The sequence below is a fragment of the Papio anubis genome, chromosome 2 (genome assembly GCF_008728515.1).
Source record: "Papio anubis isolate 15944 chromosome 2, Panubis1.0, whole genome shotgun sequence".
NCBI lineage: Eukaryota > Metazoa > Chordata > Mammalia > Primates > Cercopithecidae > Papio > Papio anubis.
The window spans coordinates 40,442,283-40,503,230 of record NC_044977.1 but is presented as its reverse complement, the minus strand read 5'-3'; the positions used below and the strand labels follow the sequence as shown (position 1 = coordinate 40,503,230).

Below are 60,948 nucleotides of genomic sequence, written 5' to 3'. Positions count from 1 at the left end.
AGCTTTAGCTCGGGTTCTTAGAATTCCTCAAACTTGAGGCATTCATGATATAATCCAGGTGCCCTGACACTGTTGTTTTTCTGTTCATTCTGAAAATGGACCTCATGGAACTGATGTGCAGGGACATCAGACTGAGGCGAAGAGCTCCTAATTGCTCCCGTAATCAGAGTTTCTGAGTCCTCATTTTGATAGTGTACAAGAGGAATTTGGGCATTTTTGCCATCAACCACAGGGTGTTTTCTCTCTCTCTCTCTCTCTCTCTCTCTCTCATTCTAATTGCCAGTGTTTAAAAATTGGAGCTTCATCTTGAAAAATCAGCTAGCCTACTTTATTCATTTACACTTCCTCGTCTGTTGGCATTTGAGTTGTGATAATGCCTAATTTACAAGATTGTTCTTGTGGAATTCGATATGGAAAAATCTAACAAAAGCAGGCACTCAGTATATGTTTTCCCCTTTCTGAACACCACTAGTCATGAAGCTGCTATCTGCCAATGACCAAGGAGAGCGGCCAAGATGAAGAGCAAGGGAGTCATAGAGGAGGTGGCTGGAAAGTAATCCCTTGGTCTGTTTTAGAAGTATAAAGGCATTAGGAAACAAAACTCTTAAAGAATGTATAAGAAAACTAAATGTACTTTAAGAAATTAAAAAGAGCAGTAGGAAACATCTCAGTTTGCTCTAAGTGAAATGTTTCAGGCTCTGAATGATTCAACCAAGAACCTGAGCCCATTCCTGGGAAGCACCTGCAGAAAACTGATTCTGGTCCCGGTCCCTGTCTTCAGGTGGCTGTGTGTAAACATCTTACCCCAGTGTAAACATCTGCAGCTGGTAAACGTCTGGGGGTGTTCTCACTGCTCTCCAGGAGACTCAGCACTGCCCTGTTCCTTCCTAACCTGAGTCAGGACTGAGCAGAGAATCTTCCACCACACACAGCAGGCACTATCTGCCACAGTTCCTTTCCCTGATAGCTTCAAATTCTCTGCCTTTTGAAATAAGCCTGTTTTTAACTGGAACAAATAATTGGTCAATCTGTACCTCAGGTGAAGAGGAGTGAAGCCTCTGCAAACACTTAGGAACAAACTGTAAAAACCAAAAGCATTTGTGTAACCTGTTCAATAAGCTTGCTGGACTTTGTCCCTATGTATGAGTTAGGCAATTCTTTCAGCTAGTTTGAGTGACACGCTGACCAGTGAAGCGCAGTGAAGCAGTGGGAACCAGAATATCCAAAGAGTGGTTTGAAGGAGAAAGAAGCATTGTGGCTTTATATTCTCTGGGCCTGGGTTTCCTGAAGTCATCATACATAGAAGACAGAAAAAATGGCTGAGTTAAAGGTAAGAAACCAGCTGGCAAGTTTACTGTGCCTTCTTCAGCCAAAATTTATGGAAGCTTCTGAGAACTCCAGGGTATCAGAGTTGGAAAAGACTGGGAGAGGCCCTGGTTCAAACCCCTGTGTTCAGAGGCTTCACTGTGGTGTCCGGGCATGGCTGGGGCTGAAGAACAAGGGAAGGGTAACAAAGGAAAGAAATGAAGCTCTTATTGGTCATCCCTTGCCTTTGTTCGTTTCAATTATTGTCTTGGAAATCTGTAGACATCCTAAGAGCTCCCCTCCACTACGGACACACACGTTTCTCACCATGTCTCTTTCCCACCCCCTGCTCTGACACCTTCCCATTGCTACAGCTTCATGGACCACTTCCGGTGACCAATTAGATATGCTTAATCTATTTAGTTAATTGAGGCTCTGAATCAGCCATCAGCCCTTGGCCAGTAGAAGCCCTAGCACCTCCTCTAGGAAATCATTCTTCTTTTAAGTAATGCGCAATTGAAAAGTATGTGTGGGTTATATGCTGTTAGGCACTAGGCATTTTAACTATGAATTAACTCATAATCCTCAAAATAAATCTGGGGTGTAGAGAGAGGTTCTTGTTTCAATTAGAAAAGTAATGCTTGGAGAGACTATGATTTGCCCAAGGTCACTGCCAATAGATGACTGGATTAGAACCAGGGTATGTTTGAATGCAAAGTCTAGGCTCAAAAAGGGGCCTCAGTGGCTCCTACTAGACTGGTTATCTTAAGGCAAGGAAAACAGAATATGTACCTAATATCTGAAGCCATGCCTAGTGCCCAGCCCAGGCTTGCATCAGTGCTCAACACATGCATGTGTAACTGAACAGAACTGCTCAGAACCTTGGCTCAGGCCTAGTGGGCCAGACCACCCCACAACAGACATCTTCCCAGAATGCAGGGTTTGAAAAGTGCCCTAATGCCCTCTAACTGATGCTGAGTTTGAAGAATCCATCAGTTAAAGGGAGGTGTTTCTGAGTTTGAAGAATCAAACACCTTCCTATTTGGTAGGAATCCTGAAAACACTCAACACCAGAGTGAAAGACTTTGGTTTTTTATCTTTATGCCTGACTAAAAGTTAACTCTCATTCTTTCATTCAGCAAATATTTTGTGCTAGTGCATGATACTGCAGATTAATATAGTAGAGGAACTGAGTCTGGGCTAGGAAGAGTCAAAAGAAACTTCCTAAAGGAGCCTGTACCTAAACTGAATCTTAAGAGAGAAGTAGGAACTGGCCAAGTGAAGAAGGATGGGGTCTGGAGGAAAGAGTGAGTGCAAAGGCACAGCACATACAGAATGCCTGCATGCTCTAGAATCCAAAACTCTGTCAGCCAAATTTGAGTTGATGGAAGGACAGCCAAATTGAGATACCTAGGTGGTGGTTGGATTTCAGGGGAGTGGGCAGGGCAAGGGGAATAGAACTGAGAGTCATGATGTCAATGGTAGGAGTTGAAGTCTTGGAAGAAAGAGTAGATAGAAACTTTGTTTTCTGATGAACATTCTATGAGGAAGTTCAGCAGGGGTTGGAAACATCTTTACCATTTATAAATAAATTATATATAAAATCTTATCCTGCTGTCATGTTTAAGCAACTTATTATGCACAGCACCAGGACATCAATGTAAATTGCATGCCAGTCTTTGCTCTCAGTTTCAAAGGCATTCTTCCCTGCCTGCTGTCTAATCTTTACAAGGAAAGGTTAACTCCAGAGGTCAGGAATCCGAGCACAGAAAACCGGATTGCATCATATTCATTCTACTCAATAAACATTACATAATGTTTAAACTGTTTCTCATCTTTTATTTCTTCATTTTAATGAATATGTCAACACAAAGCCATAAATGAAATCACATTTACACAAAAGTACAGCTAGGGGAAGAAAATTCAAAAGATACAATAATAAAATTAAATTTAAAATGAAATACCCTGTGTATCTGAGTAAGTTGCTTAGCTTCTCCCAACCTTGGTTTCCTCATTTCTGAAACAAAGAGCTTGCTTAACATTCAGGCTGTGAACCCCACCACCAAATCCTTGATTCGCTGGCTCTGGGTTTGTATGTAACAAGCTTCTGGAGTGATTCTAATGATTAGCCAGAGACGGAGCCTGCTATTCTACACAACTGATTTCCTGTTGCTGCTGTAAAAAATTACCACAAATTTATTGGCTTAAAACAGCACAAATTTATTATCTTGAAGTTGTGGAGGTCACAAGTCTGAAATCAGTTTCACTGGGGTAAAGTCGAGGTGTCAGTGTGGCTGGTTTCTTCTGGAAACTCTATGAGAGATTGTGTTTCCCTGCCTTTTCCATGGATTCTGTTTCCTCTTCTAGAGGCTACCGACATTCCTTGGTTTGTAGCCTTTTCCTCTGTCTTCAAAAAAATGTATCTCTCTGCTTTTGTAATCACATCACCTTTTCTCCTCTTATAAGTCAAATCTCCCTTTGCCTCCCTCTTATAATGACACTTGTGATGACATTTAGGATACACCCAAATAATTAGGATATCTCTCCATCCCAAATTCCTTAATCTTATATGCGAAAGTCTGTTTGGCTAGAAAAGGTAACATTCACAGGTTTTGGGGTTAAGCCATACGTATCTGTCAGAGCGAGCCATTATTCAGCCTACTGCAATAATCTGCAAGTTCTCTTTACAATCTATGTTCTATGTTCCCATCAAGGTTAACTAGAAATATTAGACTCTTTTTCCACAGAAAAAAAAAAATGTAGCAGTAGTTTCATCTCTCCCCTGACTTCTCTCTCTTTCCTTCATGCCCAGTAAGAGGAAGTGAGGTGCACCATCTGTTCATCTCATCAGGTGTTACCTAGAATCAGAGTCAGGAGAAAGCACCTCATAAAACTACTCTGACAAGTAAACCATATCCTGGGGACCAGGTGAGAATTAAAAAGCTGTATACTGGTAAGCTGCCAAAGAACTGATGGTACTAAAGTCACATGGAGCTCAGAAATTTATTCTTGCATTTAGAAAGTATGCATATAATTCTCTTGAAAAGAAATGAAATCATATTTTTCTGTCGGATCAAATTATTCAGAAATCTGAACTGTAGAAAACATATAAACACACTTGCTTAATGTTAGGTTTTTAGTCTTATTTTTGTACCCAATATACTTTTACATAGGCACTGAACCAGCTGGAAATGAATGCTTGGATTTTCACAGCTGATAAAAGCAGAGTTCAGATTCTGTCCTTGAGCTCAATGTCTGGAGAAAGCAGCTGCGAATACTGCTTCCTTAATTCAGATGCCTTTGGCAGTGAGGGACATGGCATTTTAAAGCTGTAATAAACTCATCTGTAATTTTTCTCTCAGGGGATCAGAAAAACCAATGGATTTGATAGTGACTCAGCAGTTTTCACCTTCCTCTTTAGCCAATGCACTGCAGCTAAGATTGAGAAACGGATTCAGAACTCACACCTCTTGGTGCTTGGTGGCTCCCTTCCAAACCACCAGCTGTTCTTTCTACTTTCTTTTCTATTTTTTAAAGCACAGTCTGAATCAAGGGCTTCAGAAACATATATACTAGCTCTTGTTGCAAACACATAACCCTGAACTCTCTTCTGAGGCAAGCAGTTACAAAGAATGGGGAAGGTTAATGAATAAATCCACCGGTGCCTGCCAGAAAGCTCAGCTGTACTCCAGCCTTCTTTCCTCTCTTGCAGAGAGAAACAATGCGGCAGTTGAACAAAGCGAAGGCACTGTAATGCCCAGTGGCTTCAGTCATAGGCTGGTCTAAAATTCCACTTCACAGAATTGAAGATAATTTGGGGTTATTACCAATTCTCAGCAGCTCAAATTCAATCCCGTTGATGGTGAGCATGAGGTTCATTTTGAGAGAAGAAAATTGGATGCAGCGGAGAATCAGAATGCTGGATGGCCTCTGCCATTTCCCCAAAGATATCATCCTAACTGCATGCTGCTGCTTTTAACAAATCAGTATATAGCTTAGTATTTTTTGTGATGACAAATTTTCAAATATGCAAAATATTGAGTCTGAAGGCAAAAAGAATCATTTCACTTCCATTGCTTCCCAGGTCATAACATTCACATCTGATATTTCTTCCAAATATAGACTATTGTTGGCCTGATCATCACTCACACATCCAGGCTTGTTACATCTCCTTGCCGCTGAGCACTCTGGAGGGCCTACCCTTCACCTGCTTCCACCCTTCTTATATCTCTTAAGGAGATGTGTTCAGATGGTGGCATTTCACTCGCTGAGCAAGACTGCACTTTCATTATCCTGGGCTAAAATCAATTGGTATTTAAGTTAGAGCAAAGAGGCTTCTAACCCTATTTACAGCAGCACACATACACTTATATTAGAATTGGCTTTAAGTGAAAAACTCAATCAATCAATAGATTTCCACTGATTACTTTCTCTGACCCAAGACTGCCATAGTCCCACCTTCATGCAGCTTCTAGGCTAGCAAAAGAGCCAGACAGTGCACAAGAACTCTCAAGTGTGTTGAGTGTTTTAAGAGTAAGTTTCAGGAGCTCCCCTTGACTTAACCTTGCTGAGAAACCTTTTAACTTTTGTTTCCTCTGGGAGTGAAGTGAAGAGATGGCAATCAGAGTAGGTTTCATTGTATCATTGTGAAAAGATTCTGGGCTAGCATGTCTCCTGAAGGCCACCCATATCTTTAAACTTTATTTTCATGCATTCACACAAATATAGATGTGTTCCATAGGTGAGGCAGATAGCAGAGGCTTCTGCCTGCAGCAAGGCTAGTTTGCAGAGGGTTTTGCTGTCAGGGGTTGGACCCACACATCTCTTCCTAGATGGTTTTTCTTTTTTTTCCAGAGTTTGAAAGGGAAATGGAGTCTCAAGTTCAGGGAGGTTACAGTGTAGACCCATAAATCAGCTAAGTACAGCTAAAGGTGGAGAGGTCTATGCAATATCCAGCACTCTTCTGATTAATTGGAAGTCTTTAAAATTCACAGAAAGCATATTGTCTTCCCTAAATGATTCATATGTCAAGACACAGTAAAGATATTATACATAGAACGTCATACACAAACGTATGTCTATATAGAAATTCTTACATTTGTGAACTGCCAACTTTGTGAAATGCTCTTTAAATCCTACTAATGGTGGCATTTATGTCTTTGTCACATACAGTACATTTCTGGATTTGGGAATGAGTGTGCTTCAGAGGATCCTCGCTGCCCAGGTTCCCTGCCAGAAGGACAGGTACAAGCAAATAACGTGCTTAGAAGAGCTCTGAATCCTATTCCTGGATCACTAGCTTTCAGGCCAAAGTGCCTCCACCCACTGTGGCTCTTCCAGTCTAGCCTGTGAACTGTCTAGGGGTTTCCCAAGTCATAGGGGCAATGAAGATACAGAGCAATGACAATACAAAGATTAAAATTGGATTGGTGGCACAGCAGCCAATCCAAACTAGTAAAATTAACTGTAGGGTTTCCAGTAGGATTCCCAAAATCCAGGGTTAAGGGGAATTCCTCATATTCCCCTTGAGCACCATGGATGTGACAATTATGAGAAAATAACAAGATGCTTTAACATGTATGCACAAAGATGTTCATACTATTGCTGGTTAGAAAAGCAACAACACAGTAAACAAAATATTTTCAAAACTTTTTGAAGGCTGTATCATGGCATAAAAAATCCTCATGGTGTAATGTTTTCTTAAAAAAAAAAAAGAAAAAAAGCGTGATTATTACAGGATTATACGTATCATAGCGTCACAATTTTGGAGGTTAAGAATGCGAGGAAAAATACCAACATGGTAACACTCTGTTATTTCTGGTTGTGAGATAATGGGTGATATCATATAGTTTATACATTTTCTACAATAAGTATATATTACTTTTATAATCGGGGGGCAAGTCACATCAGAAGTCGTTACAAGAAACATATTGGGTTGGACATGGTCATGTGCAGCAGCCCAGAGTATCCCCATCCCCCTACTGAGTTGGTTGGTGGGAAGGTGGGATGCTTTTCAGATGGGAGTAATATTGTTTATTGCATCCTTTATTTCAGAATAATCCTCAGGTCTGCCCCTACAATCTCTACGCTGAGCAGCTCTCAGGATCGGCTTTCACTTGTCCACGGAGCACCAATAAGAGAAGGTACAAGGATTAGATGAATTCTGACCTGTAGACTGTGGGAACTATGACAGGGACTTTGTGCTGCCTCCTTCCCCTGGGCCACAGCCTCCCAGAGCTGCCCAAGATCCTGCTTCTTATAGGCTATGGTCTGGGTCATAGTCGGAAGAGAATGGACTTCCTCCCAGCTAGCACCAAGTGACTAGTGGAAGAAGGTGAAGGAAAACTGCACAGAGCCGGGAAAATACACAGGTCCAGTTCCATTTACAAATTATCTCTTATACTCAGAAGAAAATATTCCTAATAGTTTGGCCTTCTTCTAAAGACTGTCCTGTTGAGTTTTGGCTTGGGGTTTACCTGTTTTGTTTTTGTTTTGTTTTATAATGACAAAGTCACAATTAGGGAAGATTCAGAGCAATATCTCTCTCAGCTGACTAGAGGTATGGTCTTTGCAAGAAAATGTTGGGTAATCCAAGCTTGGATAGTTAAAAGTCATGTATTAAGGCCCACTGTGGTTTGAATTAATAAGGTTTTTATTCTGGAATTTGCCTTTGCTAGAAACCAGCATATTCATTAACATAGTATGCCATGTTCCATGTTTGCTCTAATGCTACATCCAGGTCAATGAACATGATCCCTTGATTAACTCAGGTTGGATGCAGTATGTGTTATAGTTTTGGGAGGCAGTAAGTGTTGTGATTTAAACAAATGGTGTCTAGTTATAGAAATTTTAGGCTAAGGCATTTGTGAAGAGGAATGCTGCTGATACCAGAGACTTGGAGAGAAGGGCTTGTGGTCTTGTACTGCTTATTAGGGCAGCCTGGGTTTATCTCCACAGATCCTTCTGAGAAGCAAATGAGATAGTAAGTACAAAACTATAATGGACCAAACAAATGATAAAGATTGCACGGTTTAATCATGGCCACCCTGGAGGCAGGCCCCCTAAGTATAAATCCTGGCTCCTTTTCCAGCTGTGTGGCCTTAGGTAAATCATCTGCCCCCTTGGATCCTCTAGTTCTTCATTCATAAAACAAAGATAATTATAGTACCTATTTCATAGCTGTGGTGAGGATTAAAAGAAAGGATGTGTGTAAAGCACATTATCTTAGCTTAGCACATTGCTCGGTACATGGTTAGTGTTCAGTTAATGCTAGTTATTGTCATAATAACTATCATTAAGAATTGCCATCATAGCAGAGTTTCTGCCTCATTTCCAGGGTATCTCTAGGAGGCTGTCAAGAGAACTGGGCATGATATATGGCAGGTGCTATGTTACAATGTCAGTATCAACAGCGCTTTTCTCTCAGTAGATATGTGAGTGGAAAGAGGAAGAGATAGAGAAAGTTTTCTATACATGTCAAAAATCAGGGGACAATTCCATCACTATTTAATTCTCTCCCTCTCTCTCTCTCTCTCTCTCTCTGTAAGCCCAAATAGACAGGGTAAGGTAAGCACACAGATAATTCTGTCCATTCTAATTTATGACAACCTGGCCTCTATGACAATGTTCTTGACTTTGTGGCCCTTTCCCTAACAGGCCACCTGGTCTCCAGATTCTGCTGCCTGTCCCCATTATTCAGCAATATCTTCAGCCAGCAGGAGCTGAGCTTTGTTCCAGGAGGCTGAAAAGGAGCTGTTGGCATTTCATTAAGAAGCTGGCACTGTTCCCTGAATCAGAATTAAATCTCTGTTCAGGGCAATGTAGTGCTGCCTGGGGAGTTTTATAAACTCAGCTAAAAAATAAGGGACACTAGGTATGGCTCACCCATCTCTTTAGAAGAACTCTTCAAAGATAGCCACAAGAATTGTGTAGAAATGCTTTCCACTCAAAATCTCCAGTGGGAAGATGGGACCAGTCCCATCCAAAAGTAGGCCAGCCTGAAATTCTTAGTTACTACTCATCTGAACCACAGCATGCAGGGCCACCACAAAACTATTAAAGAGTCTGTCTACCTACCTACCTACCTACCTATCAAGGATTAATTTTTATCAGACTAGCTAGTTGATTGATCCCTTGGGTCTCGAAAAGGCAAGAGTGAGGAGAGAGAATTTGGAAAATGTGGACCATGATAAAAATTCAGAAGATTAAGAGAAGAAAGGCAATTTAACAAATGTCTAATAAGTCAGCACCTCCTGTATGCCAGGCATTTTTGGTACACAAACTCTTTGAGTTCTCACAACAATCTTAGGAGACAAGGATGAAGAACATAAGGTTCAGGAAGTTTGGTAACTCTCCCAGAATCACACAGGTGGTTCCAAGACATACACACATGCTCTGAACTTCATATACTGGGAGCTGGAGAGGCTTAGTAAGACCAAGGTCTGAGGTCACGTCATGAAGAGATGGAGTAATCAAATGGAAACTAAACAGATGTAGCCCATTTTCCCCCAGATGGCTCAATGTTGGGCCAGGCCAACTCAACCCACTGAGATAGACTGTCCTTGGGCTTAAAAGGGCCAGAGCCTGTTGATTCAGGTCTGGTCTTCCATTGTCCTTCTGTATTTTGTCAGTGTAGTAGCCTCTGAAAGGACTTGGGTCCCTCTTAGTGAGTTTCAATGTCCTTTCCAGCTTCTGGAAGGTTCTCATCCTGGTGTCCTTTAGGATTCCTTTACAGAGTCTTCTTCCCTTCCTGAAGCCTGAGATCTGGTCCTGGTAGAGAGGACACATTTTAAAAAGAAAAGAAAGAAAAACAAATAAAGGCATAAATGTACTACAATAAAACGTGGACATACAGTCTTAAAATTTTGGAGTACAGAGGCGTTAATTTATTTTTATTTTATTATAAGTTCTGGGGTAAAGGTGCAGGATACGCAGGTTTGTTACATAGGTAAGTGTGTGCCCTGGTGGTTTGCTGCACCTATCAACCCATCACCTAAGTATTAAGCCCAACATACATTAGCCATTTTTTTAAGCTCTCCCTCCCCCAACTCCCACCCCTCAACAGGCCCCAGTGTGTGTTATTCCCCTCACTGTGTCCATGTGTTCTCATTGTTCAGCTCCCAATTATGAGTGAGAGCATGTGGCATTTGGTTTTCTGTTCCTGCTTTAGTTCGCTGAGAATATTGGCTTCCAGTTCCATCCATGTCCCTGCAAAGGACATGATCTCATTCCTTTTTATGGCTGCATAGTATCCCACGGTGTATATGTACCACATTTTCTTTATCCAGTCTATCATTGATGGGCATTTGGGTTGATTCTATGTCTTTGCCATTGTGAATAGTGCTGCAATAAACATATGTGTGCATGTATCTTCATAACAGAATGCTTTATATTCCTTTGGGTATATACCCAATAATGGGATTGATTGCTGGGTCAAATGGTATTTCTCATTGTTGGTCTTTGAGGAATCACCACACTGCCTTCCACAATGGTTGAACTAATTTACATTCCCACCAACAGTGTAAAAGCATTCTTATCTCTCCACAGGCTCTCCAGCATCTGTTTCTCTTATAAATTAGTATCAAAAAGACAGACCCAATAGAAAATGATAAAGGACTTTTACAAGTAATTCATAGAAAATCTATAGAGAGCCAATCAACAAATGAATAGACTTGTTTTTTGGAAATATTTTGTATTTTATAACTCCTAATAAAGGAAATACAAAATAAAATAAGATACTATTTTTCACCTAAAACACTAAAATTTTTAGCAATACTCCAGATTTGTGAAGATGTGGGTGACCAGGCACTCACACATGGTTAGTATGATAATAACGTGTTAAAATGATCTGACAGTTTTGCTTAGAAATGCATTGGATGTATCTGAAAGAATATGTAAGAAATATATAAGAAAATCATTAAGCTCTGATGCCTCTGAGGAATAGCCCTGAAGAAATTGAAGGAGGAAGGAGCCATTTACCTTTCAGGACTTTTTTAATTACTTGCATTATTTTTACCATTGGCATGAATTACTTTTATGATTTTAAAGGAGAAAATTGGTTTATTATTTCAAAAATAACAACGATACCACCCATATTCTCTCAAGCTACATAGAACTCATTGTTCTTGCCTTCCAGAGCAGGGACTAACATCCTATGAGACACATAAGCTGATGTTTCTCTATGGATTTTCCTACACAGATACCCACCAAGGTACTTCCCCGCTTCCTTGCAGTTTTTAGAAAAGACAATTCTTCATTTTTTGGCCGCATGGAAATAAGCATGAGTCAAAGTCAATTTGAAACATGATGGGTGGAGTGAAAAGGTGAGAAGAGGCCAGGGCTGTGGGCAGCAGATGGCCATTAAAAAGTAATGCCGTGACATTGCTTCACTGCTTCACACATTAGAGTCCACAGGTCGTTGTTGACTTGCGTGTCTTCCTGATGGTACTGCCTGAGTCATTCTGTGTATCACTTAAAACATTACTCTAAGGCTTGCATATCTCATATGTTTTCCCTCTAGCTGGCTGTATAGGATTCTACCTTCAGTTTCTCACAAGCCCTTTGAATCCATTGACGAAGGCCATGTCACTCACAACTGGGATGAAGTTGATCCTGATCCTAACCAGGTAACCTGGTCCTGTGAATTGAAGCATATCATGTATCCAAAGCCTTGACTAGAAATACCTAAATAGAATACCATGGCCATTGAAAAAAATAGGTAGCTTTTTAAAGCATTATTTTAATAAATGCTAAAGTGTGTCTGTTTTCTGCTCAAACTGGGATGGTGTATTAGTCCATTCTTACGCTGCTATGGAGAAGTAACCAAGACTGGGTAATTTATAAAGGAAATATTTTTAATTGACTCACAGTTCTGCATGGCTGGGGAGGCCTCAAGAAACTTACAATCATGGCAGAAGGAGAAGCAGACACATTCTTCTTCATATGGCAGCAGGAGAGAGACATGTTAAGCGAAAGGGGGAAAGTCCCTTATAAAACCATCATGTCTTGTGAGAACTCACTAGCATGAGAACAGCATGAGGGTAACCATCCCCATGATTCAACTACCTCCCACTGTGAAGGTCCCTCCCACAAAACATGAGGATTATGGGAACTATAATTCAAGATGAGATTTGGGTAGCGACACAGCCAAACCATATGAGGTGGGAATTTTGGAGCTGATTGATTGATTATGTATATACATATTGTTAAAAGAAAAACTTTAGACAAATCTAATTTAACAGAATTTAATTGGGTAAAGGCCAATTCACAAATTGTTCTACCTGAGCCAGGATAGGTTCTGAGAGACTCCAGCACAGATACTAGTAGAAGACGATTTATGGACAGAAAAAGGAAAGTGATGTACGGAAAACAGAAATGAGGTACAGAAATAGCCAGATTGATTGCAGCTCAGCATATGACTTTCTTGAACACAGCTTTAACGGTGTGTCACAATGATTGGCATAAGAGTAGGTTACACATCCAATTAGGTTATGGTTCACTATGTATGGAGAAACCTTTAGGCAGAACTTAAAATATGTAAGGAGGCAGATTTAGGATAAATTTGATTAACAGCCTGCATGTGTGTGTGTGTGTGTGCGCGCGCGCACGTGCGCGCATGTGTGCACGTGCACACATAAGCTTGTAACTTTCTAGCCTAATGGCATATAGATGGGCACAGGAGTAACTCGGACTTAGTAGAACTGCTCAGGTGAATTGGATGAGTGGAAATTATGTAGGTTGGTCAAAATATCTACATGCTCATAGGTTTTTTTTGTTAATCTAAACTTACCACGAAATACAGAAAACATATTCAATACTGATATCTTTGAAGAGAGGCCTTTGAAATCTGGCATAGGGGTGAGAGTCTTGCTGTCTGGGCTGAATTATGTAAGTCTATTGTGGTCACAGATCACTATCACAGTCTCTTCAGACCTAGGACTTCCATTCTTTTTCTAGGTGTTTTCTCTTTTTGGTCTAGTAATAGTGGGCTTTTTCTCTGCTTCCAGAGTATATAAGATAGAATGAGACAGAACCAGTACTATAGCAATGAGATAGACCTAGTGCTATAATGGACTGAGCTCTCTTTTTTTTTAACCTTCTGAGAACCCCAGTGTATTGCCTTTGTCCCTGAGTTTAGGTACATGTCGCTGATAATAGGTATGTAAGGCAGGAAGATAAACAGACCTGAGTTTGCATCCCTGCCCCGCTACTTACTAGCTGTGTCTTAAGCTATGATGTTTCAACTCTAAAATGGGATGATAACATCTACCTTGCAGTGCTATTGTGAAGATTATGAGAGAATAGGTGTGAACCTGCTTTGTACAATGCCTGGCATGTGACAGGCAAGAACCATGATTCTGATACAGCTGTTTATATTTACCTGAATTTACATTATTCAGGTAAATTTATTTCTACATTTTATATTATGTTTTACTCCGAAGTCTTCTTCTGCCATCTTTCCCTCCCTCCTACTCTCTCTCTCTCTCTCTCTCCCCCTCCCTCCCTCTCTCCCTACCCCCACTTTCCACAGCCCAAGGAAATCTCCTGCTTCTCCTTTGTTTACTAAGACATTTTGTTTATACCTGCAAATATCCCTCCCCTAAGTGCTTAGACTTTTTATAAGACAAAAGTCAAAATAATTTATAGACACTTTTGGTTTCCTGCCCAGTTCTCTCTCTTGTCTTAATTATGGAAATCTCAGCAAAGTAAGCATCTGCTTGTATGCTACCACCCCTCTCTACCAGGGACAGGAAGGGAGGGACGCATTTAGGGTGAAAAAATGTGAATTGGTGTTTAAAATATTGTCTACCTCATAGCCACTTTGAAACTAAGACATTTAGTCTAAATAATGACCCTTAAACTTGCATGAAGTTTAATGCATAAAGCAGACATCCTCCCTGGTCCCTAGCTGGCCTATATGTTGCCTTCAAGCGCATTGCAAAATGCAGCCCCTATTCTAACCCCCAATCCCTCAGACTCCGTCCCCGACACAAAGGGACACAAGCTAGGCATTCAGCTCCTCCCTTTCCCCTTCAGTCGGACAAGGCCCTTGTGCAGGGCACAACCTGGGGACCCTGACTTCACCTCATTCTTGAGTCTCATGTGGGTTCAAGTAATATGAGTATAGTAATTATGTATATAAAGTTAACTGAATGAGGGATTATAAGAAAAGTCCATGGGCAGATTTGGAGAATTTAGATTATTGTTTATTTCTAATAATAAATAATTATTTATTATTATTTTGCTTCAAGATAGCAATCAAATCACTAGTAGTTGACAGGGTAGGCTGGGGAGTTCCAGGGCTCCTCCCTGCTCATATCAATCACAATTGTCTAAGCCTCTCAACCTTAATAAATCTTCATAGATTTGTTTGTAGTTGTGTGGACGACAGTGGAGCCACATTTTTATATAGTTTAATTTGGGTGAGGGATTAGGTTTTAAACCTAACCTTTAAGGAAAATGTGTGATGTGACTCTACTTTGAGTGTGATGTGTAATATGCTCAGTAATATTCCTTTATTATATATTATTATTTCCTTGACTATCATTGCCACATTTTATTTAACATGAATACACCCTTTCATAGGAATTATTTTGGAGTTTGGGTGACATATCCAGGGAAGATAACCTTGTTCTAAGATAATTTTTCTAGCTTTTTTTTTTTTTTTTTTTTTTTTTTTTGAGACAAGAGTCTCACTCTGTTGCTCAGGCTGGAGTACAATGGTGTGATCACAGCTCACTACAGCCTTGACTTCCCAGGCTCAGATGATCCTCCTACCTCAGCCTCCTGAGTAGCTGGGAGTACAGGTATGCACCACAATGGCCGGCTAGTTTTCTGTATTTTTGGTAGAGACAGGGTTTCACCATGTTGCTCAGGCTGGTCTCGAACTCCTGGACTCAAGCGATCTGCCTGCCTGAGCCTCCCAAAGTGCTGGAATTACAGGTATGAACAACTGCACCCAGCTTAGCTTTGTCTGATTATATCAGTAACATATACTTATAAAAACTCAAAAATATTGTAGAAATTAATAAAATATTACTGGAAGTCTCCCATCATAAGTGAGAGTCACGTATATAAGTTGTACATGTTAATTCATTATTTCATAAATAGTTGACAGACATTTTGACAAGAAGTCTGAAGCAACTGGATTAAGAAGCTTGAATTAACACAAAGGCATCAAAATAGCTGTATCAGGGCGGGCATGGTGGCTCATGCCTGTAATCCCAGCACTTTGGGAGGCCAAGGCAGGTGGATCACCTGAGATTGGGAGTTCGAGACCAGTCTCACCTGAGGTCAGGAGTTCGAGACCAGCCTGACCAACTTGGAGAAACTCCATCTCTACTAAAAATACAAAATTAGCCAGGCGTGGTGGCGCATGCCTGAAATCCCAACTACTCAGGAGGCTGAGGCAGGAGAATCGCTTGAACCCAGGAGGCGGAGGTTGTGGTGAGCCCAGATTGCGCCATTGGACTCCAGCCTGGGCAACAAGAGCAAAACTCCGTCTCAAAATAATAATAACAATAATAATAATAGCTATATTGGAAGTTTCTGCTTGTTTTCTAGTAGACTGTCAGCCCATATTTGTTCCCCTTCTCCTCACTTCCCATGTTTCCCATCCTAACCTATGGTTAGAATGGCTTTGCTTTTGTCCTTGAGCTTGTTGCCTTTCTCCTGTTTTGAATTCCCTAAACACTTTCTGTATGGTAGCCACCAAATGAATTTCTTCTCCAATATCTTCCCTGTTCCTTTGAGATCTTGTCTTCACACACACTGGGAGAGATGTGCCTCAGAGTTCAATAGTGTCTCGGTGTCTCTGTGAACACTGGCTCCATCCAGGTAGCAGTTTATGATCTTTCTGACTTGTGACCTCTGTCACCTGCCAACTACTTCTCTTTCCCTGATAAACCCTGGCTGTTCTTGCAAAATCTACCCTTTTGTCTTTTCATTTTTCTTCTTTATACGTTAATATCTCTTTCCAATTTTATACTTCATTATTTAACCACAGCATTTTGCATTCATCACTTTCTCCCTCATAACCTCCTCCAAATATGTACTCCAGACTCTCAGCAAGAAAGGCTGAGAAAATTATATTTAGGTACCCCTCTGACAGTCCTTCCCAGCTGAAGCCTGTGTGATAGGCATGTCTTCAGCTGTCATAGACCAAATCCAATATTGCATCAGCCTCACCAAATATCCACATTAGTCATCTCTGGGAATTTGAAGACCTGAGAATTGCCTGATGTGTCCTCGTGTTTAACGTTTAGTCCCAAAGACTGCATCATGCAATATGCTGTCATCACTGTCATCCTTGATACCCTCTCAGGAAGACTGGGGGCTGCGCCCCCTAAAGCCTTCATTTTCTTTAGTGTATATTTAATCAGTTATCCCAGAATTAATGTAGCCTCTTTTTGAGTGTATTTAAATTCAGCCTGAGGACATAAATTCAATTCATTATTATCTCACATAGGAAGTATACCTAATTTTATGTGTCTGCCTCTAATTTCTGAAGTCTCAGAATTTAATGAACTAATCTATATCCATTTTAACCATGATTTTACAGATTTCAGCTGGAATTCCTGAATTAGCATTTCTCTTTAAGGGTCCTTTAAAATTTACTTTTCTTTATTTCATCTCTAACCTCTTGATTGTTGAAAAATCAGATTATTGACTCAGTTGAGACTCAGCTGAGAAAATTACCTCTTGGTTCTTAACCAGTATAATTTGGACTAAGTAGAAATACCTCAAAGCTAACTAAAGAACATATCATAAAATGCCTTCTGTCTCCAGTACATGCAAATTATAAAAAAATATTTCAAAACAATACACCCTTACAGGGCATTTGCTGTCTAATTTGTCAAACTTTCCAGGTTTTACCATCCTGAAATCCCCTTACCTCCATGAATGTCTTGGATTTTCCTGCCTCTCTTGCCCAAGTCTCTCCTATTCACAGCCAGACTCCTTGAGAAATAATCTAAACCCACTGTATCACTTCCATTCACTCTTTAACCCTATGAAATTCAGCCTGCCCAGATGACTGTATTGAAAATATTTATACCCTCTTTGCACAATAGTGCATCACTCTCTAATTAATACATATTTTTATTTAAAACTTACATAAAAGTGTCAATGCCCAGTAATTCCACTAACACAGAATTAACAACTTTTAATGTTTTGGGTTCTTTCAAGCCTTTTCTTTTTGTACCTATATGTAAATAAATAAGTCCTAGGGTCCCTTGTAGCCAGTAACCAAAAGTAATTTAGAATAATATCTGGCCAGGCACAGTGGCTCATGCCTGTAATCCCAGCACTTTGGGAGGCCAAGATGAAAGGTTCACTTGAGTCCAGGAGTTTGAGACCAGCCCTGGCAACATAGCAAGACCCCGGCTCTACAAAAAAGTGAAAAAAAGTAGATGAGCATGGTGGCAAGCACTGGTAGTCCCAGGCACTCAGGAGGCTGAGGTGGGAGGACTGCTGGAGCCTGGGAGGTCAGGGCTGTGGTGAGCCCTGTTCATGCCAATGCACTCCAGCCTGGGCAACAGTGTGAAACAGTATGAGAAAGAAAGAAGAAAGAAGGGAAGGGGAGGGGAGGGGAAGGGAGGGGAGGGGAAGGAAATCTTTACTTGCTTTTCCTGAAAACATTAAAGAGTATCCAATATATGACCCACAGCAACACTTTTTAAAATCCCCTTTTTCCAGTTTTTCCCAGACCCCAACCCTCTCACATCTGTCTTCTCTCACCTCACCTCTCACCTTCCCCAAGCTCTTCATGCCTTGTCAACATTGATTGTTGACCTCTGTCTTCCTCCCTGTACATTCTGCCTCAAGAAAATGATTCCTGCACTGTAGATCCCCTATCCCCTTTGGCTGGGAGACACACACACACATAACACTGACCTCCATGTCTATACTAGAGTTCAAGGGACTCCAATGAGAATAGGCAAATCTGAATTTCCTGTAGAGATCAGGGAAGGGAAGAGGAAGAGGCTGTGAATACACTTATAATAGTGCTTTTTTTTAAAAAAATCAGTTACATATATATTTACTATAATTAAGCTCATGGTGTAAAGCAGTTTTAAATTGTTTTTATTTAAATATCATATTTTGCACCTTCTTCCATGTCTTTTTAAACTTCTTGAGTGTAGATAATTTTTGATATTATATTTACATCCAATAAATGTTTATAAAACAATTCCTATATTGTGAGATATTTGAATTTTTTCCATTTTTGCAATTATGTAGTAAATCCACGTTAAATATAATCCTTTTCTCCTCAACATCCCAGCCTGGAACAACTGACCTCCTTCTTTTCTTCCTGAATCTCCCTTTTTCCCTGGGTTCCATGACATTGCATGATTCCTAAACCTGCAAAATAAGTGGCCTTCAAGGTCTTGAACTAGACTCTTGGTATAGTTTGACTGTGCTCCCACCCAAATCTCATCTTGAATTCTCACTTGTTATGGTAGGGACCTGGTGGGAGGTAGTCTATCTGCACAAGCTCTTTCTTTGCCTGCTGCCATCCATGTGAGACATGACTTTCTCCTCCTTGCCTTCTGCCATGATTTTGAGGCTTCCCCAGCCACTTAATTGGAACTGTAAGTCCAATTGAACCTCTTTCCTTTATAAATTACTCCGTCTCGGGAATGTCTTTATCAGCAGCGTGAAAATGGACTAATACAACTCTCACCTCCCCCTTATCATCTCTCCTCCGAGAGAAGCGGAAGTACTTACTGTCTCGCTTCTCCTCCCCTTCCTTACTGTCTTTCTTATCCTCCGCTTTTCTTCTCCTTCTCATCAGCCCAACCTTCCCCTTCCCCTCTGTATTTGTCTGCTAGAGCTATCATAACAAAAAGATACTGGGTGGCTTAAGCAAAAGAGATTTATTTTCTAACAGTTCTGGATTCCAAGATTGAGGTATCAGCAGGGTTGCTTTCTTCCGAGGCCTCTCTCGTTGGCTTGTATCTTCTCCTTGGCTCCTCCCATCATCTTCCTTCTGTGTCTATAGCCAAATTTCCTCTTCTTACAAGGACAGCAATCATATCAGATTAGGGTCCACTCTAGTGACCTCATTTTGATTTAATTATTCCTGTAAAGACTTCATCTCCAAATAAAGTCACATTCTGAAATACAGGGGATTAGGACTTCAACATATGAATTTGGAGGAGGAATACAATCTAGCCCATAATTCTCTCCTTCTGCTTCTTTTTCCCTCCAAATATCAACTAAGGATTCCCATTCTTTTGGATTCTCTTTGCCTTAGAGATGAAGGGATAGTTGTTGTTGATAAGAAATAACCAAGTGGGACATACTAACAGGAGGAACTCCTTTAGCAATAGAGGATTTTGCTAGCTCACTACACTGAATCAGGTGCCAAGTCCACAGAATGGTGATGCCTGAGTATACATAAGAGTTAACAGGGCACTTGCTGAAAATGTAGATTCCTCAGTTTTGCTCCTCAGAAATCCTAGTTCAGTAGGTCTGAGGTGGTACTCAGGAGTCTCCCCAGATGATTTCCATGCAGGTTGGTGCTGGACCACACTTTATGAAATTCTGCTGTAGAGTGTGCTTTCAGGATCTCTCTGGTTCCTTTTTTCCTTTTCCTACCTCCACCTGGTTCAGACCTCACTTCTTCTTATCTAGACTATTATAATGACCTTCTACCCGATTCATATGTGTTCCCCTGCCTATCCCACACCGTGCTGCCAGAATCAGCATGCTAAATTATCATCCCAAAAATCTTTAAATCTAACTATCACCCACCCCCTCCACTGCCCAGCCAATCCAGTGCAGACTTCCAAGATAAGAGATCAAGAGCTCTGATTCACTGTCACAGCCTTTCAGACTCTCCACTCCCTTCCATGTCCCCTACCTATCAGTCACACTAAACCATCATCATTCCAGGACAACTCCCTAAGTTCTCCTGCCTTCATGCTGGATGCTCTTTTATCTACTTGAGATTTCCTGTTCTTCCTTCACAAATATTCACCCATCTAAATCCCACTCATGATTTATGATTCATTTTAAATAATACGTTCTTCATTACGCCCTTTCAATATTTCTCAGAGTATTTAAGATTCTATGGCTCTATCATCTTCATCTGATCTGCAGTATCCAGTACATGCCTTCTTCCAAATAGAATCGCAAGTATTCGTTGAATTTACTCCCTAACAGTTCAGATCCTATCATTCTGTAAATAAACTAGATTGCATTTCTCTAAATGCATTCAGTGGTGTGTTCCAGCATTGCAGTGCACATTCCCCTGCTCAGCCCTTTTGGACAGCTTGCTAGCTCTTTTTACAGTTCATCTCCATCAACTTACATTTCACTTCTTGCAAAGATATTGGAGCTGTCTGCAAACCAGATGATTTCATTGCTTATATCTCTTATTTTCCATATATAAGAATGTTAAATAGGCCCTGTGCCAGGACTCATTCCTGAGGGAACATTTCTATTTACATTTCTCTTCCAAAGTTGTTTGCTGATCCACTTCCTTGTTTTTCTATCATGAGGTTTTCACATTTCCAGGATCTTCTGTAATGGATTCCCTGAGGGAAGAGACAATGTCATGTTCACCTCCAGCATCTAGCATCAAATCCAGCACACAGATAAGTTCAATAAATATTGTTTGAAAGAATTAATATAAGGGGATTAGACAAGAACGTTGACCCTGAAGGACCTAAGCAGGGTTGGTGTCCCAGGAATCAGACTGGCCAGGGTGATTCAGCACTGGAGGAACAGTAAACAAAGGTCAGTTTGGAAGACCAGGTACAAGACCATTAAAAGGAGGGAAAGCTTGGGTTTAGGAGCCAAGGAGATCAGGAATAATTTGGGAAACAGGTCAAGACAGGCTAAGATCAAAAGGCTCAGGGTGTAGGTTAGTAAGAGGGGCTGAGAAAGTGTTGGCATCAGTTCTTAGTAGAGAAAATTTAACTGTTCTAAACCATCAGTTTTTTCACTTCTAAAATAGAGATAATAATCATAGGGAGCCTCAGAGAGTTGTTGTGAGAATTAAATGTCATCCAACAAATATTTATTGAGTGACTATTATGTTCTGTACTCTGTGCTAGGTGCTGGGTAACGGATTTAAAGCTCTTAGGTTTACATTCAAGGGCAAGGTCAAATGAGAATCCAAGTTTTTATCCTTGATGGTTCATCTTCATTTGTAGCCTCACAAAAGACTTTTGTTTTGTTTGGTTTGGTTTGGTTTGGTTTTTTGAGACAGAGCCTTGCTCTGTCATCCAGGCTGGAATGCAGTGGTGTGATCTCAGCTCACTGCAACCTCCTCCTCTTGGGTTCAAGCGATTCTCCTGCCTCAGCCTCCCAAGTAGCTGGGATTACAGGTGCCCACCACCATGCCTGGCTAATTTTTGTATTTTTAATAGAGACACGGTTTTACCATGTTGGCCAGGCTGGTTTTGAACTCCTTACCTCAGGTGATCTGCCCGCCTTGGCCTCCCAAAGTGCTGGGATTACAGGCGTGAACCACCTCACTTGGCCTGAAAGACTTTTAGAAATCTAAATTACAGTGACGTGGATCCTCCTTACCTATACTCTTGCCTATCACCTCAAAGAACTCCAGTGGATCAACCAAAACCTGATTTCTCTCCACATAATTCATGCTACCTTTTTTTCCTCAAATTTCCAAAGTTTCTGAAGAATTCAAGTGAGACACTGTTTTATTTTAATACTTCCTATCTTTTTAGTCTGACTGAAACTCACCACCACAAATTACCCTGGATCTCTCTGCTAACAGCTATTTATACATTGTATTAGTCCATTCTGTTGTAAAGAAATTTCTGAGACTGGGTAACTTACAAAGAAAGGAGGCTCATAGTTCTATAGGGTGTACAGGAAGCATAGTGGCTTCTGCTTCTGGGAGGGGCCTCAGGATGCTTCCAATCATGGTGGAAGGCAAAGGGGAAGCAAAGCATCTCAGATGGCAGGAGCAGGAGCAGGAGCAAGACAGAGAGGAGGGAGGTGCTACACACTTTTAAATGACCAGATCTCATGAGAACTCACTGTCATGAGAACAGCACCAAAAGGATGGTGCTAAGCCCTTTGTGAGAAATCCACCCCCATTATGCAACCACCTCCCCCACTCTCTCTTGGTCCTGCTTTCATCATGCGAGATGCTTCATTCCCTCTTTGCCTTCTGCCATGATTGAAAGCTTCCTGGGCCTCTGCAGAAGCAGAAGCTGCTATGTTTCCTGTACAGCCTGCAGAACTATGAGCGAAGCAAACCTCTTTTCTTTACAAATTACTCAGTTTCAGGTCTTTCTTTATAGCAGTGCAAGAACGAACTAACAAAGAAAATTGATACCAAGGAGTGGGACATTGCTATCAAGATACCTGAAAATGTGGACATGACTTTGGAACTGGGTAACTGGCAGAGGTTGGAAGAGTGTGGAGGGCTCAGAAGACAGGAAGATGAAGGATAGTTTGGAACTTCCTAGAGACTTGTTAAATTGTTGAAACAAAAATGCCAATAGTGATATGAACAATAAAGTCCAGGCCAAGGAAATCTCAGATGAAAATGAGGAACTTATTAGGAACTAGAGCAAAGGTCCCTTTTGTTTTGCCTTAGCAAAGAACTTGACTGCATTGTGCTCCTGCCCTAGGGATCTGTGGAACTCTGAACTTGAGAATGATGATTTAAGGTGTCTGGTAGAAGAAATTTCTAAGCAGAAAAGCATTCAAGATGTGACCGGGCTGCTTCTAACAGCCTATGCCCACATGACCTGAAGTTGGAACTTACATTTAAAAATAAATTTAGATTTGAACTTATATTTAAATTTTAACTTGTATTTAAAGGGAAGTAGAGTGGTTTGGAAATTTTGCAGCCTGGCCATGTGGTAGAAAAGAAAAGTCCATTTTCAGGAGAAGAATTCAAACAGGCTGCAGAAATTTACATAAATAAAATGAGCTAAATGCTGATAGCCAAGACAATGTGGGAAAGGCCTCAAAGGCATTTCACAGACCTTTGGGGCAGTTCCTCCCATTACAGGCCCAGAGGCCTAGGAGGGAAGAATGATTTTGTGGGCCAGGCCCAGGGCTTTGCTACCCTGCATAACCTCAGGCCACTGTTTCCTGCATCCCAGCTGCTCCAGCTCTCCTGTAGCTCAAAGAGACCCAAGTACCGCTTCAAAGGGTACAAGCCATAACCCTTGGTAGCTTCCATGTGGTGTTAAGACTGCAGGTGCACAGGATACAAGAGTTAAGGCTTGAGAGCCCCCAACTAGATTTTAGAGGATGTACAGAAAAACTTAAATGTTCAGGAAGAAGCCTCCTGCAGGGGCGGAGTGCTCACAGAGAACCTCTACTAGGGCAGTGTGGAGGGGAAATGTGGGGCTGGAACTTCCACACAGAGTCCCCACTGGGGCACTGCCTAGTGGAGCTATGAGAAGAGGGCTACCATCCTCTAGACTCCAGAAAGGTAGATCCATCCACAGATTGCATCATGCACCTGGAAAAGCCACAGACACTCAATGGCAGCCCATGAGAGCAGCTGCAGGTGCTGAACCCTGCAAAGCCACTTGAGTGGGGCTGCCCAAGGCCTTGGGAGCCCACCCCTCACGCCAGTGTACCCTGGTTGTGGACATGAGATCAAAGGAGATTTTTTTGGAGTTTTAAAATTTAATGACTTCCCTGCTGTGTTTCAGACATGCATGGAGCCTGTAGACTCTTTGTTTTGGCCAATTTCTCCCTTTGGGAATGGGAGTATTTACCTAATGTCTATACTCCCATTGTATCTTGGAAGTAACTAACTTATTTTATATTTTACAGGCTCATAGGTGGAAGGGACTTAACTTGTCTCGGATGAGACTTTGGACATTTGAGTTAATGCTAGAATGAGTTAAGACTTTTGGGCACTGCTGGGAAGGCATGGTTATATTTTGACATGTAAGAAGAACAGAAGATTTGGGAGGAGCTAAGGGCAGAATAATATGGTTTGGATCTGTGTCCCCACCCAAATTTCATATCAAATTGTAATCCCTAATGTTGGAGGTGGGGCCTGGCAGGAGGTGATCGGATCTTGGGGGCAGTTTCTCAAGAATGGTTTAGCACCATCCGTGTTGGTACTGTCCTCATGCTAGTGAGTGAGTTCTCATGAGGTTTGCTCATTTAAAAGTGTGCGGCACCTCCCACCTCTCTCTCTCTCTCTCTCTCTCTCCCCCCCCCTTTCTCCTGTTCCCACAATGTAAGCCATGCCTGCTCCTGCTTCACTTTCTGTCATGATTGTACATTTCCTGAGGCCTCCTCAGAAGCTGAGCAGATGCTAGCATCATGCTTCCTGTACAGTCTGAAGAACCGTGAGCCAATTAAACCTCTTTTCTTCATAAATTACCCAGTATCAGGTATTTCTTTATAGCAATGTGAGAACAGACTAATATGTACATTATGATGACTATTTCACCTAGAAGTTACTTCAAAATTCTTGGATAGGTGGTACTGACTTCTAATGATATGTCTGTCTATCCTCAGCCAGTGTTGTTGAGAGTACTCAGGTCATCCAATCTAGTTAAGTCCATGGGAAATTTGGAGGGAATCTCAGTAAATTAAAGAATCTCAGTTTTGAAAGGGATACTTGGATCATCTAGTTCAACTCCCAGTATTCTAACTGGAAATACTTAGGTCAATTATCTAATATTTCCTTTTCATTTCTGAGTATGAATTTTGAATCTTGATCATCAAGTGCTGACACCAATTCTGTCTTCCTCCTTTGGCAATCTTAAATAATTTTTAATTCTAACTTCGGACACCCTTAAAGATGCTTTCAAATTATTTTTGACCACCACATTTCTAGCAAGTAAAAGTTTATCTTCCAATAGAACTCATAGAATACAGTTGTAAAATATGTGAAGCAATAATATAACTAAAAGGATAAATAGACATATCCACAATTTTAGTTGGAGACTTCAACACCCCTCTCTCAACTGTTGATAGAACGATTGAACAGAAAGTCAGAAAAGATATAGAAGTGATCTACAGAAGTAGCAGGATTGGAAAAAAGTTTTTTTAAAAAAGAAAAGATATGGAAGTGATGATTTCACACACATATGAAGAACTGACATTTTAGAAATCACCTTTGGACTTTTAGAAATATTTGATTTTCTAGCTATTGCCTGAATGTTATTTTGACCTCCAAAAGATCTCACAGGTCGTGCACAGTGACTCATGCCTGTAATCCCAGCACTTTGGAAGGGCAAAGCAGGTGGATCACCTGAGGTCAGAAGTTCAAGACCAGCCTGGCCAACATGGTGAAACCTCATCTCTACTAAAAGTACAAAAACTAGCCAGGCGTGGTGGCATACACCTATAGTCCCAGCTACTTAGGAGCCTGAGGCAGAAGAATCACTTGAACCCAGGAGATAAAGGTTGCAGTGAGCCGATATTGTGCCACTGCACTCCAGTCTGGGTGACAGAGCAAGACTCCATCCCAGAAAAAAAAAGATCTCAAAAATTTGCCTTAGTCTTGTTCTTAGCAATGTTCTTGGTGCCTTAGATTTATTCATCTATTCAGTCATTCAACAAATACTAACGCCTACTATAATCAAGCCATTGCTTGGGTGTTACAATTAATTTTATTGTTTTTGAAATGTTTAATAAGTAAATTCTATATAGAAGAAACTATTTAACAAGAGTATATAGTATAAATAAAATGAACTATTTTGAAAAGTTGTAGGACTATATTAGTCTGATCAAGCTACCATAACAAAATACCACAGACTGGGTAGTTTAAACAACAGAAATGTATCTTCTTACCGTTCTGAAAACTGAGAATCCAAGTCCAAGGTTTTAGCAGGCTGATGTCTTGTGAGGGCTCCTCTTTGGTTTAAAGACAGTCCTTCTTACTGTATCCTCACATAACCTATCCTCTGAGTGCACGCAGAGAGAGAGAGATCTCTTCTTCTTATAAGGCCATCAATCCTATCAGATTAGGGCCGCACATTAATGATATCTTTTAACCTTAAAACCCATCTCTAAACATAGTCACACTGGAGGTTAGGGCTTCAACACACAAATTTGGAAGAGGACACAATTTAGCCCATAACAAGGACTAAATCGGTCAGCAAGCATCCTTTACTTCTTTCAGAGGTTCTTCTCTGGAGAGAATTATGGGACTATAGTTCTCACCCAGCACCCTGTTGTTATATGTAAGAAAAAACCAAAATTTGGAGAGAGAAAGTGGCTTTCCTGAAGATCACAGAGTAAATGGGAACAGAGACAGTAGTAAAAACCAAGTCTTCAGTGCACTGTCCTTTTGGTCTGGCCTAGAGAGTTACCGCTCCACAGCCTACAATGAAGCTGCAGCTGGCTTTAATAGATGTTTCTACCATGCACTCCATGGACTCTTCCTGTTAATCCTCTGCTCAAATCTCCCTCCTCACACTTACCAAAATATCACATCAGAGCTCCCAACTGAAATCTCTGCTTTCTCTTGTGAGTACTGAGTTTATTAGAACCACCTTGGGGATTTTATTATCCTTCATGATACAGGCCCAGTACGATCTGAATATAGACTCTGCATAATCTTCTGCCATCAGGGCCAACAGATAAATGACTCCTCTCCATATACCATCTCTGTCATTTGGTGGGGATCATTTTTTGCATTAGAAAAGGTTCATCAAGGTCATTGCTTCTTCCAGATTGTGGGTATTGAAGGTATGCTCCCCTCAATATGAAATGTAGTTGCATTTTCATCCACCACTCCAGGCTCTCTTCTCATGACTTGAGGGCTAATGTGCTACAGAAGACCTTGAAAAATGACCAGCTGAACTGGTCAACCCACCATTCTCTCTGACTCAGTCTTTTCCACTCAAAGAAAACAAAGCCCTTCTCTGAGGGCCAGGACTTTGTTTCTACTCGCAACAGGTTTGTTTGTTCGTTTGTTTGTTTTCTCTGAGACAGAGTCTCACTCTGTTGCTCAAGCTGGAGTGCAATGGTGAGGTCTTGGGTCACTGCAACCTCCACCTCCTGGGTTCAGATGATTCTCCTGCCTCAGCCTCCCAAGTAGCTGGGATTATAGGTGCACACCACCACACCCAGCTAATTTTTGTATTTTTAGTAGAGATGGGGTTTCACTATGTTGGCCAGGCTTGTCTCAAACTCCTGACCTCGTGATCTACCCGCCTTGGCCTCCCAAAATGCTGTGATTACAAATGTAAGCCACTACCCCTGGCCTTACCACACGTATTTTAACATCAGGCAGATGTACAAAGGTATCGTCCCAGTACAACAAACCAGGCAGGAAATCCCCAGATACTGGGATTTCTCGTTCTTTCTTTCTTTCTCTCTCTCTCTCTCTCCTTTCTTTCCCTTTGCTCTTTCTTCTTTTTTCTTGGTCACTTTTTTCCTTAGATTTGTAAATCCTTAGACTTGTACTAATTAATCATTCTTGCTATTTAGTAACTGTCATTGTCACTGCCACATATGGCCCAAGATGCCAGAATTTAGTTGATTGATCAGTTGGTTGGTTGGTTGGTTGGTTGGTTGACTGGGTGGACTTTTCTGAGCGTGATGCTTGGTTCATCAATACAAGAATCACAGAACCTCTGGATTGGGTGTGCTGATTCTTAAATCCTAGCTGCACATTAGAAGAGCTTTTATAAAATATCTATGTCTGGGCCCGACCTTCACAGATTCTGATTTAATTTGGTCTTGGTCTCAAAGGCTGTCCATGTGATTCTCATGGGTGGCCAGGATTGAGAATCTCTGGATAGAGCTAAAAGGTTACCCAGGCAACCATTGATCTGATACTTAAATCCCTTCTACTGGGAAATCCAGAAAGATGACTCTCTCTGGATTTTCTTTCTGAAACTAGGATTCTAGGTATTATAGTATTCCTAACAATGTTCCTGGGTATAAATATTCTGCTCTGTTACTATAGAAGGAAGCAGCAGGTAATGGTTAGTGGTAGACCAGAACTTCCCCTAAAAAATCCAGCAGCGCTTAGCTGTGGCACTTCCTGATGTCAGGGAAATATCCTCCTAGGTCAGTGGTTCTCAACTGGGAGAAAATTTCCCCCCAAATGATGTTTGGCAATGTCTGGAGACATTTTTGGTTGTTACAACCTGGTGGAATGCCACTGGAGCCTGGTGGAGGCAGGCCATGGATGATGCTAAACATCCCACAATGCACAGAACACCTCCCCACAACAAAGAATTATTTGGTGCAAACTGTCAATAATGCCAAGGTTGAGAAACCATTTCCTAGATCCTTGCCCTCAGGTCCCCCTATTACACCCCTAAGAGATAACATCCTTAATGAAATTAGTCCTAAAGCATTTCCTTCTTTCTGAAGCATGATTTCAGCACTGTTTCCCAAATCAACATTTTACATCCTTTTTCAGTATCTTAGAATGTAACCATCCTGCTTTGCTTTTAAGAAATGAAGGCTGCTGCCTGTTTATGTCAGAGAGGCAGAGTAATCCCAGGGCTGCCTTTTCCACTTGCTGTTTCCTTTCCCATCTGGCTCCCTCCCTGAAATACAGAATGAGCTGAGCCCTGTGACCTGATGGAGGTCCTGCCATGCCCACCTTGACCAGGTGCTGCAGCCAGTGGAGCTAGTCCTCAGGGTGCAGGTCACTCCATGAAACGTGGCAGCTGGGCTTATCAGCTGTGAGCCTGGCTAAGTCAGGCCTGCTGCCAAGTTGATTAATAAGCGCTGGGCTGACACTTCAAGAAGGGCCTAAACCTGCTGATTTTCCTCCCCTCTTCCTTAGATCATTTCATTATTAAATTAAAGATTGTTGTGATTTAAACTGAACTGTCAGGCAGCCTAGGGACAAACATGGGGTTTGGTGAAGCAACTGAACCTGGTACTGCATTTACCAAATCAGATCTCAGCTGGGTGCTCTTTCTTTCTCTTAAAAAAATAATTTAGAACTCTAAGGGCTTGAAGTAGAAGTAGAACCTTCCCCTGCAGTGTCAGGAGCCCACACAGAGAGGCTGGCATGACAGGAAAGGGACCTGATTATAAATAGCATGAAAAGCAGCATCAGTCAAAACTCACTGATGTGCCTGAGCAAAATGTTAAAAGAAACAAATAGCTTCTAAAAGAGGAAGCAATGGTTTTCTTTTGTTTTTATAATTTAAAGTGCTAAGGAACAAAAGCAGTTTATATTCATATAGTTTTAAACACACACAAGCGCATGTGCACGTGTACAAATAACATACACACTAACAGATTCCCTTTAAGGAAATGATGGATAATCATTTTAAAATAACAAAATCACAAGTAGAGCCTCACAGAGGGGGTAGCTGTCCTTTCTTTTCTATGTAATTGATGCTATTTATTTAGAAGGTCTATGGTTTACCCTTATGAAGTAATTTTTCTGTACGTGTATTTTTTTCCAGCTTAGATGGAAACCATTTGAGATTCCAAAAGCATCTCAGAAGAAAGTAGACTTTGTGAGTGTAAGTCAGTCCCATCCACACCCTTCCTACTGCTCTCCTCTCTTCTGTGGTGAGTGAGCCAACCATTTGCAGGCTGAATGCCAAGCATAAGCAGCCCTATCAGGAGGCAGCAGAGACAAAACCACCTGCGTATGCTTTGGGGGCTGGCAGAGCGATGTCTTACTTACAGAAACCATATGGCCCCTGACACCAAAGGGTATTCATGAACTATTTATATCTCAGAAAGGACAATGGCAATTGAACATTTTCCTACTTAAGCTCCTTTCTTTTGGCTAGAACGGGGGCTTTTAATCTTTTTGCTCGCTTTGATAGTCTGATGATGTCTTTGTTTATGAATATATAAAATAAATTATATAATATTACAAAGAAGCTAATGATATTGAAATATAATGATAAAAATACTATTAAAAACAAATTTGATTTGGTTTATTGTCATTCATATGCTTTCTTGTTAATGTGCTAAATCATAATATCTATGGAAAACATCTAATAATTATGGTATGAGCATAAATATATTTTGAGGAATCTATAATGACTATAATGATTTTTATCACTGATAAAGTTATAGGCACCTCTAATACCGCTGTAATTTGTTGCCTACATTCATGTTAGTTGAAGGAAATGATAAATTTCACTCAGAGATTAGCAGAAGTAAATATAATAAAATATTTCCCATCCAAGTTCATGATCTCCCTGAAGTAGATGCTTGGGCTAGAATGGCGTCAATTCAGCATGGCAACTCTAGTTAGTACAATGCTGATTGGAAGCTCTGTTTGGTAGTTATAGGTCCCGGGAGTATTGGAATAACTGCCCAGAGCAAGGAGTATCTGGGGGAGAGGAGAAAGGAGCTCTAAGGAAGTGGGACTCAAAGAGACCAGTGGAGGGTTCTGCAGACCAGCCTCAGCTCATGGCTTACTTAGGGACAGTCCAAGTGCCCAGCTACAGGACAAATTGTTAGAAACATCTTGAAGTTCTCATCTTTATTAAATGCTCCAAACCCTGTGTAGACTCACTTAAATACACCCTAAACTTACAAATTGAGTTAAAATACAAAATGATACCCCCATCTCCTTTCTTGTGTGAATTGTAGCTATCTGGAGGAGCAGAGCTCCCTTCTTTTGGCTTTCTATCTGCAGGTTTGGAGCTGAGGGCTATTTTGAGAAGACCCACGTGTTAAGGTTTCTTGCACTGTGGATCATCTGGTCACACAGCAGAGAGAATTACACAGTCTGTCAGAATGCAGTCCTCTGCCCTGTTCCAGAGAGATTAGGCTGACCCTATTCATAAGCAGAGGGCTGCCCATAGTGGAGTGTACTTGAGGGGCATTAACTGGTCCCTGATGCTGCAACCTTCCTCCCCAAGCCTCCTAGATGCCTGATGGTACCTCCAACAGAATCTCTTCTTCCAGTTGATGTCAAGCATCAAATTGATAAAATACCAAGTAATGAACTGATGCTCTGTAAGTTCTTCTGATATAGCCACTGAGACAATCCAGATTTAGGCCGTGGCTGGAGACTAGGGTAAACCACAAACTACCAAACATGAGTCAGTAATTCAGGCTCCTCAGAGGCTGCCTGGATTCCAAATGTCCCACCAGTCCCAAAGGGAAGACCCTAGTAGAAATGTACCTCATGACTCTCAGGGACCAGCGGAAGGGCTGCCTCTTGGGCATCATTCACATTAACCTTTCCCTCTTCTGTGGCTCTCTCCCAGGGCCTGCACACCTTGTGTGGAGCTGGAGACATAAAGTCTAACAATGGGCTTGCTATCCACATTTTCCTCTGCAATACCTCCATGGAGAACAGGTAAGTGGCTCAGTTCTAGGGCAGGACATGCCCATCTTCTAAGGGCTGTTGGCCAGAAGGCAAACTCCAGGTTTCACTCTTCTGAAGTCACATATGCACATACATAGTTATTTTTGTTACTGATTTTTTTCTCAAGGCAATATTGATATATATTTATTGACAATGATGATCAATGAGACAAAAGGCATTTATCTTGACTGATAGCTGTGATATAAACAAGAACATCATATAACAATGTAAACAGAAAAGGGAGGATGGAGCCCTGGAATGCAGGAGTAGATCGAAAGGCATTTTGACTTTGAGTCCAAATATCCTTTTGTTGTTGTTGTTTAATATTTCAAGGATTTTTCAGAGCCAAATATGAGTGACCAATGGACACAGCCATGAGGAGATCCTGAGAACATGTACCCAAGATGATTGGGCTACGGCTTGGTTTTATACATTTTAGGGAGGCATAAGACATCAATCAACACATATAAGGTGTACATCAGATCCAAACTGTGGTGTTTTGTTTCGTTTTGTTTTGTTTTGAGACGGGGTCTTTCTCTGTCACCCAGGCTGGAGTGCAGTGGCACGATCTCTGCTCCCTGCAAGCTCCGCCTCCCGGGTTCACGCCATTCTCCTGCCTTAGCCTCCCGAGTAGCTGGGACTTCAGGCGCCCGCCACCACGCCTGGCTAATTTTTTTGTATTTTTAGTAGAGAGGGGGTTTCACTGTGTTAGCCAGGATGGTCTCTATCTTCTGACCTTGTGATCCGCCTGCCTCGGCCTCCCAAAGTGCTGGGATTACAAGAGTGAGCCACCGCGCCCGGCCCAACCTGTGGTTTTTATCTCAGTAGAAAAGTAATAGCAGATTTAAAGCAGGCAAAAAAGAAAACAGAGAAATAGAGAACTTAGAAACTCTGTAGTTGCAGGTTGACCTTTGGGCTCTGAATGATACAATTTTCCCATCGGTTTAAAATGTGCACAACAGACTGTAATAGGTAACCAGCTGGAGTACTAGAAACCCTGGCATGCCCTTGAACTTTTCCATTTTACACAAACACTTGCAAGTAGAGGCACCTTTCTCCTTGTCTTTCCTCATTCTTAGATTATTTGTGTACCCTGTTTTTTTTTTTTTTTTTTTTGGAACTGAGCTGTGGCCTAGGGGTTTTTGGGTGGTGGATTGGTGTACTGTTTGTAGGCAGGGCTCCACAGTGTTTCACTGCTGAGTCGTCTCCACCCTCTTAGCTGTCTCAGTTTCTCTCTCCAGAGATCTAGCACCTCTGACAGGCCTCAAAATGCCAAGTGGTCAGCTCTTATACGCGTTTCCGGGACAAATCTTTTTAAACTATTTTGCTGGGGGGTTCCCTGTAGGGCCACTGCACATCACAGGGGATGAATCCCCCAGACACTGCAACTCAGCCCCTAGTCACCCAGGGTGCCTTTCAGCTGGGAGGAACAAAATGCCCTTTCTCTTCAGAGCTGAGGAGCTCAGTCTCTCATTTATGTACAAAAATGACAGTCGCGAATGCGCAGGCAAGCCAGTTGTGCTAAATTTTGGGAGAAAAAACAATGGAGAAGACCATTTAGAATGCATCTCCAAACTGGAAACCAAACATGGTACCCAAAAGGGGGTCATTCTTGTTGTCTTTAGAAAAAGACAATGGAGGCTGGGCACAGTGACTCACGCCTGTAATCCCAGCACTTTGAGAGGCCGAGGTGGGCGGATCACGAGGTCAGGAGCTTGAGACCAGCTTGGCCAACATAGTGAAACCCCGTCTCTACTAAAAAATACAAAAAATTAGCCAGGCGTGGTGGCGGGCGCCTGTAATCCCAGCTACTCAGGAGGCTGAGGAAGGAGAATTGCTTGAACCTGGGAGGCGGAGGTTGCAGTGAGCCAAGATCACACCATTGCACTCCAGGCCGGACAGTGTGAGACTCCATCTCAAAAAAGAAGAAGAAGAAGAAAGAAGAAAGAAGAAAGAAGAAAGAAGACAGAAGAAAGAAGAAAGAAGAAGAAAAATGCAATGGAGAAAATCCTTTAGAATGCACCTGTGAACTAGAATTAGGAACCTAAATGACAACTTCCTAGGAGGAAAAAATCAAGAACTGTCAACGAAACAGGGCTCAGGAGGACTTAGTTCCATCAGAGCAGAAGCCCAAAGTTGAAGGCGCTTTCAATGGGTCCCTGCTGGTACCTTAGCTCTGAGTTCAGGCAACCCCTTCAGGGTTCTGAATCTTCTCTGAGGCCCAATTTGTCCAGGTGCCAAATTATTGTCGACAAAATTAGTCAAACTATTAATATGTAAAATATTTGAATTGATGTATTCTGAGCCAAATATGAGTGACCAGTGACCCATGACCCAGCCCTCAGGAGATCCTGAGAACATGTGCCTTTGAATATCCTTAATTTCTAAGATTCCCCAGGGATGTTCTTGAGTCCCAGGTCACACTGTGTGAGTTTCCTTTAGGACCACCTGTTGGTAGCAGGCTACCCGACTTTGGCTTCAGCTAATAGTTCTGTGTAAGCTTAAAATTCCTAAGTAGAGGAGCTTATATACTGGCTTTGCAAAACAAAGTATGCAAATGGCATTCCTGCCTTATTATACACTACCTCTGGAACTGGACCATTTGTGTCCAAAGCCCAATGGCGATTTGTGAGCCATGAATCAGGGACAAGATCACAGCCCTATGACAAGGCTCTGGAGGCCTCTCTTTGGGTCAAATTTCGTATCAGCCCACCTCCACTCTCTCCACTTGAGCCACACTGGGCTTCATTCACTTCTTTCAACCTGCCACGTGCCCTCCTCCTTCTAAGCATTTGCACTTGCTGTTCCTTCTGCCTGGAACATTCTTTCCTTTCTCCAAACCCTCACCTAGATAACACCTTCAGACCTCAGGTCAAATGTGTCCCTTCTTTGAAGAAGCCTTTGCTGATTCTTCAAACTAACCAAGTCCCTATTCTTTCATTCCCTTGAACTTGATTTTCACAGGGTCATTACTGTCTGCAGTGATATTATTCTGTAATTATTTGATTGCTCTCTGACTCCCCACTAGACTCTAAGTTCCACAGGGGCAGAGCCTGGGTCATTTTGCTCCCCATTTTATACCCAGCTCTTAGCTTGGTACATAGGCACTAAACAATGATTTGTGTTATGAAGTAATTTGTCTAGATAATGTTAGAAATGAAAGTCACAAGAATTACTCTATATATTTCAGATGCTTTTACAATTCAGATGGGGACTTCTTGATTGGTGAGTTCTGAAGACTTCAGACCTCCTCACTGTTAACTGACCCCTAACTACAAGCTGCTTTCTAATTTTATGCACATTATTTTCCTTCATTCTCCAATCTCTTATTTCATTTAGTGCAATCCAGAGACTGAGGTCTAGAGGCCACAGGTGGTCTGGAAAAGATTTCTAGTGTACCTCAAAGCTCCTATTCTATTTCCTTGTCTGTCTTTGCCCTTCCCTTCTGGACCTTTCTGATGTGGGAGACCTGGGCAGCTGAAAAGAAATGAAGACTAATACTAATAGGATTAACTTATTAAGGTAACTGTATTTGCCTTCAAAATCACTCAGTAAAAGCCCATTTATCATTAGTAACTACAATTTAAATTCAAATTTTCATGAGACCATCTAAAATGTAAAGTCTATCAGATATTGTTCTGGTCTGCCTATTATATTTGAGGGTTTTTTTAGTATCAATATTTTGGAATCAACATTTTGGTGTATATGTTACACAAGCAAATGTTAGCCTTTCACTGGAACTATCAGAAATGGGTGATTTTCCATCCTATTTCTGCTACCCCTTTTTGGCCATGTCACAAAATTGTGCATATACAAGTTTCTTGCCTGGTGACCAAAAAAGCAGAGTCATTGTTTTATTCACATTCTTCTAGATAGGAAAATAACTAATCTAAGTTGTCAGAATTTATCTTTTTCCCCAAGAGACTCAAGAAAGCTCTTTTCATTTGGAATGAAAAAGCAAATGCAGCCTTAAGCCTTTCCTGTTCATGAAATGGTTATCACACCAAAAGAATTGCTCACCACTGCCCTGTCTTTTTTTGTTCAGTTCCGCAGAAAGGGAACCTTCTCATTTACACTGAGTTTGGCAAGATGCTTGTACAGCCCAATGAGATCTGCGTCATTCAGGTTGGTGATGTGTCCCCTTCTCTTCCCTGCCTCTCACTAATTTGGGAGCAGTCAGATGTTTCAGCTGCTGCTATTTCCAACTCTAAAATTTCTCTGTCATGTCTGGGCAATGAGAAGGGAATTTGAGTTATGCAGAAGGTTCCATGTGCTGAAGAGTAAGCAAGCTTGGGTGCCTGCTTTGTTTTAATATAGCACATAATTCTAAAACAAAGACCACTTGTCACTGCACTTTCCTAAATATTTACCTACACTCTGGATAAGGCCCTGTTCCCACTAATGGCAGTAGAGGCAGTGAAGGTGGACATTTTTTTTTAAATGTGGCTAAATCAGGCTTCCGTTATCTCTGGACCCAATGAGAGGGTAGACTAGAATTGGCTTGGGTCAATATGTGATTAGGATTTAAGTTTTTCTTTTTAACTCATGTTTGCTCTGGTAACCTCCCAAGCAGCTCAACAAACCAGAGCTTTACTTTTGCATGTGGGACATGCTACGGCTCTGGGCAGCTTCTTTATAACTACAGCTGTGATTTCAGAAGGCACACCAGTGTCTGCTTTCCATTCCAGAGAGGAATGCGGTTCAGCATAGATGTCTTTGAGGAGACCAGGGGCTACCTCTTGGAGGTCTACGGTGTCCACTTTGAGTTACCTGACCTTGGACCAATTGGTAAATCTTCATTGCAAGCCTCTACGCCTCGCTTGAGATGTAGAACACAGATAATTGCATGAAAGTTAAACATCCTTCTCCCTTCGCTGTCTCACTCAAACTTCCACTTTTCTCTCTAGACAAATTCTTCTCTAGACCAAGGGTCTGCCAGAAAATATATGCAGAACAGAAAGCAACCCAAACCAATCTATTATAAATCTCTCTAGAATAGTATATAGGCATTGGAGATAAAGGCAGCATGTAATAGATTTCTGGTTGCATAGTGTGTACAGGAATGAATATAGAAGTTTGGGTTACTGTGGGCTAGGGTCGCCAGAAACAGCTCCACAGAAGAGATGAGAATTTGACTAATTCTTTATGAAAAGTTGAGGAGAGTAAAAAGGAAAGGGAACAGCTTTGCAAAAGCATACAAGTGAGAATGAGCTTTGTGATTAAGAGGAAGATTTGTTAAGTCAGTGAGATTTATAATGGATTGGTTTGGGTTGCTTTTTGTTTTGTATATTGTAAGACTATAAAGTAGGAAGGCCATAAAAACTCCCTGGGCTGTATTCCTATGGAAAGGAGGGATGGACTGGGTGACACATAGTCTACGAACCTCTGTGTACACCCCACCAAATCCACACACTTAGCAGTCAAAAAAGTACATAACTCAGTGCTATGAAGGATCTAGAAACCACACTCCAGGAGGCAGATCAAAACATTCAAAAGTGAACCAAGGTCCCCCCAGCCCCCATTCTTCTGGCAAGCTGGAGGAAGTGAAAATGTTAGGAGGGGTTGTTCTCAAACTGTCTCTTGGAGTGAAAGGAGTGACTGGGAAAATTGGCCCTTGGTTTCCTCTTTGGTCACATCTCCCAGTTCTTCCCTTCCTTGTCAACAGCTTTTTAGAGCAAACAGGGACAGGCCAGTGTGTGCCTTCTGGTCAACTCCCCTGAGGAATCCAAATATGCAGAGGAAGGTGGGAGGCAGCAAGAGGCAGCTGGAGCCGTGGTGGGCCGTCTGTCATCCTGTTCACCGCCCACTCTTCCCACTCTGCTCTGGCTTCCTGCTGCTCTATAGTCAGCATAGCCTCCAGGTTCCATGGAACATGTACCCTCTGGAAAATATCTATAATTTGCTAACCAGCCGGGGGCTTATTTTTTTTTAACCCCAGGAGCTGGAAATGGTAAAACACTCCTCAGCTCGCTCCTCTCAGAGTTGCATTGTTTTTGCATGTACGTTTTTCATGTTTGCTCTTTTGATTTATTTTCTTTCTCTGGAGGAAACACTCACTCCTAACCAAAGGTAACCAGGCAGGTCCTAAATACTTCTTCCTGAGTGGCAGACGGGGTCTTTCAGGCTGGAGAGCAGTTTTCAGACTTGGAATCTGAATTCTGTCTAAGGAGCAGAGGCATGCCTCAGGCAACAGCGTGTAACCCTTCCTATCTGAGATCAAGGACTGTCATGAGTTCTAGAGTATTCAGGCGTTCCTTTAAAAGAAAAAGTTCTAGAGTTCTATCAGATATTCCCTTTTCCTCTTTTCAGGTCTCTTTCTCTTTTCCCTTCCCCTCACCTGTAGTGATAAGATAATGCATATAAGGTGGTTTTGTTAACCATAGTCACTCCGCAACCTTAGAAGGTAATGCTGGTTTTTGTGAATTTTTTTCTGACCAGATTCCTTGGGTCTTCCTAAAAGGTACCAGACTGGAAATCCAGTGAATCTTTAAGCAATGAAAGCAATTTGTGGAGTGGCTCTTGATATGAAAGAAAGCCTTTCTCTTCATGCAACCATGGGCGTCTTTCCTATGTTTTGGAAGTTTCTAAAAGACTTTTGGGTTACTGTGTTCTAGGGGCCAATGGCTTGGCCAATCCTCGTGATTTCTTGATACCCATTGCCTGGTATGAGGATCGCCAAGTACCAGGTGGTTACACTGTCATTAATAAATACCAGGGCAAGCTGTTTGCTGCCAAACAGGTAAAGTAAGAGGGTTGGCAGGCAGGGGAGGAAATGAAGGGTGATTGAGCACTTACTGATTGCCAAGGCGAGTGTTAGAAACTTTACATATATCCTTTCATTGTTATCATACCACTATGGCACTACAGATAAAGCAAATAGTTCTAGTAGTCAATGATACCTTCATAGTCATGAAAAAGGCCAGTAATGATAAATAATTTACCAACTTCACAGTAGGTGGCAGAACCAGCATTTGAACCCATATCTATCTGACTCCAAAGGCTGTGCCCTTTCTACTCACCAAGCAATGAAAATCTTAGCAATATGTGGGTCTCTGTAAATGATATGGAAAGCATAATATATGGGCAGCATAATATGTTCTGAAAAGGAAATGAGTTAACAGATCAACCAAGATTTATACTCTCCAATACCACCCTATTTCAAATACAAGCAATTCTACAAAACAAGTAGAATTCAGTTAATCAGCTTGGCTTGGTTTGTACCACCAGGCTGGCAAATTCAGGACACAAGCAAAGGCACAGATCTTAATAAATAATAATAACAACAATGTAATATGCACTCTATAATATATTATGAAATATACTGAATATATATTAGAATAAAATAATCATATAATAAGAAGAACCCAAAGATCTCTTCTGTTTAGCATTATTTGTTTGCTTCATTTTGTCTATTTGACTTATTCCTTATGTTTTCCAAGGTATGTTATTCTTCTCAGGCAACATCTAGAGATAATGCCAACCAGCTGAGGCCAACCAGTTTGGCATTTAAAACTAACCCTTGAAGCAGACACATTGTTATTTTCATATTCTCTGGGTCAGGGTCTCTCAAAATTCCAGGGCTATTTGCATCAGAAACCCTCAAGGAGGCTTGTTTAAAATACAGATCCTAGGCCAGGCGTGGTGGCTCACCCCTGTAATCCCAGCACTTTGGGAGGCCAAAGCAGATGGATCATCTGAGGTCGGGAGTTCAACACCAGCCTGGCCAACATGGCAAAACCCCGTCTCTACTAAAAATACAGAAATTAGCCAGACGTGGTGGTGCACACCTGTAATCCCAGCTACTTGGGAGGCCGAGGCAGGAGAATCGCTTGAACCCAGGAGGCAGAGGTTACAGTGAGCCAAGATCATGCCATTGCACTCCAGCCTGGGCAACAGAGCAAGACTCCCTCTCAAAAAAAAAAAAAATGCAGATCCTCAGATATTACTCTAGCCTTGCAAAAAATGATAAGCTCTGGAGATGGGACATGGAAACCTACATTCATTTTAAGCATGTTCCCCAGATCATTGTTTACATACAATTGTTAAAGAACCACAATTCTAGAACCAGCCAGTATCTCCTCCAGAAAGATTTGCACTTTCCAGGTAGACCCTGTGCTGGTTATTCTCTATGTGAGTCCCCACTGATCCATTCTCCCTCTTTGCCATGATCTGTGTCCTGGAAGGTTAACTGTATCACCCGGGCTCTCTAGCCAGCTGGCTTCTGTTGGGTTCAACCCACAGGAAACTGCAAGGCAGGAGGAAAGACAAATTGGGAGATTTCTTCCCCTGCTTCCTCCCTGTTTAGGACTGTGTTTCTGGCAGTAGCTGCATCCCCCATATGACCTCAGTTCCTGTTGGACAGCCCTAGTGGTATGCTGGAGCTGATTCATAGTGACTTGCAAAAGCTGATATGCACATTTCTGTCCAACTCTGTATTCAGTGATGTCATATTGGTAGCTAGAAAATCATCATGGTGAGACTATATCCACCTTAGAAATCAGTAAACACTATATGTCAATGCTTTATATATTTTTTCAGAGTGCTAGTTGTTAAATATTTACCAGCACACCACTGGGTAGCACCCTTCTTTATAGTCCTAGCATTTGCTGAACTACTATAACAATATTTCCCTCCTTATTCCACATGCCCAGGAATGGCAGTGTCTTCCCACTATTGCTAGGCTCAGATACCTCAACACTTCTAGTCATTCCAGTTAACCCTAACCATGCCTCTATGAGTAGTGCCTTCATTAAAATCTTTAGAGCTTTCAGACCCATAGATACAGAAGGGACAACCTTCCTATAGCAGAACACTGATCCTCTTCTACCCCAGGACAGGACCAAGAAATATTATGTTAGGATTGCTCTGAAATCTCAAGTCCTTGGAGTGGGAACTTTTAGAGGCCTTCTCCCCTCTCCTGGACTCACCAACCCAGGCACTGTGTCTATTGCAAGTTCCTCTAGGCTGAAATTACCTGGAGAACTATCACAGCAGGTACTCTCTGCTCCAGGAAACAGAAGGTAGCCCAGATTGTTTGAGAATTGCTGACATCCACAGATCCTCACAGTTAGGTTAAAAATTGTTGAAAAGGCACTACTTAGAGAATGTGCTGTGCTTCTGCTGCATTTGTGATCAGAAGGCAGCTGCAGCTTATGAACCAGAAAAATAGGGTTAGTGGCTAAGTAGAGGGTGTGTGGAGCAACCACAAAATGATTCAGGGTTGTACTTCTCCCAAAGGATAGTAAAATTAAATCAAGAACAAAACCAAATCAAAAGAAGAGAGAGGTATGCCCAGTACATATTGTGGGATCACAGTTACAAAAGCATTTGATGGTAAAATCATCCTTTCCTGCTTTTTGTGATTAGGATGTCTCCCCATTCAATGTTGTGGCCTGGCACGGGAATTATACACCCTACAAGTACAACCTGAAGAATTTCATGGTTATCAACTCAGTGGCCTTTGACCATGCAGTAAGTCTGAACCCTGTAGGGGCATTGGGGTGAGGCAACCCTTTGGTGGGAGGGGTCCACAGTAGACTCCTGACATTTCCAGAGTCATCGTTGGAAGCCCTAGATATAGTCATTTATCTTATGGTGAAGGAGTAAATAACATAGCTAGTAGGGGAGCCAAGCCAGATACTCAACATTCCCTGTGAACACAGCTTTGTTCTCTACAGAGCATTCGTGATAGTCTGACTTGTGTTTGCCAAACTAAGTGGATAAACAATTTCTTTGTGGAAAATTTATCCCCCAAAACAACCAAGTGGTAATGTCAGTGGTAGAATGAGGAGAAAGGAACTTTGTGAATTTGAAGAAGTCTCTGACCTCACAACTCTCAAGAGTCTCCTCTATGATCTCTGACTTCTCACCCCAGTGCCTTCACTCCTGGCTGTATTTGGCAGTGACAGAACGAACAGCCCACTTCTAAAGTTACTCATAACGTTCAGTGCTTGAGTTTAAAAAAGAAATTCTAGAGCATGAACTTGGTCATATTTTTCACTCAGTTAGGGGGCCACAAATAAGTGTCTGGTCTACAGTGCAGGCTCCCAAGACCCTACATTCTTAATAAAGTGATGGTTCTGAGATCGGGGGGTGGGGGGCAGTTCATTCTGCAGCCCACTTCATAAGAGATGAACTTAACCCACAGGCTGGAAGGATGATTAGAGCAGAAGTCAGAGACTCAGAGGCAAAAGGATCATCCTGAGCTAGTTCAGTTTATCTCTGGGGGGACAAAACCACCTCTCCGAACAGCAGCAACTCTTAATAAAAGCAAAGGGGAAAAGAAAAGTGAAATATCAGACCCCAAACAAGCAGCATGAGAAAGGATCCCGAGACACTGATAAAGCTTGATTTGCTGCTTCACTACCTTTGCTGCTTCACCACCTTTGCTGCTTCACTACCTTTGCTACTTCACCACCTTTGCTGCTTCACTACCTTTGCTTGAATAGTTTAGACCATTTCCCACGACAGATGCAGAAATGTCAGCTCTCACAGCAGTAAGGGTTGGGTTTATTTTTATTTGAATTTACACAGGTGCAATCTTCTCTGTATTGCTGCTATAATTATTTTTCCAAAATTCAGTTCTGATCATGCTACCACTGTACTCATTAGAAAGCCTTTGCAAGTTTCCCATGGCTTAGGATTAAGTCTGAGCTCTGAAGCGTGGTGTTTGATGCTCTTCACCATCTGTCCCTGGACTCATTTTCCAGTATCACCTCTTGCCCCTCTCCCTTCTGTCAATGCACTGGGGTTTTAGCCTTATCTCCTCTTAACAAAATCTCTGTGCACTTTCATGTGTTTTCTGTGATTAAAATGTCATTTCCCTTCCTTCCCACTTCCTTAGTCCTTCCTCCCTCCCTCCCTTTTTCCCCCATCCCCCCCACCTTCCTTCCTTCCTTTCTTTTTTTTTTTTTTTTACTTTTATTTTAGATTCAAGGGTACATGTGTAGGTTTCTCCGCTCTCTCTCTCTCTTTTAAACTTTTATTTTAGGTTCAAGGGTACATGTGCTCCTTCCTTCTTTCCCTCCTTCCTTCCCTTCTCTCTCTCTCTCTTTCTCTCTCTCTCTCTTTCTCTCTCTCTCTTTTTCTTTCTTTCTGTTCATTCTTGAATACTTACCTCAAATGTCACCTCCTCTTTGAAGCCCTCTTTGACCCTTTCAGGTAGAATTAGCTGCCCAACCGCCACCCCCCAGTTAATGCTAAAGAAGCAGGGAATCTATCCCCATGATCTTTGAATCTCCAGACTCTTGCATGGCATCTGAAAGGGAACATGATTGTTGATTTCAATTAAATTGAATCTCAATCTTTTCACTAAAGAATTCTGAAGATTTTTCAAAAGTATAATCTCGTCCCTCAACCTATTCCATCTTACGCTACCACGATGAAGACTAGTGATGTAAATGATGTGTTTTAGACCTGAAAGTCAAACAAAGGTAGGAAAGCAATGAACCACTTCTCAGACTTTTCTGCCAATGGATACAATCTGGAATCTCTGTGTTCTCCCAAAGAGGAGCACACCTACACCAAAACTTGGATTTTGCTTTATTTCTATTTCCACTTCACTCTTAGCATCCCTTCTGCTGCACATCTCAGCTCTAGTCAACTTGACCTGAGATTGAGAAGCAGACACTATTGGTTCTGAGACCCATGGGGTAATAGGTTGCATGTAATGTGGGCTCAGCAGGGTGAAAAAGTAGTTCAGAATCCTTTCAGCTGGTGTTAATTCATTTTGCCTCAAGCACAGCAAGAGGAAAAAGTCATATGAGTGATTACTGCACCTTGATGACAAGCCCAGACTTCTGTTGTTTGATCAGAAATTAGGCGGTCCCTTTGCAGCAACATGGATGCAGCTGGAAGCCATAATCCTAAGCAAATTAATGCATGAATAGAAGACCAAATACTGCATGTTCTCACTTATAAGTCAGAGCTAAACATTGAGCACCCATGGACATAAACATGAGAAAAATAGACACTGGAGACTACTAAAAGGGGGAGGGTGGAAAAACTACCTATTGGATATTATGCCCACTACCTGGGTGATGGGATCCTGTATTAGTCCATTTTCATACTGCTATGAAGAAATACCTGAGACTGGGTACTTTATTAAAAAAAAAAGGGGGGTTTAATGTATCCACAATTCCACATGGCTGGGGGGACCTCATAATCATGGCAGAAGGCGAAGGAGGAGCAAAGCCGTGTCTTGTGTGGCAGCAATCAAGACAGCATGTGTAGGGGAACTGCCCTTTATAAAACCATCGGATCTTGTGAAACTTATTCACTATCACGAGAACAGCACAGGAAAACCCACCCCCACGATTCAATTACTTCCCATTGGGTCCTTCTCACAACATGTGGGGATTATGGAAACTACAATTCAGGATGAGATTTGGGTGGGGTCACAGCCAAACCATATCAGATCCCTACCCCAAACCTCAGCATCACACAATATACCTGTGTAACAAACCTGCACATGTACTCCTGTATCTAAAATAAAAGTTGAAATTAAAAGTTGAATAAAAATAAATAAAAAGAAATTAGCATGTCACTTGCAAACACCTTCATGTATGCATGCAATATGTGTCATTGTCCAGTCACCTCCCTTGCATCGTGCGTTCAGTCTCTCCTTGTGTGTTCACAGGACCCATCCATTTTCACAGTGTTGACTGCCAAGTCTGTCCGCCCTGGAGTGGCCATCGCTGATTTTGTCATCTTCCCACCTCGATGGGGGGTTGCTGATAAGACCTTCAGGCCTCCTTATTACCATAGTAAGTCTCTATTTTACCAAGCCACATTTGCAAGCCAAAGAGACAACAAAGCAGTGAGCACTACCCATTGGGAATAATGCCTGGGTTGTTTCTGGACACCTACCCTGGCTTGAATTCAGGATCCTGCCTCACAAGGCCTAGTGCTGATCCCCAAGCTTTAATCTCTTTAAGGGATGGTAATTGTGTTAGTCCATTCTTCATTGCTATAAAGAATACCTGAGGCTACTTAATTTATAATGAAAAGAGGTTCATTTGGCTCATGGTTATGCAGGCTGTACAAGCTGCATGGTGCTAGCATCTGCTTCTAATGAGGCCTCAGGAAACACAATCATAGTGGCAGGCAAGGGGGGAGCTGGTGTATCACATGAGGAGAGCAAGCAAGAGAGAAAAGAGGAAGTCCCAGCCTCTTTTGAGCAGCCAAACCTCATGTAGACTCATAGAGTGAGAACTTACTCATAACCGTCATGATGGCATCAAGTCATTTATGAGGTATCTGCCTCCATTACCCAAACACCTCCCACCAGGCCCCAGCTCCAACACTGGAGATCACATTTCAACATGAGAGTTGGAGGGAACGTACATCCAAATTATATCAATAGTGATGCATTGACTCTGAGCCTGGTTCCCGGTTTCTCTGTCCCTGTAAGAGGCAGAAAGGCTGGTAAAGTTTAGAAGCCTTGTTAGAAAGGCTTCTAAAGAAGTTTCCTCACATTTTAGATGTTTCGTTTTGGGGAATGCTGGGGAAATTGTTAGTTAGTCTGTTGTTTTGGGAAAGTTCATCACCTAAGTCTAGTTCAGAGAACCAGAGAAAGAAAAAGAGAGAGAGAGAAAAACAGAAATGTGCATTCTCCAATTATTTTGGCAGGGCAAAGCAGACTGCAGCCTACATTAGGGAATAGACTCTATTCTGGAAAGAGTTTCTACAGAATATTTGTTGCCTAGTACAAGACCTAACAAATCTACTATTTTTATTTTATTAATATTATTATTCTTAGCACCTAATAGTTATTGGCCAATTTCTATGGCCCTGTTACAAGTTTTTTAAAAAACTAACTCATGAAGTGTTTATAATAATTGTAAGAGACAAGTAGTATTATTGTCCCCCTACCCGCCCCTTTTTTCAGAAAATTAAACTGACACAAGAGGGATTAAGTAACTCTCTCAAGGACTCACAGCAAGTTAAGTGTAGAGTCAGGATTTAATTGCAGGCTGTCTGACTCCAGAGCAAACACTCATGACCACTAACTGGTATGGCTAGCATAGTGCCTGATATATAGCATGCTTCTAATAAATATTTATTTAATAAGTGAATGTGTCAACAAGAATAAATAAAGTGTTTCATGGCTGTACTTAATGAGGTTGACATTTTTAATTGTGCAATAGCTAGCTGAAAATCCAAAGGTCAGTGTGCAATTCTACTTCCTGGAGTGTGCATTTTTTTGTACATAGAGTTCTGGGAAGACTCTAAGAGGCATTCCACCTGGAACATTCTAGAAAACAAATTCCTTTCTTTAGTAAACTCCAGGGCCTTCTGTTTATATTAGGTCCCTCTTTATATATACCAGTTCCCAGGTGTCAGGGCTCAACAGAAAACAACAGTGCACTGAATGGCCAATTTAGCTATTTTATAGCATCAGGAATGAAGGCCCTCAGGACGGACGAAGGCCACTCCATGGTCAAATGCCAGCATCCCCTTTTCAGATAACACCATCATGGTAGAGAAAAGAAAACAATCGGTTACCACTGCAAAGACACCAGCTATTTTGTGAATAGCATCATAAGTCCCTTCTAAAAAATGTCAAGCCTACTAAGGACTCTTAACTTTTCTCCTCCTGGAAGTTAGTGACCTACAGGCCTGTTGTCAAGGAGAGAAAATTGCCCTGGCTTATAGTCTGTACTTCACATGCTACTCCTTAATAATTCACTGTTTCACTCTTGTTCTTTTATTGAGGTTACTCTGTGTGCCTGTAGTGGTTCTTACATTTACCATGTGTCAGAGTCAGCTGGAAGGTTTATTAAAACACAGATTATTGGGCTCCATCCTCAGAATTTCTGCTTCAGTAGGTCTGGGATAGGACCTAAGAATCTGCATTTTTAACAAGTTCCCAAGTGATGCTGAATCTGCCTTTTTTTTTTTTTTTTTTTTTTTGAGACAGGGTCTCGCTCTGTCACCCAGGCTGGAGTGCAAGTTGTACAATCTCAGCTCACTGCAACCTCCACTCGCCAGGCTCAAGTGATCCTCCCTGCTCAGTCTCCTGAGTAGCTTGGACCACAGGTGTGCACCATCACAGCTGGCTTTTTTTTTTTTTTTTTTTTTTTTGCATTTTTAGCACAGACGGAATCTCGCCATGTTGCCCAGGCTGGTCTCGAACTCCTAAACTCAAGCAATCCACCTGCCTTGACTTCCCAAAGTGCTGGGATTACAGGTGTGAGCCACCGTGGTTGGCCAGAATCTGCATTTTTTTCACTGGCAAGTCAGGGGATTCTGATGAAGGAGGTTTACAGACTGCTTGTTGAGAAATACCGGCCTAGAGCATGTCCCTGGCCCTAGGTGGAGGAATAATAGAGTCATCTGATTTAGACAAGTTTGCTACTGTGCTATAGGGTCTCAACCCACTCCTTAATTTTTATTTGTAGTTCAGACTTCCTGACACAAATAACCTTGAGAGATGCCTCCTGTAGTTTTTTAATGACTCTCAAAGTAAATTTGGCCCCAGGGTAGATCTTATAAAGGTATGGGTACTCTGAGTTAGTTGGAAAAAACTACAGAATCCCAGGTTAGAAAAGAGTTTTCCAGAGATATTAAAAATATTGCCTTGGCAATACTCAAAATCTTTGCTACTTTGATGTGACTTTATTATAAGAGAAAATGGAGAATTATTTCTATAAAAATATTGCCTCCAATCATCTTAATGTGCCTTAGTCAACTAGATTCAGCTTTAATCAGAAAGGCAAGGTCTATCCTCCCACTGTCCTTTGAAATATAGAAAATGATATAGAAATGTCATCACCAAGCTCATTGCTATATAAATTCATATTCAGATCAAAGCTGAATTCCATTTTGCTCTCTTCTTAAAATTAAGCCATGAAGGTGACCCTGAGGACACATACTAGAGCAAGGAGCGTGACACCAAATTTAAGTCATGAGCTGAACTGTTTTTTAAACTTAGACACTTTATGCTTACATTTGCTGCTTTTTCTGTATTTCCACTTCATAGAGAAACAAGTAGAGCTATGGTCTGGGTCTCCCTCTTCAGCAGAAGCTCACAAACTCTCACTCACTTTGTAGGGGCCTGCAGTAGCTTTCTGTTGCTGAGCAGGGTGGGTGTGGTTGCTTAGTAAATTATAAAAGCATTTGGCACTTGGTTATACTGCACATGTAAGCAAGAGGGCAGGCATGCATCCTGTCCAGTGTAATTTTGTAAGGGTTGCCACTGCCACATCTCTCTACTCCGTCCTTGGTTTACACTCTCAGTACTCTCACAGGACAGACTATGAGTAGCTTTAAAGGCTGTGTTGTTGTTGTTGTTGTTAATTATTTCTTTTTTAAGTAGCTTTAAAAGCTATTTCTTATTCATCTCTGTCTCATGGTACCCAGCACAGTATCTGATTATATATGCTGGCTGGCTGGATGGGCAGATGGGTGAAGGGGGAAAAGGACAGATGAATGAATGGATGAGTAGATGTGTGGTTTGAGATGCAAAGACACTTAAATTTGCTCAGGTGTTATATTTCTTTAATTCCTGCTCTATTGTATTGCTACTCTAATAAAGAGCTTTATTTCAATAGAAGCATAAGATTGGAAGAGTGGAAGCATGGTGGTTTTTGTTAAATTTTGTGTAACTCTAGAAAGCAAACTAGGACCAATGAATTTAACTCATATAAAAGCAAATTTCCATTTAATATAAGAGCTTTCTTACACACAGAGCTCTTCAATAATATGATATGCTTTGTAGAGTGGAAAACTTCCATTCACATCCAGGCAGAGCCCAGGAGGTAATCAGTCAGGAAAGATATAGAAATTTCTTCTACATTGAGTAGAAGTAAGGATCCCTTCCAATTTTAAGGTTTAGGACTCTATGAATAGGGTATCAATGAAAATAGAAAAAATAAAAACAAATCCAGAAGACATTTTGAAGAACAGAAAAACAAGAGGATAACAGATTCATCTATAGAAGATAATATTTGTCATAATAAATAGCATTTCTGGTCTGTTTTATACACATACCAAGATTCTTTCACACAGATTATCATCTGATAATGGACTTTAAGTCTGGAGTTCTTTTCATTACATCATCATCCATCAAAACACACACACACCCAATCTAAGCCTTCTAGATTGGGAATTAGAAATATGGTGTTGCTGTGTCCTACAGTGGAGCTGCTTGGGAAAGGGTTATGATCTAGGAGATAAGATAACTTTGATAGAGGGCTTGTAAGCTTACATGATAGAGTACATTCACTCTTTATTATGACTACCATTTTAATTATTATTGTCTTCTCTGGGCCCTGATTTTCTTTAGATCTAGCCTGATTCCTGTCAGATAGTGGAACTCAAGACCTCTGATAATCCACATGGCCATGGAGTAGAGCCATGCCTGCCAAGAATGCCAATATGAATGTTTTGTGATTGTTCTTCTGTCAATCCACATTCTTTATTAATCCTATACAATTTATTAGTTTCTCCTATGTTCTTGGAATTCTGCAGAAATAATGCTTAAGGGATCTTTGTGTTTTACTGGTCTTGCCTTGCTTGGATAATAAAAATAATCCTGCTTCAACCTTCCCAGGGAACTGCATGAGTGAGTTCATGGGACTCATCCGAGGTCACTATGAGGCAAAGCAAGGTGGGTTCCTGCCAGGTGGAGGCAGTCTGCACAGCACAATGACCCCCCATGGACCTGATGCTGACTGCTTTGAGAAGGCCAGCAAGGCCAAACTGGCACCTGAGAGGATTGCCGATGGCACTATGGTAAGTATGTTAACTGCCAGATTCCGGCAGCCTCTGAACTCCCCACCCTTGCTGAGAGAGGTGGCCATTTTTCATTTCTCCAAAGTCACAGAGGAAGAGTCAAAAGGGGGAGAGTTACATGACTGCATAAGTACATTTCCGTGTATATATACACACATCCTTGTGTATATGCTAGACTTCTGTTGTGGTGGTGTAGAAAGATCTTTGGACTTGGAGTCAGACCTGGGTTCTGAGTTCAGGTCCCATCTTTTAGTTCCTGTGTGATCTTGAACAACTCACTTAGCTTCTCTGTGTTTCATTTTCCTCATCTATAAAATGGATATAGTATCCAACCCAGCAGATGGCTATAAGTGAACCTAACAGACTGTCCAACACTATTCAAATGTAAGGGAATATTATTAATACTATGTGAAGCCTCTTCCTGTATCCATACGCAGCCCTAGGAATATGCTATGTCTCAGAGTCTTCTGCTTTTTGAAGTAATCCTCCAGGGCCACAATAGTAGCGGAGGCAGGATGTCACCTTCAGCACGTTTCAAACCAAGGAGGGTCAAAAAGCCCTTGCCTCACTATAGTCAGGGCTTGTGAGAAGCAATTCTCAGCTGTTTTTTTCATTTTTCTTTGCTCTGCTTTGGCATGGATGCAACTGATGGGATTTAAAACCTGTTTTGTATTCCTCCTGTGTCAGGCTGTAAACATTGAGGCTGAACACAATTGCAGTTGGCTGCGGTGCTTGATTTTATTTTGCATTCTTCGAGGTAGAGTTTATGGTCCACGGGGAGTAATTTTATGCTAAATCACATGCAAATTTGCTTTACTTTTTAAAATAAATGCCTTGAATGCTACCTGGTTTAAAATCCATAGCACAGACTTGCCTGCTTCATGCTTGCAAACTACCCTAAGCAGTGAGTATTATCTGTCCCTCTGTCTAGTGCAGTTTGCTTTCAGTCCCAACCCTGGAGCCAGAGTTGGTGGAGCTCCTCTGCAAAAGGAGGGTGTACAGAGTCCCATTTGCTTGCTTTGGCTCTATTTCCCATTTCAAGGGCCTCTGTGGAGTTTCTGTCGAACCCCTACATCTCAATGAGATGCAGTTTGGCAGTCTCAGTTAAGCTGTTACCTCTGAAGGTTCCTGGAGGTGCATTCCTGGAGGCTTTTCCGGAGTTGCCACTCAATAACCTTTGGTGCCCCAATTTGGCTTTGGGTGGTCAATGTTATGAGGGAGCTGTGTTTTACAACAGTGAGGCATAGGACAGGGCTGTTTCTATGAGGAGCAATGCTTTGAATTACTAGTGAGAAAGAGCTCTCCTACTATGATGGGAGACCCTGGGTATCAAGGAGCCAGAATACCTGAGGACAGAGGGTCCAACATCTTACCGAGACCTAACTTTTGGTCGTCCTCACCATTTCCCATTGTATAATTCAGACCCAGGTCTATCTATATACCTTATCCTTATTCTTGTTTGGAGTGATTAACTTGATACAATACCGTCTTCAAAGTCAGCTGGATGGGGCTTTTGTTAATCCAGCCAAATGGAGAGGCTTTTAAGAAGCAGCCAGCAAAAGAGACAATAGGAATAGCCATAATGATCCTTATGTCTGAATAGTGCTTTTCAAATTTTTTATTACTTATTATTTTTATGGATACATAATAAGTATGTATATTTATGGAGTACATGAGATATTATGATACAGGCATATGATATGTAATAATCACATCATTGGATAAATGGGGTATCCATTACCTCAAGCATTTATCCTTTGTGTTACAAACAATCCAACTATACTCTTTCAGTTATTTTAAAATGTGCAATTAAATTTTTATTGACTGTAGTCACCCTGTTATGCTATCAAATGCTAGGTCTTATTCATTTTTATCTTTTACATATTTATTTATTTATTTATTTTTAACTTTTATTTGAGGTTCAGGGGTACATGTGCAGATTTATTATATAGGTAAACTGATGTCACAGGGGTTTATTGTATAGATTATTTCATCACTCGGGTACTAAATGTACCCAATAGTTATTTTTTCTGATTTTCTCCCTCCTCCCACCCTCTATTCTCAAGTAGGCACCAGTGTCTGTTGTTCCCCTCTTTGTGTCTATGAGTTCTCATCATTTAGCTCCCATGTAGAAGTGAGAACATACAATATTTAGTTTTCTGTTCCTCTAAGTTTGCTAAGGATAATGGCCTCCAGCTCCATCGTGTTCCTGAGAAACACATGATCTTGTTCTTTTTTATGGCTGCATAGTATTCCATTACATATATACATACATATAATATATGTATGTATGTGTATATATATACATATAATATGTGTGTGTAAAACCCAAAACTATAAAAACTCTGGAAGACAACCTAGGCAATACCATTCAGGACATAGGCATGTACAAAGATTTCATGACAAAAACATCAAAAGCAATTGGCAACAAAAGCAAAAATTGACATACGGCATCTAAATAAACTTAAGAGCTTTTGCACAGCAAAAGAAACCACCAGCAGAGTAAATAGACAACCTGCAGAATGGGAGAAAATATTTGCAAAGGATGCATCTGACAAATGTCTCTATGTATGTCTCTATCTATCTATATATATATATGCGCCACATTTTCTTTATCCAGGCTGTCCTTGATGGGTATTAAGTTGATTTTATGTCTTTGCTATTGAGAATAGTGCTGCAATGAATATTTGCATGTATGTGTCTTTATGGTAGAATGATTTACATTCCTTTGGGTAAATACCCAGAAATGGGATTGCTGGGTAGAATGGCAGTTCTTTTTTTAGTTCTTTGAGGAATCACCACACTGCCTTCCACAGTGGTTGAACTAATTTACACTCTCACCAACAGTGTATAAGTGTTCCCTTTTCTCTGCAACCTTAGCAGCATCTGTTATTTTTTGGCTTTTTACTAATATCCATTCAGACTGGTGTGAGATGGTATTTCATGTGGTTTTGATTTGCATTTCTCTAATGATAAGTGATATTGAGCTTTTTTTCATTTGCTTGTTTGCTGCATGTATGTCTTCCTTTGAAAAGCATCTGTTCATGTCCTTTGCCCACTTTTTAATGGGGTTGTTTATTTTTTCTTGTAAATTTGTTCAAGTTCCTTATAGATGTTGGATATTAGACATTTGTCAGATGCGTCACTTGCAAACATTTTCTCCCGTTCTGTAGGTTGTCTATTTACTCTGTTGGTAGTTTCTTTTGCTGTGCAAAAGCTCTTAAGTTTAATTAGATCCCATTTGTCAATTTTTGCTTTTGTTGCCAATTGCTTTTGATGTTTTTGTCATGAAATCTTTGCCCATGGCTATGTCCTGAATGGTATTGCCTAGGTCGTCTTCCAGAGTTTTTATAGTTTTGGGGTTTTACATTTAAGTCTTTAATCCATCATGAGTTGATTTTTGTATATGATGTATGGAAGGGGTTCAGTTTAAATCTTCTGCATATGCCTAGCCAGTTGTCCCAGCACTGTTTCTTGAATACAGAGTCCTTTCCCCATTGCTTGTTTTTGTCAGCTTCGTTGAAAATCAGATGGTTATAGGTGTGCGGCCTTATTTCTGGGCTCTCTATTCTGTTCCGTTGGTCTATGTGCCTGTTTCTGTATCATTACCATGCTGTTTTGATTACTGTAGCCTTGTAGTGTACTTTGACATTGGGTAGCATGATGCCTCCTGCTTTGTTCTTTTTGCTTAGGATTGCCTTGGGTATTTGGGCTCTTTCTTCGTTCTATATGAATTTTAAAATAGTCTTTCCTAGTTCTGCAAAGAATGTCTCTGGTATTTTGACATGAACAGCATTGAATCTTTACATTGCTTTGGATAGTATGGTCATCTTAATGATATTGATTTTTCCTATCCATGAGCATGGAAAGTTTTTTCATTTGTTTGTGTCATCTCTGATTTCTTTGAGCAGTGTTTTGTAATTCTCATTGTAGAGAGCTTTCACCTCTCTGGTTAGGGGTATTCCTAGGTATTTTATTCTTTTCGTTGCAGTTGTGAATGGAATTGCATTCCTGATTTAGCTTTCAGCTTGACTGTTGTTGGTGTACAGGAATGCTAGTGATTTTTGTATATTAATTTTGTATCATGAACTTTGCTGAAAGTTGTTTATCTGTTGAAGTAGCTTTTGGGCCAAGACTATGGTGTTTTCTAGATATAGAATCAGGTCATCTGCAAACAGGGATAGGTTGACTTCTTCTCTTCTTATTTGGATGCACTTTATTTCTTTCTCTTGCCTGATTGCTCTTTGCCAGGACTTCTAAGACTATGTTGAATAGGAGTGGTAAGAGAGAGCATCCTTGTCTTATGCTGGTTTGCAAAGGGAATGCTTCCAGCTTTTCCCCATTCAGTATGATGTTGGCTGCGGGTTTGTCATGGGTGGCTCTTATTATTCTGAGATGTGTTCCTTCAATGCCTAGTTTATTGAGAGTTTTTAACATGAAGATATACTGAATTTTATTGAAAGCCTTTTCTGCATCTTGAATAGTGCTGTATAACTTGCATAGCACTTCCATATGATCTCATCCAGTCTTTCCATCAAGTCTGTCACAGAAATTCAGGCAGGGATACTCATATCCATTGTTTTAGGCAAAAAAAGAAGTTAATGTATATTAGAGCCCAAACATTAATGTGGGTGCTTTGGGTTGTGGCACAAGATAATTCTATTATTTTCTTTTTGCCTATCTATATTTTACAAATTTCCAAATGTGAGCATATAAAAATTGTAGGGTTTGGTTTTGGGGTTTTGTTTTGTTTTGTTTTTAAAGCCATGTTGGGTAAGAAAAATCAGCAATTGATGAAGCTGTAATGTCTAAGATGCACAGAGTATTTGCATATTCTTTCTGTTGTGGACAAAAACCTCCTGACAGTGAAACATCCACCTTTCAGACACTTCTGAGATATGACTTTTAAAAGTGCTACAGCCATTCCTGCCTTTTCCTTCACCTCCCTCTCCCCCTGCACTCCCTCTTTTTTCTTTTTCCCAGCCCATCTTTTGGTCAGGGTCCTGAAAAGACAGGCTCAAATCCCAACTCTGCCATGACTTGTCGCCTTAAGCAAGTTGTTTCCCAGCTCTCAGCCTTAATTCCTCCTCTGTAAAGTGGGAAGTATGCCTTTTCTCACAAGGACATAGCCACAGTCAGTGAAGTCCCTGAGAAGGTGGATATTCCCAGGATTCTCCCACGTCTGCCCTTGGATCTAGCAGACTTAGTTCCCTAATACCATGAAGACAATGTGAAGCTTAAGGGCTAAATTTTATTTTACAGAATGAAACTTGAGGCCCTGAGAAGTTAAGGGTCTTGTACCAGGTCTCATCAGCTTACAAATGGTAGGACCAGAGCCACAACTCAGGGCTTGAGCCTGCTCTCCTCACCATGCTAGCACACAAATCTTTGATTTGTTATTGGAAGATTTTACCTACTCATACCTTCAGTAGATATCTAATCAAACGTGTTTATTATCTATCTCACCTCTTTTTTCTCATCCCCATCCTCACTTCCTCCAGGCATTTATGTTTGAATCATCTCTAAGTCTAGCGGTCACCAAGTGGGGACTCAAGGCCTCCAAGTGTTTGGATGAGAACTACTACAAGTGCTGGGAGCCACTCAAGAGCCACTTCACTCCCAATTCCAGGAACCCAGCAGAACCTAATTGAGACTGGAACATTGCTACCATAATTAAGAGTAGATTTGTGAAGGTTTCTTCAGAATCTTATGCTTTCTGGTAGTATTGGGAGCGGGGGTTGGTTAAAATGAAAACTCACTTTTCATAGTCAAGTAACTCAGAACTTTTGCGGAAACGCATTTGCAAAGTTCTATGGCTGTCACCTTAATTACTCAATAAACTTGCTGGTGTTCTGTGGAAGTAGTGATTGGTCATAATCAGGTCTTGATGAAACAAACCTAGCAGGTCAGGTAAGTCTTGCTAAGATTGAACCAAGGCCCAGGGTCCTTTCCTGTGTGGCTGACCTGAAGGCCTTCATTCTAGGAGCACAAGACCAGGCATGTGCTAGATATCACAAGACCAGGCCATAAAGCCAAGCATTAAGACCATGAGATGAGACTGGAGGTATGGCAAAGCTCTTAGGAGCCAATCCAGACATGGGGAAATGTAGGGGATCATGAGCGCTCCAAACATCCAGCTTTCAATGGATAAGGAACCAGGCCAATAGGTTGTGTAATCTTGGTAGTCACGTAGCAGCCAATATGATGATACTGGAGAAGAACACCAACCACCAGGAAGTGAGAACCACTCATTTTCTTAGGGTGATCAACTGTCCCAGTTTGTACAGGACTACATCAATTTTTTTCGCTGAAAGACCCGCATCCCAGGAAACCCCTCAGTCCTGGTCAAACCAGGAGAGTTAGTTATCCTACTCTTTACTCATTTATCAGTCCATTCAGTAACCACACGTTGAGTCCTTACTACCAGCTACAGATGAAGATGCTGGGGATGGAGGGTTGAATAAAAAGAAGCAGGCTCTCCCCTTAAGGAGCTCACAGTCTGGAGAGAAAAGGGCCAAAGAAAATCAAGGTCTGAGTACAAGGCCATGACAAAAATTTCCACTGTGTGAAAAGCTGTACCTACCAGTTCCCTTCCTATGGTCAGCATCCCTCCCAGAGTACTGTGCTGCCCAAGACTTTGGATGAGAGTTGATTAGAGTCTCCTGGTGTGAAAAGACAGGCAAATATGAACAGAAATATGATGGAAAATGATGTTTTTCACTACTTCAGTTCTGTACTTTTAGCACATTTCCCCAGCTTTGTTGCCATAGTAGCAATTTTGATATGCTGCTACCAAATTTTCATTCAGTAAGATGTAGTGAGAGTCAGCTATGTGTCAGGGCCTAAGGATTAGGATTGCCAGATGAAATATAAGAGGCCCAGTTAAATTTAGATTTCAGACAAACCACAAATAGTTTTTAGTGTAAGTATGTCCTGCACAATACTTGGACACTCTTATGCTAAAAAATTATTAATGGATTACCTGAAATTCTAATTTAAGTGGGTATCCTGTATTTTTATTTGCTAAATTTGGCAATCCTACTAGGGATAAGTGGTCAAGGAGATAGGCATGGTCCTGCCCTTACCAAGGTTACATTATAGAGAGGGAGATGACATGACTTCCCCCTGGAGAGAAAGCAAATAAAATAAATAAATAAATAAATAAATAAATACATACATACATACATACATAGAAGGAGTTCGAATGCAGTGGCTCACACCTATAACCCAGGACTTTGAGAGGCCAAGGCGGGCAAACTGCCTGAGGCCAAGAATTCAAGACCAACCTGCCCAACATGGCGAAACCCCATTTCTACTAAAAATACAAAAATTAGCTGGGCATGGTGGCACATGTCTGTAATCCCAGCTACTTGGGGGCTGAGGCATGAGAAATGCTTGAACCCTAGTGGCAGAAGTTGCAGTGAGCCAAGATCACACCATTGGACTCCAGCCTGGGTGACAGAGCAAGACTGTGTCTCAAAAAAAGATAATAATAAAATAAAGAGAAGGAGACAACACAGTAAACAAAATTATTACAAACTGTGGAATGTGCTGAGAAGAAATCGAACAGGGATTGATATGGAATAACAAATGGTATGACCTGGGAGAGATCTTTCTTCAGAGGAAGGAAGGTCTTCAGTGAAGATGTGACTTTAACCAGACCTAATAGGAAGGAGCAAGTCATTGAAAGAGCGGGGATGGGGAGAGGTGGGAGGGGGAGAAGCATTTTAAGAAAAAGCCTCATGGGTTCAAGTGCCTGAAAGAGGAGTGAATGTGGTGTGCCCAAGAGGAAGCTATTGCAATAGTCCAAGCAAAAATAAACCTTGTCCTGAACTAATGAGGTAGCAACAGAGACAGAAGTGGATAAATTGCAGAATGTTTGAGAGTAGACCTGAAATGGCTTGGTGGATTAGATGTAATGGGTGAGTCAAAGAAGAGTTAAGGACAGGGCTGGGAGGACTGCTAGGTTTCTGGCAATGGTATTTCATGGTCTCAAAAACTAAGGTGAAGATATCTTTAAGGCTGACAGACATGGATACCTTTTTTTTTTCTTTTTTTTTCTTTTTTTTTTTTTTTTTTTTTTTGAGGCAGGGTCTCACTGTGTCACCCAGGCTGGAGTGCAGTGGCACAATCTCAGCTCACTGCAGCCTCAACCTCCCGGCTCAAGTGATCCTCCCACCTTCAGCCTCCCGAGTAACTGAGACTATAGGCGCACACCACTACACCAAGCTGATTTTTTAATTTTTGTAGAGATAAGATCTTGCCATGTTTCCCTGGCTGGTCTTGAACTCCTAGGCTCAACCTATCCTCCCACTTCGGCTTCCCAAAGTGCTGGGATTATAGGTATGAGCCAGCATGCTTGGTCCCAATATTCTTTCATATAAAAAAGTCTATTAAAAATTAAACATTAACTAGCAAAGAAGTCAGTACTTTAAAATAAGTTTTAAAATTGACCACTGTAGCAGAGGCTGCCAGTGGCTTACCTACATCCCATCAGCAATCACCATTCAGTGCCAGCTGGAAATTGCCAGCACTGGCAACTCTGCCTGGAGCCAAAGCCAGAACTCAACCAAAGTGCTGAGGAATTAATGGCCTTGGATGTAGCCTTTAACCCATGACAAATAGGAATTAATGGATTAATATAGCAGCTCTGTCACCTCGTACCTCTGAGGTTTGTGTTCTGCCCTGACTTTCTGCAGCTCCCAGAGGGATTCTACTCCAGGTGCCCACAGGGCAACTTCTTGATAATGCACCCATTATTCACATCCTTCCCTTCCCTCTCACTTCCCCACTCTCCTAGGGTGCTTCCTGGACTCTTCTCTCAACCAATAACTAAGACAACCACTAAAATATTTCATTCACAAACCCCAGCCTTCCCCTTATTACTTCATTCTAACGCTATTCTTATACACATATATCAACTGTCACCCATTTCAGCTCACTCTACTCTCAATTTGGTTGCAAAGCCTTCCTAGGGCTAATGCAACATTTCTGGTTGACATCCACTTAGCACCCAAGCCCTTTTACTTTGTCACCCCACTGCTGGCTGCAACTCCTTAGCTGGAGGCAAGATTTCATCCAAGCCAGACTGTTCATACTAATTATAAAAATATTTCATTTCCTTTTGTTGTGCCTCAGATCAGCTAGAAAGTTTCCTGTATCATTTTCTTAATTCCCTGTTTTCTAAGATGCCTTCCTCTACCATGCTCCCCAAGAAATATGCCATCTCTTTGCTTAGAAATAGAAAACCTTAAAGAACAGAAAGCACCCTGACTAGGTTTCTTCCAATGACAGGAGAATTTTCTGCCAGATCCCCTTGGCATCTTTATACATATTTTTTTTTCTTAGAGAAGGGTGCAATAACAGCCACCTTCTCTCTTTCTTTCTGAAAGATGTCTTTCACAGCCCGGACTACTAGCAATGGCTCAGGACCAACAGTGCTCAACAGAGGCAATTTTGTCCCTCTTACCCCAAGACATCTGGCAAAGTCTAGAGACATTTTTTGTTGTCACAACTGGGGAGGGTGCTCCTGGCATCTAGTCAGTAAAGTCTAGAGATGCTGATAAACATTCTACAATGCACAGGACAATCTCCCACAACAAGGAACTACATGGTGCTGAATGCCCATAGTGCTGAGGTTCAGAAACCCTGCTCTAGAAACAGTGGTTCTCCAGTTCGTCTGTGCATTGGATCTTTTCACAGCTCTATAACTCACAGTGCCCAGAGCACGCCTCAGATCAACTAAATAGAAACACTAGTCATGAGACCCAAATATGAGAATGTTTTTGAAACTCCTCAGGTGATTCCAATGCACGGGCAAGGCTGAGAGCCACTCTTTTAGGAATTTCAAATCACTATCCAAAGCACCCTCTGTTTTCAACCTCAGATCCTGGTCCAAATCAGGGACTGGTTTTGTTTTATTTATTTTTCAGGGACAGGGGTCTCACTATGTTGCCCAGGCTAGCCTCAAATTTATGGGCTCAAATGATCCTCCTGCCTCAGCCTCCCAAGCAGCTGGGACTACAGGCATGTGCCACCAGGCCCATCCTGTGTGGTCTAACCCTAGCAAATAGGGGAATGACACAGCAGCAGGGGCCACATGCGTCAGGGATAAGAACCCCTTCATCTCCCTTGTCCAAGTGTGCACGCACCATTGCTCCATCTGTAAGGGCACACCCTTCTATAGAAGTAACTTGCCTTGGTGAGAATTGAAAAGAAAATGTCATATTCAAGTGCTATTTCTTTTGTAGCACTGAAACTTTATTTATAACAATTTGGGGGCTCGTCCGGGATTACATTCCCCTCTGGGGACAGTCTCTGGTTCTCACTCATGAGGAGGCGTGCCCTGCCCCCTTGTGGCAGCCTCAGGGGTGAGAAATCAAGACCCACCCAGTGCGAGGGGTAATCTGAGCTCTCAGCAACACAGAAAAATAAATAAATAAATAACTGGCCAGCAACATAGCTTAAAGGATCCTCGCATACTGCGACAACCACTCTGTGCACAAATCAAGGAAGGAGAAGCCGCAGGAGCAGGTAAAGTATTCCCTTGGTGATCAGGACTAAGGAAAAAGCTGTGAGGTGGTAAATCATTCCTTAGTCAGGATATATCAAGGAGATAGAAATCACAGGGGCAGTAGAGCATTCCTCAGTTGGGACTAGGGAAAGAAAGCCATGGGGGCAGTGAAGTATTCCTTAGATGGGATGTCTTCGAGGTTAATAAGAGGTGAGAAATCCCCATGATGAGGGGTTGAACCTCAAAAAGAGGTGAGAAATCCCCATGAGAGGGGGTTGAACCTCAAAAAGAGGTGAAGAAATCACCCATGGTGGGGGTTGAACCTCAAAAAGAGGTGAGAAATCCACATGGGGGGCGTTGAACCTCAAAAAGAGGTGAGAAATCCCCATGAGGGGGTGCTGAACCCCACACAAACCTCCAGTAGTAAGAAAAATATTCAGAATTCCCCTTTCCTTTCTTCTTGGGGGAAGAAAGAGTAGCTCCTCTCCCGCCAGTGCTTCTTCTAGGGGAAGGGGGAAGGAGAGGGGAGAACAGCAGCATAAGTGGCTGGCAGAGGCAGGGAAAGAACAGCAGAGAGGAAAAGGGCAGGGGGGAATAGAAACAGAGGGGAAAGAGAGACTGAGAGAGAGGAAAGAGAGATGGGGGAAAGAGAGAGGAGAAAGAGAGAGAGAAAGAGAGGCAGAGAGGAAGAGAGAGAGAAAAAGGGAGTCAAAGAGAGAGAAAGAGAGAGACAAATTCAAAGAGAAAAAGAGAGAAAGAGAGAGACAGAAGTAGTAAAGAGAAAACAGTGTACCCTATTCCTTTAAAAGCCAGGGTAAATTTAAAACCTATAACTGATAATTGAAGGTCTTCTCCATGACACTCTAACACTCCAATACCACTTTGTTGTCACTGTAAACAAGGGCATAGCCTGAAAGCACTGAGGCCACTGACAACCCATAGCCTTCCTATCAAAAATCCTAGGCCAGGCATGGTGGCTCACGCCTGTAATCCCAGCACTTTGGAAGCCTGAGGTGGGCAGATCAGGAGGTCAGGAGATTGAGACCATCCTGGCTAACATGGTGAAACCCCATCTCTACTAAAACTACAAAAAAATTAGCCAGGCATGGTGGCGGGCGCCTGTAGTCCCAGCTACTTGGGAGGTTGAGGCAGGAGAATGGCATGAACC

General features: G+C 41.5%; 1 protein-coding gene across 2 annotated transcripts; it reads left to right on the top strand.

Moving 5' to 3' along the window:
- The first annotated feature begins 310 nt into the window (after positions 1 to 310).
- HGD (homogentisate 1,2-dioxygenase) lies at positions 311 to 55,130 on the top strand. Of its 2 annotated transcripts, XM_003893983.5 has the most exons (14): positions 324 to 1,330; positions 6,478 to 6,549; positions 7,360 to 7,448; positions 11,825 to 11,930; positions 29,658 to 29,717; positions 31,431 to 31,522; positions 34,722 to 34,756; positions 35,577 to 35,656; positions 36,220 to 36,319; positions 38,146 to 38,270; positions 40,898 to 41,002; positions 44,169 to 44,295; positions 49,086 to 49,267; positions 54,769 to 55,130. In XM_003893983.5, the coding sequence occupies exons 1-14, from the start codon at positions 1,316 to 1,318 to the stop codon at positions 54,916 to 54,918; spliced, it is 1,338 nt and encodes a 445-aa protein (XP_003894032.1). In that variant the 5' UTR covers positions 324 to 1,315; the 3' UTR covers positions 54,919 to 55,130. The 2 variants fall into 2 exon arrangements, with proteins under 2 accessions (XP_031518896.1, XP_003894032.1); XM_031663036.1 differs by lacking the exons at positions 36,220 to 36,319; positions 38,146 to 38,270 and having other exon boundaries at positions 311 to 1,330.
- The last annotated feature ends 5,818 nt before the right edge of the window (positions 55,131 to 60,948 follow it).

Coding starts and splice junctions, on each gene's coding strand:
- HGD (XM_003893983.5), top strand. Junction 29,718..31,430: donor AGAAAGTAGACTTTGTGAGT/GTAAGTCAGTCC, acceptor GCTCTCTCCCAG/GGCCTGCACACCTTGTGTGG. Junction 31,523..34,721: donor AATACCTCCATGGAGAACAG/GTAAGTGGCTCA, acceptor TATATATTTCAG/ATGCTTTTACAATTCAGATG.